At 35.8% G+C, this 68215-nt stretch overlaps 2 protein-coding genes and 1 pseudogene across 4 annotated transcripts; 2 read left to right on the forward strand and 1 right to left on the reverse strand.

Annotated features, from left to right (window-relative positions):
- Positions 1-1462: 1462 nt before the first annotated feature.
- LOC122276315 (CBBY-like protein) lies at positions 1463-21541 on the forward strand. Of its 2 annotated transcripts, XM_043085935.1 has the most exons (11): positions 1466-1905; positions 2683-2732; positions 2883-2946; positions 3705-3753; positions 3873-3941; positions 11167-11228; positions 15366-15446; positions 18038-18192; positions 18300-18384; positions 19112-19255; positions 21178-21541. In XM_043085935.1, the coding sequence occupies exons 1-11, from the start codon at positions 1646-1648 to the stop codon at positions 21278-21280; spliced, it is 1122 nt and encodes a 373-aa protein (XP_042941869.1). In that variant the 5' UTR covers positions 1466-1645; the 3' UTR covers positions 21281-21541. The 2 variants fall into 2 exon arrangements, with proteins under 2 accessions (XP_042941870.1, XP_042941869.1); XM_043085936.1 differs by lacking the exon at positions 15366-15446 and having other exon boundaries at positions 1463-1905.
- A 20-nt stretch (positions 21542-21561) lies between these two features.
- Positions 21562-35574, reverse strand: LOC122276923 (annotated as a pseudogene).
- A 697-nt stretch (positions 35575-36271) lies between these two features.
- On the forward strand, positions 36272-38808 carry LOC122275075. Of its 2 annotated transcripts, none has more exons than XM_043084016.1 (2): positions 36272-37708; positions 38126-38808. In XM_043084016.1, exons 1-2 carry the CDS (start codon positions 37046-37048, stop codon positions 38495-38497), a joined length of 1035 nt encoding a protein of 344 aa, XP_042939950.1. In that variant the 5' UTR covers positions 36272-37045; the 3' UTR covers positions 38498-38808. The 2 variants fall into 2 exon arrangements, with proteins under 2 accessions (XP_042939950.1, XP_042939951.1); XM_043084017.1 differs by having other exon boundaries at positions 36273-37712; positions 38145-38808.
- Positions 38809-68215: the final 29407 nt, after the last annotated feature.

Here is a 68215-nt window from a genome sequence, read left to right on the forward strand (position 1 = left end):
ATCTTGGCGTTGCTCCGGGTTGAATGAGCACTTATTGGGTCGCACAACAGTTTATTCCACACTCAATGGAGCAATCCTAGCCATTCAGTGCAGTACTCCATGGTTGCTCCATGAGTCTGTGTCTTCATCCTCACAATTTTGTTTTCATTAACAAAACATATAGAGGCTCAACAGGTGTATATTAAATAGAGGCTCATATGAACATATGTATATCAAGCAGAGGCTCAACAAAAAATGTCAGTCCATGATCATAAATTTCACACGTAAAAAAAAACGTGGTGATATATCATTCTCCTCAATAAAGAGAGGTTGAAACTCATGGGTGTAAATACAAGCAGAAATATGACTAGTGCCTAGCTCTTAATATATATACACATCAATAAAAAATAGGCATGCTTATATCATGAACAAAACAGAGGTTTTATCTCGCTAGGAACAACAAATCTAGCTCCTATATCAATGTTAGATCTCCTAAAAAATATTTTGTGGTTATTCCTTGAGTGAATCCAACGTACAAATCTCCAATTGATTTGAGTTTGTCTCTACACAATGCTTGAGTGTACTATATAGATACACTAGAGACCAATGTTTTGAATACCATACCGGATGGCGTACCGGTCAAGGCATTAGAACAAAATATTTCAGTACCGGTACCGTTTCGTATACCGTTTCGGGATAGTCGATATATAAATAAATTATATGTATAAATATAAATAAATAAATTATATTCTAAAATAATAATTTATATATGAATAATTTATACATAAATACATATATATATATAAATTATAAATAGTTTGGTATAAATTAGGGGTCAAAAAATAAACTTGTAGTTTGAAAAAATGAAAAAAAAATGAAAAAAAAAATAAAAAAATAAAAGGCCGAAATACCGGCCGGTACAGGCCGAAATATCGGCCGGTACGACCGGTACGGCCGGTATTCAGACCGGTACGAAACAGGTGCAATATCTGTACCGGACCGGTGACCGGTACGGAATATTCCAGCCGTACCGACCGGTACGATACGGTATTTAAAACCATGCTAGAGACACTCAAAATCCCCACAACCTAAATATTTTTTCACAAAGAATATGTTTTTGAAAATACTTTGCAGAGAGCTAAATATCATCATTAATATAGAAATGAGGATTGATTTTATTCAGTCATCATTTGGTAACTAACGGCTGACCTTAAAAGGCCAACTTTTACCGTCCCTTAATTGCAGACGTTATGCCTGGAATAATGCCAGGCGTTACTTCTTGGCATTCCAAAAACGAAAGGATGGATGGGCTTTTAGGGATGACGTTACCGATAAGTGCAAATACATTTTTTAAGTTTTCAATTTATTTTAAATATTTTTCAAACATCTTTAAATATTTTTAAAAATAAAAAATATCAATTCATTAATAACAACCTCCTTAATCATTAAATAAAAAGAAATCTATTTTTCAATAAACATTACACTGTTCCTAAGAGAAACGAAATCTATTTACACATTCTCTCCAAAGAACGCTCTTTTTTATGGTTCTGCTTGCAAAATTGCAAGTTGTTGGGAGGGTGAAATAGTCATTGACGCAACAAAACCTCACCTCGTGTGGCAGTCTGGATGCTCAGCTGTTGATTATAAGACTACAGAAACAACTGCCATGGATTCCGCTTCTTGTTCAATTCTTGACGCTCTGCGCCTTTCAAGCACCGCTACCACTTATGGCAACAACAAATATCAGTACTCCTACACGCCCAGAAACCCATTTTCGGTTCTTCCATTTTCCTCCACTTTCCCGGGCATCCCCGCTTCGACCGGAAAATTTTTGCACTTTAATCGGTTTCTTGCTTTCTGCTCAACTTCCCGCTCTGAAAACCAGAACCAATCTCTGGAACTTGCTATTCTCCTGGAAGTTGATGGGTACTGATATTCTTGTTTTAGTCTTTGCTCATTATTTTGATGTAAATTTTGTTATTGTTCCTTTCCGATGCTATCTTCCTGCCTTTTTTTTTTTGGGTTCCTGCCTATTTGATGCTTCCTCGTTATATTTGCTTCTAAAATAGTCTTTCTTTTCTAGTATGATGTGAACTTACTGGGTATTTTAGTACAGGGAATTGAGCAAATGGGTGAATGTTTTTAGTATGATTATTCGGCCGTGTTCTGAAATTGATACGTGATAGCTTTTATGGTTTCATTTTGGTTTTTTCTAGTGACCATCTGCTGTTGCCAGGTTTTGTGTTACATTCATGCACTTGATTAGATGGGTGATCATTATTTGTAGAACTTTATTTTTATCTATTCTGTTTCCAATTTTATTTATTCTGTTTCCAATTTTATTGACTTGTGGTTACTTCTATCTTGGTTTACGCCTTTTCGATGTCGCAATACGTGGTTCTTTATTTTACTTTTACTTTGGCTAAATAAGGTAGTCTCTATTTTCTTTCCTTATCTGAACTTTTTTTTTTATATCATTTTTAACTAAGTTTTTTTAGCGTGGTTATGCTATCTATATTATTTTCACCTTAATGTGAAATATTACTGCCCTAAATTCCTCCTGCTCCTACAACTTTAGTCTTCAATAACTTGAATAATTCTGAAGTACTTGTATGTTTTCTTTATTCATTTTTCTAATCTGTGCTATACATTGATTTCCTTTTTTTTTTTTTTTTAATATTAATTCATTTAAATTTCTTGAAGGGTTATGATGGATGCTTATCATCTGGGTAATCGCCAAGCCTTCAACGTAGGTGCGGTAGATGCAATAATTATATGCATATTGCACAAAATCATCAAATTTGAATTTCCACTGACCATATTCTATAATTAGTTGAAAATATATGTTTCGTAAGTTTAATCTTCTTTTTTCCCGTCCATCTTTTCCTTTTTGATGCTGTCAGCATTTCAAAAGCTTGGCCTTGACTGTGCAAACTGGAGTGAACCTGTCTATTTAGACCTTGCGAGGTGTGAATCTCATTTAATAATGTATTATCTTTTTTTCTTTTTTGAATCATTTAATAATGTATTCTTGTAATATGTTTTTCATGGATTTATTCATATATGTGTAGACTAGAATCATTTTGGAACATGAGATTGTTACTACCTGAATCGTTTACAACGAACTGACTTGTAATTGTTTCAATTCTAGTTCTCATCACCACATCTCACTTTAACTCTTAGCTTTTGGTGTATGTACATTCATAATAACATATACAACCTAGTTCCATCAATGTCATTGGGCTCACACTATTAAGGATATAATATAAATAATAAAATCTGTCTTTTTCCATCAGCTTAAACTTTTGGGACAAGTGATAATTTCAAATGATATCAAAGCAAAGGTTCTGAGTTCGAATCATGACTCTACACTCCACCCCATTAATTAAATATTTCACGTGTTAGGCCCACTTATTAAGGGGGTGTTTGGCCCACACGCAAGGGGGAGTTTAAGGATATAATATAAATAATTAAATATACATCTTCCCATCAACTTAATTTTTTGGAGCAAGCACTGATGTCACACACACTGCATATCAAGTTTTGGATTATATGACCGTCCTTAGATGCCAGTTATTTTTTGTTCTTCACATTAGCTTTTTTTTATGGTGACCAGAAAATTTATTTTAGAAGTTGTAAAATAATTGGGTGGTATCTTGATGAACTCTCATAGATGATAAATGTTGATACAGTTTGTTGTAATGTATTCTGAGATTACTTTCCAGGAAGTGTTCTGGAGATGAGGAAAGGATGCTAAACGTGTATTTTAACCGGGTGAGTTATTTTTTTCCTTGTAATGTTGAAGAATGAAAAGCTTATGGGTAGCTGTCTGGACATTTGTGCACTGCATCATTTAATAGGTTTGCCTGATTACCTCTCTGACCTTACTGCAGATTGGTTGGCCTACATCATTGCCCACAAATGAGAAGGGATCATTCATAAAGAGTGTTCTGCAAGAAAAGGTTTTCATTTTACTTAGATCTAGTTGCCTTTTACATTCATTAGATGGCTTGTATCTTCAAGTTCCAATCCTTCTATGTTGATCATTGGATAGCTTTTTTCATTTTATGAGTTACATTCAAAACAAAGCTTAGAGATTGTTATTAGATCATTTTTTTTTTTTTATCAGTAAACAATATTATTAATAAGGATAGGCATAGCCTAAGTACACAAGATGGCATTCAAGAGATAAGACTTATCTAGGTCGCACTAGTGGAAACAAGAAAATCATATAAATTTAGGCCATTAAAGTCTATAGCTATGGCCCATAGAAATAAAGTACGGAAAAATAAAGATCGAAGCTTCTCTAGTGTCTGCTCCTTATATTCAAATGTCCGATCGTTACACTCTTGCCATATGCACCACATAATGCAAATAGGGACATCCATTTTCCACACGGCTTTGATTTGTGGAGCACCTCCTGGAAGTGTCTAATTGGCCAATAACTCAACCACTGTGGCAGACATTACCCAATTTAACTCTACTTTGCTGAACCCTTCAATCCACTAGGCTCTAGCTGTCACGCAATGTAGCAAGAGATGATCCATTGTCTCGCTAGATTTCTTGCACATACAATATCAATCCAGAATAACGACCCGGGCACTTCTTTACATTATCAGTTGTTAGAATCTTGCCCAGGGCAGCTGTCCAAGTGAAGAAGAGTGCTTTGGGGGGTGCCTTATTCATCCAAAGTCTTCTCCATGGTAATTGAGTATTCGGTAAATTTGTAAAGGACTTATAGAAGGATCGAACCAAGAATGCACCCTTACTTGCAAGTGTCCACCACAACATATCGGATCGTTGCCCATTCAGCTTCACGGAATACACTAGGCTGAAAAAAGCCTCAAAGCTATCTACTTCCCAATATTGGGCCGCTCTACCAAAGGTGACATTCCACTGGACTTGGTCCCCTGATCGAACCATGTGGTTCGCCATTGAAGCTTTTTGATCACATGCCACCCGGAAAACCGATGGAAAAGAATCCTTTAGAGCCTCCTCCCCACACCATATGTCCCTCCAAAATTTTATCTAAATATTTGCACCCAGCACAAATTTAGTATGGCGAGTAAACACCCCCCACCCTCGTCTAATGTGCTTCCAAACCCCTACTCCATAGGCCTCATTCACCTCTCTAGTACACCAACCAACCCACAAGCTTCTATGTTTGCAATCAACCACCAATTTCCATAGGGCTTCTGGTTCCATATTATATCTCCATAGCCATTTCCCAAGTAGGGCTTGATTGAAAGTTCTCATATTTTTTATCTCCAACCCACCTGAAGTGATTGGCCTGCACACCTTGTCCCAACTGACTATATGAAATTTGAACTCATCCCCCATCCCGCTCTATAAGAAATCACGATTGAGTTTTTCCATCCGTACTACCACACAAGCTAGAATTGGAAATAAAGATGGAAAATATGTTGGTAAGTTAGAGAGAGTGCTCTTGATTAGATTCGTCTAGCCTCCTTTTGACAAGTACAATCTCTTCCACCCTGCCAATCTTTGTTCTATCTTCTCAATAACTGTATTCCAAATTGATAAAGCCCATGAGGCAGCCCCCAACGGCAATCCCAAATATTTCATAGGAAGAGAAGCGACCTTACACCCAAGTGTTGGCCAATTGCCGAGTGTTGCTGACGTTCCCAACTAGCTCTAATTGTGATTTATCGAAGTTCACTCTCAAGCCTGACACTCCTTCAAAGCATAGTAAAAGTGCCTTCAATGCCCTTAGCTAGTTTTGATCTGCCTAGTAGAATATGAGTGTGTCATTTGCAAATAATAAATGAGATATAGTAATAAAGCCCTAATTGGGATCATCTACCAAAAAACTAGCCACAAAACTGTTCATAACCACTGCTGATAGCATCCTACTAAGGGCCTCCATGATGATAACAAAGAGAAGTAGGGACAATGGATCTCCTTGTCTTAAGCCACAAGAACTGCTGAAAAAACCAACTGAGCTGCCATTAATCAAAACTATGAACCTTGCCGTTGAGATGAATTGTCTAATCCACGTACACCTTCTCTCCCCAAAACCACATCTCTCTAGCAAATAAAGAAGGAACTCCCAGTTTGCATGATCGTATGCCTTCTCCATATCTAGCTTACATGTAATCCTTGCGATACCAGGCTTTAATCTGCTATCCAGACATTCATTGGCTATAAGGACTGAGTCCAGGATTTGTTGACTCCTTACAAATGCATTTCGTGGCTTTGTAATTATCTTACCCAAGGCCTCCCCTAATCTGTTTGCGAGCACCTTGGAGATAATTTTGTACACCCCATTAACGAGGCTAATGGGCCTATAATCTTTCACCTCTGATGCTCCGATCTTCTTCGGGATGAATGCAATTAAAGTAGCCTTTAAGCTTTTCTCAAACTTCCCAGCCGAGAATAGTTCCTGAAACACATTCATTATGTCCTCTTTCACTACCTCCCAACGTGTTTGGAAAAATCCCATTGAAAAGCCGTCCAGACCTAGTGCTTTTTCTTTAACCATTCTTCTTACTACATGAAAGACCTCCACTTCCTCAAAAGGTCTCTCCACCACAACACTGTCTGTGGCTCAATGGAGTCAAAACTGAGTCCATCAAGCTTTGGCCTCCACCCCTCTCGTTCTCTAAATAGCTGTTCAAAGAAGTCCACCACATGATCCCGAATCACTAGAGCCTCTATTCAGTCTATACAATTGATATTCAGCATCTCAATGGTAGTATTTCTCCTATGAGAATTAGCTACTATGTGGAAGAACTTTGTACTTCGGTCCCCTTCTTTCAACCATAATGCTCTCGACTTCTGAAGTCAAGAGATCTCTAAAGAAATTACTCTCTCCAACTTGAAGCCAGCTCTGCTTTTCACAATAATTCTTCTAGGGAAAGGACTATCATCAAGTATCGTCTCTAACTCCTGTAGCTTCCCCACCATGGTCTTCTTTTGCTCTACCTTTCAATATAATTCTTCTAGAGAAAGCTTTTAGTTTGCCTGCAAGTATGTAGGAGGGGGTACCATGAAACTGATAAGATGACCACCATTGCCCTACCCAGTCCACAAAGCCTTCACTTTTAAACCACATGTTTTCGAACTTAAAATATCGGCGCCTTCCTTGGATACCACCACCATCCAACAAGATGGGAAAATGATCTAAGCAAAGGCGATGCAACCTCTTCTGACACACCTCTGAGTAATGCATTTCTCAATCCAGCGAAATTAGGAATCTGTCTAGCCGAGACCACATCTGATTATTGGACCAAGTAAAGGGGGCCCCTATGAAAGGAAAATCCACTAGATTCAAGTAAAAAATACATGCTAAAAATTCTATCATGGCTGGGCGCATCCGACTGTCTCCAGATCTTTCACTAGGGAACCTTATGACTAGGGTTGAAAACTGATGCCTTCGGTGTGGTTTCGGTTTGGAGTGAAACTGCACCAACACCTAAAATCTACATCTTTCTCGACCGAAACCGATCACAGGGAGGAAGGGAACTGGCCGGAGTTCGATCGGTCGGCATCGATCGGTTCTGCGGTTTGGGAATCGGTTTCCCATCACCATTCACATTTCACAATCCATAAACCAAGGCTGATGGTGCCGCTAGAAGTGGGGAGAGAGAGAGAGAGAGAGAGAGAGAGAGAGAGAGAGAGAGAGAGAGAGAGAGAGATTTGTGAATCTATGATGGTGTCACTGTGCCATCGTTGGAAGGGTTGCTAGAGAGGTTGGCCATCACTAGAAGGGAGAGGTTGGCAGCGGCAATGGGCCATGGCTGCGCCGCTTGAGAGAGAGAGAGAGAGATGGAAACTTGAAGACGACGAAGAGGCAAACAACGAAGACTTCAATAGGATATATTTACCCTAAATGAAAACGGCACCGTTTTGCAATGCCGATACATATCTTTTTTACACACTGCGTCCCAAAAACAACGTTGTTTCATATAAGTATATTTGAAAAAATATATAGATAAGCTTACGTCAGCCGGTTTAGCGGGTTTTCCCTGGGTCGAACCGTGAACCGAACCGGCAAACCGGATCTCTGCCGGTTTCGGCTGGTTTCTCGATATTTTTTGTACAGCCCTACTTATGATGTTAAAATCTCCACCTATGCACCAAGGGAAGTCCCACCAGCTATGTATTCCAACAAGTTCTTCCCATAATAGTCTTTTGATACTATCAGCATTCGGCCCATATATACCTGCAAAAGCTCACAAAAAGTTATCTTCCACAGTTTTAAAGGAGCACGCTACAATGTACTCCCCTAAAAAATTCTCTATTTTCTCCACCACCCTTCCATCCCATATCACTAAAATTCCACCCAAAGCCCCATTCGATGCAAGATAGACCCAATCTACATAAGGACAACTCCAAACACTTTGCACTAATTTCCTAGAAACCAATTTCAGCTTAGTTTCTTGTAAACATATTATGTCTGCCCTCTATTCCCAAAGCAAGTTTTTTATGCGAAGACATTTATTTGCCTCATTCAACCCACAAACATCCCAGGAGCTTCATAAAAGAGAGACAATCCCCTTACCTTTGGATCTATCACGGCTTGAGCTGCCCTTATAGTTCAACGTCCATTTGAGTCTCTTAAGTTCCCGTTGTTCCTTGGTCCCAGATTTCTTAGATTGAGAGTGACCCACCTCTATGGCAGTGAGAAGAGCCATAAACTACTCCTCAAAACCCACTGCAAATTCAAAGGCATCCCCTTCTCCTCCCCCCCAAACAGATTTCTACCCTCCCATTCGAGCACAATACCCACATTGAACTCTACATCGTTGCCAGAGATTTGAGTTATTATTTGTGTTTCAAGGACCATCCCCACGTCACTACCACCAATAGGATTGAGCATCTAAGATAGCCCCTCTACAACATCCTCGACAACATCCTCGACAATATCCTCAGAGAAATCCATCCTCTCCTCACCATCTCCTTCCGACAACATCTCGAGGTGCTCCTTAGGTTGATGTGGGGTCTCTGCATGAGATAGTGGTGCTTCCATGGTGTTTATTGGCATTTTTTGGCCACAATAAATCAAGGATGCAACAAACAATGGCAGGATCTCCTTTGTTTCCCATTTTCGCATCGTTGTCGACAGTTCCACCACCATCGCTGGGGCTTTTAGGCCACCGTTAATGGTCTTGCAGTTGGTTGTGCTGCACCCAATGGTATCTCCAGCAGGATTGTGAGGTTTTCATTGGTGGTGGGCTGACGGTCACCCCCCTTGCAAATCCTCCACATGGAAAGGGGCCTGACGAGATAAGGCTAAAGCCCTCCCCCTTTTTTCCCCACAGGATGAGGCCTAGTCAAGGGATCTTACCTTACAACGCCCAACTGACTGGGGCCTTGAGCTAACGGGCCTAAGCCCTTGTCTCCTGTTCCCACACTCAAGCCCACACAAGGCCCACTTCTTTCCAAGCCCACCTCCTCCCTTATAAAGTACTCAACTGAGCCTTCACGTTCAGTAGTGTACTAAAGACTTGCCCCTTTGCCATGCCACTTGTAGTCTGCCACCACCACCCTACCACTGTACTGGACGAAAATCTTTGTCAGAGCCATGTCTGTTACCCATCCTAGTAGCAGCACCTCTCTGCCCTTCCATGTCGTCATCCCCTTTTGAAATTCACAGGGTTGCTCCACCATCAATGCCTCCTTGTAGGAGTGAGGTTGCGGCTGGACCTTCACCACCGGTGGTCTCTTCAGTGCTCCATCACTATAAGTGACCCTTCATGAATAAACTCCCACAATGCTTCTCCCATCCTTTTCCACCCTCTGCTCTCCTCCTCAGGAATGAAAATAAAGTTCCTAGTTCCTCCTACCACCACCACAATATTCCACCACCGCGATATAGTGGCTGCGACCATTCAAACAATGCTGCGCTATAAAGTTGTGACTGCCTTCCCTATTTGTGGAGAAGAAATCTCTCTTTTCTTCCTTCATGCAAACCAAGGCCTTTGCCAACCATTGCACCGTTGAAAGTCCCAAAACCAACTTTGTCACCACCCTCCAGCTTCTCTCTGTAATAACCAAGAGAACCCGGCCCCCTCCTTCACCAATGAAAAAGTTTTTGATTCTATCGCAATGTCCTTTGAAAAACCCATCCTAAGCACACCAACACCCCAGAGCTCAGATGTATAACGCCATCACAGACCACCCAAACTCAGCGGAGAGAATGAGTATTTGTTTTCCATCGTTGAAAGAAAATATTTTCCCAAAATATATCATATACAAGTTATAACTTGCATACCTGTTATTAGATCATTAATTCATTAATACCAAGAAACCTTGATATATTGGTTCAAAGGACGTACTAATAGCTTAAATTTGCTTTTAGGTGTTGCCAGGACCTTCCTTTTTATTTTAAGAGAAATGATTTCTGCAAGGATGATTTGCACAGAAATTACACAGACCAAGGCCAAAAAATAAATAAAAGAATAAAAATAAAGTCTTGAACAGTAAATGTTTTCCTCTAATTGCCCCTTTGTAATCTTATACGCAACTGATGCGAAGTACCTTATGCCAATCCCTATTGCTTGAAAAGAACTCAGTTTTGAATTATGATATGGACAAAGAGGCTCTGATACTCATTGACATGGTAGAAGGTGTGGATAACAGTAAAGGACTAAGCAAGGCTATACCCCAATGATTCATTCTACCCAATTTCCATCAGAATGGCAATTCTTATGCACCCAGATGACTTTATTCAAGTGCCCCTATTTTTATACCATAAAAATCTGGATGAAATATGTTGAGTTTTATACATTTGAATTAATTTTGTGACTTCAACAAAGTTGTTTCCAATTCTACCGGTTGCGTTGTAGCTCATAATATTTGCTTAAATCAAGTAATTTTACCGAACTGTGCATATAAGTTTGAACTCTCTCTCTCTCTCTCTCTCTCTCTCTCTCTCTCTCTCTCTCTCTCTCTCTCTCTCAGATATGCTTTTTGTGTTTTCTTTAATTTACAATTACAAATGCTGTATCATTTTTAATCCAAATCTACCTTTACGTTAAAAGTATTGTTTAGAAAAGTGCTCTCTGTCCTTGCATTAAAATCTTGTTTAGATTGTTTATATGTGTCACCAACTCATTTTTAGTTTCACTAGGTTGATAATTCTATTATTTAACTTCGCTTTTTGAGAATGAGAATGCTCTCATATTGAGATAAGCTGCTTAACAACTGGATAATTGTTGGCAGAAAACTGCATTGGATGATTTTGTGATGTCAAAAAATTTACCTTTACGACCTGGAGTTGAAGAGTGAGTTGTCTCATCCTGTTTAAATGAAATATATGTATCTGATGACTTGTTTGTATTATCTAAAGTTCAGCTACTGATTCAAAATTAAAGACCTTTATTAATTATTGCATTAGACCTATGTAATTCATCAATACAGTTGGTTTACCAAACAAGTGACTTTTATTTATTTTGAATGCCTATTTCCTACTTATATATGTCTGTATTTTGTGCTATGCAATATAGAAATCAAATCAATATCTGGAGGAAATATGCTTTACCTTGTGCACCAGTAGCTCAAAACTCTCAATATATGATTATTCCAATCCAATTATAGGCTCCACATCAAGCACACGGCTGAATGGCTGTATGAAGGATAATGCCACAAACATTGGTTAAGGCCATGTTTGGGAAGTGAAATGAGTTGATCTCAAAACTTCTCATAATCGGCCTAGTAGCTTAGTGAATGGGGTTTATAAGATCATCTCTAAAGTATTAGCAAACAGACTGAGAGAGGTGATGGGGAAGATTGTCACTAAACCTCAAAACGCTTTTGTAAAAGGTAGACAGATTTTGGATGCGGTGCTAATTGCTAATGAATGCCTTGACAGTAGTTTGAAAGCCCGGAACTCAAAGGTTATGTGCAAACTAGATATGGAGAAGGCCTATGACCATGTTAATTGGGATTTCCTTCTCCATATGCTCAGGAGATGCGGTTTTGGGGAGCGATGGAGTGCATGGATTCATTGGTGCATATCTACACCAAAGTTCTCTGTGTTGGTAAATGGAAATGCAGTGGGTTTTTTTAGTAGTTCTCGTGGGCTGAGACAAGGGGACCCGTTATCACCTATGCTGTTTGTAATAGCTATGGAGGCTCTAAGCAGGATGCTCGAGGTTATGGTTGTGAATGGTCTCCTAAACGGCATCCCGATTGGCACCCCGGAGGGAGGTATTATTAATATTTCTCATTTACTATTTGCAGATGACACTCTTATCATGTGCGAAGCAAATCAAAATCAGATGCAAGTTTTGAAGGTGCTACTCTACTGTTTTGAAGCAATTTCCGGGTTGAGGGTGAATTTAGAGAAATCAGAAATGGTGCCGATTGGGGAAGTGTCGAATATACGTCAGCTGGCTAGGATGTTGGGATGCAAGATTTCAGCTTTTCCTATGACATATTTGGGACTTCCTTTGGGGAGTGCTTCGAGGGCGCTTTCGATATGGGATACAGTGATCGAGAAAATAGAGAGAAGACTAGCAGGGTGGAAGAGAATGTACTTGTCAAAAGGTGGAAGGATTACCTTGATAAAGAGTACTCTTTCTAACCTTCCTACGTATTTTCTATCTCTTTTCCCAATACCTGCTAGTGTGGCGACACGTATTGAGAAACTCCAACGTGATTTTTTGTGGGGGGGTATGGGGGAGGAGTTCAAATTTCACTTGGTTAATTGGGGGCAAGTGCAGCGCCCTATCTCAGGAGGAGGTTTGGGGATCAGAAATTTAAGGGTTTTCAATCGAGCTCTATTAGGCAAATGGCTGTGGAGATTTGCTAAGGAACCGGACTCTTTATGGAAATTGGTGATTGAGAAGAAATATGGTGGTTTATGGGGTGACTGGTGTACTAGAGATGTAAGGGGGGCCTATGGGGTTGGTTTGTGGAAACATATTAGAAAAGGGTGGGGGGTTTTTAACCGGTACGTTCAGCTCCATCTGGGTGTGTGGGTTCGAGAATTAAATTCTGGGGAGATGTTTGGTGTGGTAATAGGGCGTTACAAGAACTCTATCCCTCCCTCTTCCAGATTGCAAGGGAAAAGGATGCTGCAGTGTCAAAGATTATGGAGATTGCAGGGGGACAGATAATTTGGAACATTAATTTTACCAGGGAGGCACATGATTGGGAAATAAGCAGTTTTGCAGACTTCTATGGACTCCTATACTCCATAAGACCAAACAGGCAACAAGAGGATGTTATGTGGTGGACTCTAACAGGCAAAGGTACTTTTTCGGTTCGCTCCTTCTATAAAGCCCTAACCCAGGTGCCTAACATTCAGTACCCTTGGAGGAAGATCTGGAGACACAAGGCCCCTCCCAAAGTTTCTTTCTTTGTATGGATCGCTTCTTTGGAAAGATTCTTACCACTGATAATTTGAGAAAAAGAAGGATCATCATTGCAGATTGGTGTTGCATGTGCAGAGGTGGGGGAGAGTCGGTAGAGCATCTACTTTTGCATTGTGATACAGCTAGGACTCTTTCGAATGGGGTTTTTGCTAGATTGGATATGTCCTGGGTTATGCCGAAGACAGTGGAGGCAGCTTTGGCTAGTTGGTCCAACATAAGAGGCAGACAACCAATTAAAGAAATTTGGAAGATGATCCCTCTATGCATTATGTGGTGCCTGTGGCAGGAGCGCAATGCGCGGACTTTCGAAGATCAAGAGAGATCGTTAGGGGAGCTTAAACTTTTATTTTTTAGAACTCTCTATAGTTGGGCTATTGCTGTTGATTTTAACGGCATGGCCTTTCATGATTTTCTTGTCTCTAATGTGCCTACCTAGTTAGGGCATTAGAATTGTGTACTGATATTTCCATTTTTGATCAATATACCTTATTTATTCATCAAAAAAAAACATCACTCAAACACAAAATACTTATCATTTTCAAATTTTCAACTTTTTCACCTAATCATTACAAATTTTAATATTATTTTTGTTTTGAAATCTAATAAATTTGTATTTTTTTTCAACTTTTTCTCTTTTTTTTCCCAAAATCCAATCAAACATCTTAACCCAAACCATTTCACTACTATTCACAGATTTCTCATCGCATATCATGACCCAAACATGCCCTAATTAACCATAGCCCTCAAATTTTGTTTATGTACTTATTTATTACTTCCAGTTTTGAATACAAAGTCCATTTTCAGTTACCTCTAATCAATATATAGTATTTGATTCAGAAGCTTGTTTTGTTCTTGAATATGATAAATGATGAAAGAACCTTTACATATAAATTTATGATTTAATCTTTGATTATAGAAAGAAAATACATCCTTATTCCTTTAATATGCTATGTTTGTCAAGTTAATATAAATTTTCTTGGTTAAATCTTGTATTTAATCAAATTGGCAAATTATCTCCCTTTTTGAACTTTTTGGCGGTTAGAATGCTGTAATATGTATCCCTTATAGAAGTTTGTTTCTAGAAGCCTTAGAAAAGTGTCCCCACCAACAGTCATTGTCCTACAATTTTGTAAACTTTTCTTCTACAATTCATTATATTCCATTATGAGTAAATTGGCCTTGATCTAGCAACTAATGGTATAGAGGAGCTCCTTGACTATTTCTAGGGAAGAGGATGACATTTACCACATGTTATAAGCAAGACAATTAAAACTCTAGTCCAAGGGATTAAAAATATATTTCCCCCCTGTCCTCATCAGTTTTATTTGTAAACCCTGTACAAGATCCTCTCTTTTCAAGTTTCAGTAATTTCCATGGGTAAAAATATTAACTTTAACTTTTGCAATCTTGCGTGTACCCAATATTAGAGTTTATGCTAGACTTCTGATAAGAAGGGGGAAAAAATCCATTCCAGTACCAAGCAGTTTGGATTTGGGTGGAATATTTTTGGTAATAATATATCACACAGGCCCATCAAAGTTTCCTTGGGTAATAACTCTAAACTTCCATGAATCGTTTTTGTTCTTGTTCTTATTTTTCCTCTTCCTTTTTCCATATGTCTTCTGTTCTATATACTTTTTGACACAGAAGACTATATTGAATTATTCAAGATAATGAAGCTAAAGATCACAGCTCTTGCAATTGTCAGTACTAGAGAATTGACAGGAAATGAAGCTGCTGCTTTCAATATTCCCTGGATGAATCTAAAAACTGTCAGAAATTATTGCTTTATTTTTGTTAGTTCTTCCACTCACAGTTTTACAGGCTTAATGCCTACAATGTACTTAGGAACTTGAGCTAAGCTAAGAGAAATCTTTTAATGAGTTAGGACTTGAAATAGACAAATGAAATATATCTTGCGTTGTTGATAGCTTTGGTACTTCTTTTCCTTTCTACCAGTGATTTTTGTTTTCTTGTTCATGTAAGCTTATTTAATTTTATTCATAAAAGATTAAATCCTTTACATATTATCTCTATTGGCAGTTTTATAGATGATGCATATAATGAAGGAATACCTGTGGTCATACTAACAGCATACAGTAGAAGTGGGGATAAGGTTGCCGGGTATGCTCTAATATTTACCTGATTTATGCTGTATTACAAATGGAAATATGATTAATAATAAACAGAAATTAATAAAATTAAACAGATTAATTCTGGCTCTTGAATGATGTCACAGCAAAACATGTTTACCTAATTTGATCAGATCTGATGATGGGGTTGAGCTTTTCAATTAGCACAAAGCTAAAAAACTCAAATGAATATTGTTGGATTGTGACTTGATATGGATCAGATTTGGGGTTTACTATGAGCAGTTCTTCAGTTAAAAAGCTCAAATGAAGATGGTCGAGCTTCTCCTTATATCTACTAGTTTTTTTCTAGTCTCAGATTGATTGAGGTAGACTACATGCTTTTCAGCCTTGCTCATTCTGAGCTGTCTCTCTTTTCTATTCTCATCCAAGAGAGCAAGATTATGTTTGAAAGGAGACCGCTGGGATATGTTTGTTGCTGGAAGAATAGTTTAAAGTACCAATCACAGATATTTTACAATTTTTGTTTCTATCCAAGTATTTATTTGAAATTCTTGTCTATATATATCCATGGAATCCTCTAGAGAGACACTGACTCATGTACAATCATTTGTTTGCTTCCTTTTCAAAGAACAGGATTTGGATTAGGATTGCTCTCTATCTCCTTAAATCTATTAGTTTTTAAAGGATTCAATGCAGATCTTAGGGATCTTGAATGGTTGTTAATGGGTCTTAGGTTAGAGCATTTTAGAGGCTTGATCGGCCAGTTTAGAGTTTGGATCATGGTTACAAGTCCTACATCCAGTTCTGTCCAGTTTTTTGGATGATTGCAATGAATGTGTTAGATATGAGGCTTTGCTGGAGGAATTAGGAAATATAATAAGTTGATATCTGCTCAACATACAATATTTATGTAAACAAATGATTCATTCAAATTCATGCCCCGGAGCTTTTTAAGTTGGTCATCTTTTGTGTTTCAGGATCAAATTTGTTATCACAGAGTAAGTTCTGTATGAACAAAAGTAGAGAATAACCAATATCACTCCCATGTGTGGCACTGTTCTTGTTAAATCACCAATATCACTACCATGGTAATTTTATTGACTAATGTGGATTTAGATTATGCTGATGGTCTAAGGGAACTCTGGTTGTCACAATAAACAATTATCAGTCTTGCTGTGAACTCTACAATAGCCTTCTAATTGATAGGACAACCAGTGGCACTGTGCTTGTTAAACACTAAACACACATACGAAGTATCCTTGAAATAGAATCCACTTTACACGTTGCAACTGATCTTTTCCAGGACTAATTGTGTATCTTGTATTGACAGGATGTGAAAGGTTAGACCTACTACAAGCTACAACATTTGTAATACCCTGAATTGAAAATAAGAGGGCAGTGAATGAGATCCCACATTGCTTGCTTGGAAAGGAGAAGTCTGTGCCTTTTACAATGATTTCACGAGACTCTAATTGTAACATTGACTAGTTTTTTTTAACCCTGAGGGGTAACTCAGTTGATCAGGCCTTGGGTTTGCTCCCCCATGGTCACCAGTTCAAGTCCCTTAGGGCCACTAGAGGTTTACCTGGCAGTTAACTTCAGGGTCCCGTGGGATTAGTCGAGGTGTGCGCAAGCTGGCCAAGACATCCACGGATATCAAAATAATAATAATAATAATAATAATAATGACTAGTCTTTTTGGAGTTTAGGATGTCATTTGGGATTTCCTTCGGTCATTATAGATGGTATTATGGAATGACATGACAAGGATGTTAGGGATTTAAGGTGGGGGAGATTGTGATATCACGGATAGAGTATAGGAAGGTAGTGAGTGGGATCTCTCATTGCTTGGGAGGAAGATATTCTTGCCGTTATAATGATTCCAAGCAAATTCAATTGTAACTTTGACTAGTCCTTTTCGAATATAAGCTCAGATATGGTTTGGGCTTTCCTTAGGTTATCACAGCATTACATAATACTACCAACTGCATTAGCATGGGGAATGTGAAACACGTTCATTTCTCCTCCTAACTCTTTAGAGATGAATCAGCTAACAACCTGAAGTGTATTGTTAGTGAATATTAAGGTATTGACAGTCCTACATAGGGAACTGCTGTAGGAGCCTCTCAATATCTTTCCTGAGATAGATACAACTTGCATGCTTGTTAGTCCCTCTAAACTGCAAACCTAAAATCCCCTTAGCTATATCAAAATGTTTCATCTCAAACTCACCACTAAGTTTGGCCTTTAGTTTTTCAATTGCTGATTCTTTACTGGGCTGCCGTTTAGAGAAAGGACTTGGATTTAGGCTTAGGATCAGCTCATCAGGGACTCAAGTTAACTCAGGCTTGAGTGATATTGGTTGAAGCTGGGTAGTCTTATAGTGGCATTTCCCTTTATTTGGTGTAGTGGATATTTGTTTCTTGTTATTTACCCCCAAAAAGGGAAAAAGGAGAAGAAAAATAAAAACAGAAAGGATATTTGTACCATATGTCGAAGTGCAAGAACTTCTCTTTTAAAGAAACTCTTGTTTTAAGTTTATATATTGCTTATCATTGTTACTTGCTTTGTGCTTCAATGGATGGAATCTGAACAAGCTAATATTTCTTCTCTTTTTGTTAGATCAATTATTGAAAAGCTTGGTCATGAAAGAGTTTCTAAAGTAAAGATACTTGGGAATAAGGAAGTTAAACAGAGTCTTTATGGCCAACTTGTTACTAACAAGGGATTATACTGGGGTGTGGATGAGGAACTTGCCCAGGAAGCAATAAAGGCAGGTAAAGTCTTAATCCCTAGTTGATTTGCAAGCTTTCTTCAATGGTATACCATTTTCAAGTGCAGAAGGTTGGGTACTAAAGGGCACTTTTCTTGTTTTCTTGGCCAGCTTTGGCTGAGAAACAAAAAATTGCAAAGGATGTTGCTTCCATACTGAAGCTGAGTGTAGAGATTGATACAAGTTCATCTGAAAGGTAGCTCATTTTCTATTTTATTTGTGTGGGTGTGTATAGTTAATTTTTTCCACTATCTTTTGCTCTGAGCTAGCTCTTTTTGTACTGTATTCTACATTGTTCTCCACAATCTCACTGTCAGCTAGTTCTTTGTGTGATTGCGTGCATGTGTTTGTGTTTATTTATATAGTTTTTGTTCTCCACAATCTGTTGCTGTCAGCTAGTTCTTTTTGTCATAAACAGTCAGCAAATGGATGGTAGAATTGTAATATGATATACTGGCTAGACCTGATATTGGTCAGCTTGTTTAAGAGCGGTTGTTCATGGTGATTGAAGAAGCTTGATAGTAACAATGGCCAATGCACTTGTGCATTCAGTAGAAAACCTTCAAGCCAAGGACACACAGTTTGTGTCATATATATCTCCAGTACATTATTTCTCTTCTTTTTCTTTATAAATAGTTATACCAATCATTTATCCGTTCAAAATTGAAAGCCAGATTGCCAAAAGGTTTTTGCATGGTTTTCCCAATCAATCGATCTTTACTTCCAGATATAGTTAAGAGTTGCTATTTGTGGTTTCTCTGAAGCAAATTCAATGGACCAACTGTTAGGATCAGCAAATTGTGTATATGCATAATAGTGTTTTGTAAGTCATACGCACTTGCATTTGATAGCTTATTTAATAATCATATATAGTGTTTTCTCTGGGACCCTAAGTTTGATCTGATATTGGGAGAATTATCCAGCTTAGAGAAAACTGTAGCTGCATTGCGTGCTGGGGCAGAATATGCAGAAGTACCTTTCAAAAATTGTGTCCTCATTGCGGGAAGCCAATTGGGAGTTTCTGGAGCTGATCAAATAGGCATGCCATGCATTGTTCTAAGGAGCAGGTAAAGGCCCGTTTCTACATTTACCAGTCTGAATTTGTGCTTTCTGGTCTTCTTTTTTTCAATAATGTTTTGCTGCTAACTAGGTGTTAACTCTTGTATACCCCGTGTACTTGGGCAATGCCTATTCTTTTTAATATAGTATTTTACTTATAAAATACATTTTTTGCTGAGGATGATGTTTCCACTGTCATTAGCAAATGGACACACAATCTCATAAGAATTTAAAGTCCATGAAGAATGTGCTCCTCCTACATAGCCCCCATATGACTTCTCAATCTTATCTGGCAGTAGCCAAGATCCTTTAGACCAAGGCCTGGTCTCCAAATGGGAGAACCAAGTTCAAACCCAAACGCCAACCAACCACCCCCCCCCCCAACCCCCCGGGGCGGGTATCAAAAAAAAAATATTGTCTAGCAGTGATGTGCTGCAAATGCTATTCATCTGTTCTCGAGTCTTGCTTAATTCAATATTTTCTTTATAAGTAATGTAATCTTATTAAAAAGGCAGAGAGGGCGCAGCCCTCATATACTAGAAATATGCAAGACAACCCCTATTCAGAATAAAAAGGAAAACAACAATTCAAAAACTCTGAAGGCTAGAAATATTACAGTATCATATGAGGTACTATCCATGTATAAAGGGTGTTGAGGACAATCTTTGTCATCTTCACCACCAAAGCTTCCTTATTTTTAATGGTTTGTGTAGTTCTCTCTCCAAATGCTCCACATTTGGCATAAAGGAGCCAACCTACAAACTACAAAAACTTTACCATGTGCCTGCTTTCCCCTCTAGCTCATGAACAACACTATCACCCTTCTATGCCTAACCCAATCAACATCAAACCCCTTGAATAGCTAACAGCATAAATATCTTTCTACATCAATATTTGTTTTAAAAGAGAATATGATAATTCATCTACCATGGAGCTTGATTTGTAATCACAACACAACATGATCTGAAAGAGAGAAAAACATACCTAGACTAAAAACCAACTTGAGTTGCAGCATGATCTGTTTTTGCTTCAACCTCATTTTCAATAACTATTTTTGACTGTTTTCCCATCAAATATACAATTTGATTCATTAATGTGCAAAATAAAATGAAGTGGAGACAAGATTGAGAATTAACATGGGAACTAATATCAGTTGCTTATGAAAAATAATAATTAAGTACCCTAGGCAATGGAGAAACAATACTAGAGGAAAGAGATTTCTTAAAACCTGGGTTGACCTATTCGATGAACATGTTGGTATTTGACTTTTGGTCCTTTGGAAATCCCTACATGTATTATGATGAAAATTACGCCTACAAAACCCTTTTATTTACATCCATGTATGGTTTTTATGTGTTAATAAATGCTGCAAAATTCTGCAGGGTGATTAACCTTACGACCTGTAGTTATGGAAAATGATTAGTATAACCTGTTGTGCATGACTAGCACTTTTTATTTGAGGTCATGTACTAGTTCATTGTTGTGGCCAACATTTTTCATGATGTGAGAGTTTGCGATGGCCAACCGTGTTATATATATATATATATATATATATATGCATCGGGTATCCGGCAACAAAGTCTCGAATAGCCCCAAGGGTGCACAGGCCCCTAGTAAGGAATTTTCCGCAAATGGACCTTCGGGTAATTCAAGGGGAAATTTCTCAAGTTCAATGGCCCCAAAAGTGTGAATATGGAGTTTCAAATCTAGGACAGCTCCCCCGGGACAACTATGCCACCCCTTGGACTCACCATGGGTTATACTAATCATTTTCCATAACTACAGGCTGCCAAACCCTATGTCAAACTCTATGTTGCCGACCCCACATTGGAATTACTTACTACTGCTTTTAATGTTACTCAAATGGTCCGTAATATGCTACAAATTGCTATATGTTGCTATCTTATTCCTTCAATTGTGTTTCTTCTAGTTTGACCTCTAGAGCGGAGTTCCCTTCTGCAAAAGCTATCATGGATGGGTTTGGGGGTGCAGATCTGACAATCTCAAAGCTATGCCAGAAGAGATGGTCATGAGAGTCGTGTTTGTTTCTGTGACGTGAGTCATTCATCTAGGCTGTTTTTTTTCTTTTTCTTTTTCTTTTTTGTCTCCAAGAGTGATGAATCTGACATCATTTCTAAATCAGAGGTGTTGAGGCTGAAAGTATGTCATTCAGTTCTATCTTAATCCGGATTCCTTTTGGTTTACTCTCCTCACTACCTTGTTAAGCGCATTTGTTAAAAAATGTTGTGGATAGGTCAACGTTGTTAGTACTTTGTTCTGCAGAGCTTTCTCAACTTAGGACTCCCCAACAATTTCAGCACCTTCCATGGTGGTAAGTGGTAACTCCCCATGCACAGCTCACAATAGATATTATTGCACCAAAACTGTGGCTCTATCATTACACTAATTATGTCCCAAGATTTAGGTGCTCTTCGAGCAGAATTGTTAATGCTTAACCCCATAAAGGCATAAACACTGTCAACTAAGAGAATCGATGCCATCATCACTGTGAAACACGTAAGAGTCAAAAAGGGGCAGAGCAATATAGTAGTAGTTGTCACTAGATAATCAACTGGATTTGCCCCCAAAGAACTCTCAAATGTCTCAGTTTGATCAGAAACCTGCATTGTTCTCAGCTCTGCTGCAAATGCCCTTCCCAAACGCCCTGGAACAACTATTGATGTGACCACGGGACTCAACTCCCTTGAGAAAACGAGAGGCAATACCCCACCAACGGATCTATTTAATCCCCATCTGGTGAATTGTCTAACAAACTGGAGAGTAAAAGACGTCCCAAAAAATGCTGAAGTTTGAATGCAGACCTTCACTGATCTTGGCCAACTCTCTCCAGAGGTTGAAGAGTGTTCCTATGGTAGAGTTCTGATAATAACCTGTCCTGACAGGGTAAAGAGCTGACGACCTGTCCACAGATTGCTTGGTGGTGACCATTTGCTTAGTACGGTCTATGCTTGTATCTTCTAACACTGAAATAGATGGAAAACTATCACCTGCGTTAGCTAAAGAGCACAGAATCTCGTTGGTGGCACTGGCACAGGCATGCAGATATGCGTTTGAGGTCTTTGTAGTAAGCCGATTGCATTTAGATGAGAAGTTACTTGCATGGTTAGTGTAAAATCACTATTTGTCCCAATAGTTTAGACGGATGGAAAGATGTAGATTAAATTATTTATTTTTTTATCTTAACACTTTTTCTTCAAGTTAGGATTTGAACTAAGGATATCATGTTTAATACATTGTCAAATCACTACTTGTTCCAAAAATATAAAATAATAGGAAGAGATATGTTTAATTATTTATATTTTGTTTTAACCGTTAGTCCACCATCATGTTTGGGAGTCAAAAGTTCCTCAAAATTTTTCTATACTCAATCCAACTATCTTTTCGAGTCTAAATGGTAATCCGTCTTCATTACTTTGAAATCAATCACAACACCACAGTAAGTTAAACAACCCAATGTGACACATATGAAAAGGGGGCTCCCAAAAGTATTAGACAACCAGCTAGGGGAGGGCAGTGGAGCCCTGCCCCCTGCCAACCCATCCCACTCTGCCTGGGCCTCACTTGGGTGGGGTGGTGCCCTAATTCGCCATACGAGGGTGGTGGGGTAAGCCACTTGCATCTAGGGATCCCTGTGGGTGTAGGTAGGGATGTCAAATCGTGTTAACAGATCGTGTTCGTGTCGTGTCAAATCGTGTTAACGGTCATATAGGTCAACCCTAACCCGACCCATTAAGCTTATCGTGTCAAAATCTCAAACCCTAACACGACTCATTAACATAACGGGTCGTATCGTGTCAACCCGTTTTGACCCATTAATAAATATTACGAAATATGTTTTTTTTATAAGTAAACAAATAAATTAAAAAAATATTACGAAATATGTTAATACAACTCATTTTAAACTATTTATGTAAATGGGTTGAATAGGCCCGAAATTAACCTTTTCTAACCTGAGTAAATTTAGTATAATTTTATATAAATGTTAAAATTACAATATCTATAAAAATTATAAAACTAATTATAAGTCCAAAACTACAATTCAAATAATAAAAATATCGAAATTGAAATTCTAACAATTTTATTTTTAGATATAAGGGTATAATTGTAACTTTAACTTTCTTAACGTGTCATAACGGTTTATAACGGGTCAAAACGGGTTAACCCGTTATCAACCAGTTAAGCAATCGTGTCTTAACGGGTTAACCCGTTTTGACCCGAACCCATTAAGGCTAAACCCTAACCCGTTATTATCGTGTCGTGTTCGTGTTGGGTTAACGGGTCGTATGACATATTGACACCCCTAGGTGTAGGGGGTGGGATGGGCTGGACCCCCTCCCTATATAAATATATATATGTACATAAACCAAAACGACGTCGTTTTGTTCTATCCCTAAAACTCTGCCTCTTCCAGACTCTTCCATCTTTCTCTCAACTCTCTCACCTTTCTCTCTTGCACCCGTGTGTCTTTCTCCTACGATTCTATAACAAGGACCCTAAATTAATTTTGCATTTTACAATAGTTGTTTCGGATTTGACTATGGACAATGAGATTCATGAATAGATTTAGAGGATGGGGACCCTCTATCTGCCTCTCTTTGCCTCTTTCACTCATCGCCGCCGCAACAGTTCTTTTTCTCTCCATCTCACTTTCTAGTAGTAAGTATCTCTGACTCAAAACCCTAAGTTGAAATTCTAAAATATGTTTGTTGTCCAAATAACTAACACAAGAAGGGGATGAATTGAGTTGTATTTAAAAATTAACAATTATAAATCAAATACATAATATAAAATATAAACAAAATACAAAGTAGCAATAAATATAAAGAGTAAGGATAAGAGAGAAGTAAATTCAATACATTAACGAGGTTCGACCCCACTGCCTACATCCTCGCCTCAAGCTACCCCTTGAGAATTTTCAAATTTACTATTCAACCTCTTTCAGGTGGAGATAGAAACATATTATACTTTTGAACAACATCGCTACAAAGGATCCGTGTAGAACAGCCTCTACACTTGCAATCACCTTATACGTGGTGATTCAACTATTCTTTATGTAGAACATTTTTTATACGCACAAGGGTTATACACATCATTTTACTGATACAAGAGCTGATAGTGGGTAGGTTATCAGAGAACACTCCTCAATGAGTGAAATAAGAACAGTACAGCGCAAACTATATATCTCTCAAAATGAATAAGGGTTAAGGTTCAATGCTTAAAAAAGAGAGATTGAAATCTTTGAATGAATGTTGCAAAACTTACAATGATATGCATATGCAATTGGTGTTGTGAATTTGAATATCTCAATTAAGCTATTTATAAGCGTATGAAACATCATATTCAAATTTGAAAAGATTCATATGTCAAAGACAACATTATTCTTTTTTCAAAAAATTCAAATAAAAGTTTCTTCTCTTTCAATTGTCAAAAACAACATCATTCAATTTTTAAAAATTTCAAACCTAATCTTTTTACTTTTTGCATATGACAAAATGAGTATTATTTACTTTTCAAATTTTTCAAATAAAATCATCTACATTTGCATAAGTCAAAAATAGCGTCAAATCACTTTTGAAAATATTCAAATAAAACATGCATATGTGAAACATGACAATCAATCATCTTTAATATTTTTAAAATTCAAACTTTTAATCATGTCATGCACATGTGAAGGATAATAATCAATCATCTTTCAAAATTTTCAAATTTAGTTTTCAAAATATTCATGCACATGTAGAAAATGTATTTTAATGCTTAATGATAAAATATTAATTTTGAGTTTTAATCCTAATTTTGAATTTTTCAAGAGATGTACAAAATTACTCTATGAGTTTTAATATGAACTTATTCCTTTTCTTGCTCATACTTAATTCATTGATGTGCTTGGCTCCATTTGTGTAGAAAACTTAGTTGAGACTCCTTTATACTTGAATTTATTTGTTATCATCAAAATCCATATGTAGATATATAATTACACAAATTTTGAAATATTCTTTCGAAACAATGTTTTCTTTTCTTAAACTATCAATTTCGTTTATTAAAGAATAATTTTTCTTTTTCAAAATAGTATACTTGATACCGAATTTTTCAAATTCCTCATATACCTTTTTCAAAACATTTTGCAACTTTTCATATGAAGGATTTTCAATATTATTAATATTTGTTATCTCAAGGTCATTTTTAGCCATAAGACAAAGATTTGCTAATTATTCATTACTTATTTCATTGTTTGAACTACTTGAATCATCATCTCATGTAACTTTCATTGTTTTATTGCTATTGTTTCGATATTTTTTTAGCAGATGATAATCTGCCTTGATATGTATAGACTTATTGCATTTATAACAAATTAAATAATCATTTTTACCTGAATTTTTCTTGGAAAACTTTTTGAAGGATTTCCTTATATGAGCTTTATTTTTCTTTAAGAACCAATTCTTCTTATTATAATTGCAACTTCTTCATATTTGTCGTCACTTTCCTCATTTTCATCACTTTCATTTTTATGAGGAACAACTTTAAGTGCCAAGCTCTTTTTTGGCTTTCCTTCTTCTTCTCCTTTTTTCAATGTGTACTCATGGGTGGTAAGTGACTCGATGTGTCTAATTTCAAGAATCGTTGCCACTTTCCTCATTTTCATCACTTTCATTTTCATGAGGATCAACTTTAAGTGCCAAGCTCTTCTTTGGCTTTCCTTCTTCTTCTCCTCTTTTCAATGTGTACTCATGGGTGGTAAGTGACCTGATGTGTCTAGTTTTAAGAATCGCTGTCACTTTTAATTCCCAACATTTTGGTAAAGAGTTGAGAATTTTTCTTACTATCTCCACTTTAGAATAAACTTTTCCGAAAGCTGTCAAGGTGTTTACGATATTAGTAAAATGAGTGTACATACTAGAAATAGATTCATCATCATTCATTTTAAACATTTCATATTCATGAGTAAGAATATAAATTTTTTATTCCTTAACTTACGTACTAAGTTTTTTCATAAGTAACTTCTAAGTTATCTCAAACTTCATTTGCCGTAGTACAAGTCATTATTCTATTGAATTCATTTTCATTGAGAGCATTATATAAGAAATTCATAGCAGTTAAATTCAATATATAAATTCTATCATTTTCACAATCAAACTCTTCTTCTTTCTTTTTGACCTTTATTCTATCAACCACTTTTGTTGAAATATAAGGTCCATTTACAATGCATTTTCAGATTTCTCGACCTTGAGCCTGAATGAATATTCTCATTCTAACTTTCCAAAATGAGTAATTGTCTCCACAAAAGAGTAGAAGCCAACTGTTAGATTGACCTTCACCAAATGAAGCTGCAATATTAGCCATAGATTTTAACTTAAAAGATAGTTAATCTTACAACAAAGTCTTTGCTCTGATATCAATTATTGCCTAGATGACTAACACAAGAGGATGGGTGAATTGGGTTATATTTAAAAATTAACAATTATAAATCAAATACGCAATATAAAATATAAATAAAATACGAAGTAGCAATAAATATAAAGAGTAAGGGCAAAAGAGAAGTAAATTCAGTATGTTAACGAGATTCGATCTCACTGCCTATGTCTTCGCCTCAAGCTACTCTTTGAGAATTCTCAAATTCACTATTTAACCTTCTTTAGGCGGAGATAGAAATCTATTACACCTCTTAACAATACTGCTACAAAGGATCTATGTAAAACACCATCTATACTTGCAATTACCTTCCACATGGTAATTCAACTATTCTCTATATAGAACACTTTCTACACCTACAAGGGTTATGCACACCCTTTTACCAATACAAGAGCTGATAGTGGGTAGATTATCAGATAACACTCCTCAATGAGTGAAATAAGAACAATACAGCGCCAACTATATCTCTCTTAAAATGAACAAGGGTTAAGGCTCAATGCTTAGAGAATAGAGATTGAAAGTTTTGAATGAATGTTGTAAAACTTGTAATGATATGCGTATGCTCTTGGTGTTGTAAATTTGAAGATCTCAATTAAGCTATTTATAGGCATATGAAACTTTATATTCAAATTTGAAAAGATTCACATGTCAAAGACAACATCTTTCACTTTTCAAAAAATTCAAATAAAAGTTTATTCTTTTTCAATTGTTAAAGACAACATCATTCACATTTCAAAAATTTCAAACCTAATATTTTTACTTTTCGCATATAGCAAAATGAGTATTATTTACTTTTTAAAATTTTCAAACAACATCATCTACATTTTGCATAAGTCAAAAAAAGTATTAATCTCTTTCTAAAATATTCAAATAAAACATGCACATGTAAAAAATAACAATCAATTATCTTTAATATTTTTAAAATTTAAAAGTTTAATCATGTCATGCACATGTGATAGATGACAATCAATCATCTTTTAAAATTTTCAAATTTAATTTTCAAAATATTCATGCACATGTGAAAAATATATTTTAATGCTTTATGATAAAATATTAATTTTGAACCTTAATCTTAATTTCTAATTTTTCAAGAGATGTACAAAATTACTCTATAAGCTTTAATGTGAAATTGTTTATTTTCTTGCTCATGCTTAGTTTATTGATGTGCTTGGCTCTATTTGTGTAGAAAACTTGAGATTGAGACTCCTTTATACTTGAATTCATTTATTATCATAAAAATTCATGTATAGATATATAATTATATAAAACTTGAACCATTGAGTTCAACAATATTTGTTTTATTTTTTGCAATGTAGGATGAGATTGTTTTAATGGAGAATATGGTTGTGTTTTGGATGCTGTGGAATTTTTGGTTGTTTGAATTTCAGTGTTTGAACATATTATTTTATGAAGAATTTAGGGTTTCAATCCAAATCCTTAAAGGATTAAAACCCTAAATTAGTTTAGGAGTTCAAGATGATTTTAGGGTGTTGAATCTAAGACTCTAAAATATTTAAAGGGTTCAATCTGAACCCCTAAGCTAATTTAGGCATGGTTTGGATGCTCAGATGAGATACAAAATATCTCACATGAGCTGTACGAAGTGTTTTATCTACCTATCTAAACGGCAATATATAAAGTTTTATCTCATCTCAGATTTTTCAACTATTCTAATTATTATATGAGATAAAACAGTAAAAATACATACAACAGTAAAAAGCATTGTCTTCTTCAGTGCTGCTCGCAGTCCTCTTTTAAAAAATTGAACACGTAATTTTAAAAAATTTAATGTAATAGTATTGTTTGTATTAAAATAAATTTTGTTCGTGGAATTAAAATAAATCTAAGTACGATTGCTCTTTCAATGTAATTATTAGTGACTCAGATGTGCAGTAATTCGAATTAAAAGTATTGGAGGATAAAAAGGCATTCAATTTGTTAATTAATTCATTGTAATTTATAGGTATGTTATTATTTTTTTCCTAATTGTCTTTCTTTTCTTGATGAGACATCATATTATTCATAACCTCTTCTTTTTTTTTTTTTTTTTTTTTGGCTTTTTTAAGATTTTATGATGTTTGGACTTGGCAAATGCTTGTCTATTGATGCATGTTGTTACCTTTATTTATTTATTTATTTTTAATGTATTTCAATTGTTGTAACATAATTATTCATTCAAGCTATTTGATAATTTGTAATATTTTAAGATTAATATGTAAGTTGTACTTGTAATATGTAGAATTATTACTTAGCAACTTTATTAGGTTTATTTATATTTAAAGATAAGATTTAATTTTATTTTTTATACATTTAATTTCAATTGAAATGAAAATATGTATTGAGTCAAAATTGGCTCAAAACACAGAATATGGGCCAAAAAATAACTCCGAAATAGGTTTTGGATCCAATGGGCCTATTGAGACCCATAATCAGTTGTAAAAAATTAAAAAAATTATAATAATTAGATAAAATAAGATGATATAAAAATAATTATAAAAATAAATAAAAGTTGCTGGCTCACTATTATGAATTGTTGCAACTCTGGGAAGTAAGCTAATCATAGCGCTGCATAAAAAAAAAAAATATTACTATTGATGATGGCCCTTACCTTGGGCTTTGGGCAGGGGGGAATGGAGTGGACCGTATAGTCTATTTCTGAAATTATTTATTTTTTTATTTTTTGTAACTTGGTGGAAACTAATTTGGGATCTTAAAGATAGATGGAGGGTCATGTTAATATCCTTGATGATTGAACATTTTTTTATCATATTATCCATTATTTTTAAAGTTTTATTATATATAAATAAAATCGCGTATAAATCTATATATCAATATTGATTTCTTTATACTTAAAATTTAAATTAGTATTATTTTTAATAAAATCTATTTTTTAATTAATCATAATAGATTAGTACACATATTAGTACATAATTATATTTATAACTAGATTTTTTTATTTTGTTTTATTTTCCTGCGTCTTCTAAGGAAGCGAAAAGAGCATTCAAAAATTAATTTTAAGACAAGCTGGCATATGGCTACGTATAAGAGAGACAGACCACTCCAATGGATTGAAGAGGACAGCATGCAAATCAAGATCGACTAAGGTTGAGATTTTTCTTTTTTCTTGTTCTTTTTCAAAAGGGCCACAATCGTGTACTGGAATGCTGACCTGTTTGTCTTGTATTGACTAGCTTTACACTAAGATCTTTTACAATAAAATACAATAAATTTATATTAAAATAAATTTATAAATTAACGTAATTTATTATAATATATTATTAATTATATAATATTTTTTACAATAAAATATATAAGAAAAGATAAATATTTAACAAATAAATTTACAAATTGACATGATTTGATGCGATATATTTTTAATTATATAAATTTAATTATTAAGTTAATTTTTAAATTTATTTTAATTAAATTTATTTATTGATCCATATACAACCATTTACAGTCATATTTTAAATTATGAACATTCTCATAAAATAATTTATAAAAATATTCTGAATTTAAAACATTAAATTAAAAGAAAATTGTGAATACTGTGGTTCTGTCTTCTACGAGAAAGATAAAAAGTACTCTGTCGGTACGAACTACGAAATTTTCCCAACCATTTACCGCAACCAAATTCCCCAAATCCTGCATTTCGTATTTATTATTTTCAGATTGTAAGGAAAAAAAAATGTGAGTATTTATTTAATAATAAATTATTTATACAAATTTTAAATCGATAAATTATGTGTAAATTTTTGTAAAAAGATAAATCTTATTTTATAAAAATATGAAAAAAATTATTATTTATTATAAAATATTTTTTTTTTACAAAAAAAATTATCTATTTATAACTTATACGTATGTTACTCTTATTTAATTAAAGGAACTGTTATGGATATTGAGGGTATCATATCTGAAATGGACATCTCACACGTCGTCTCCCATCTCTGTCACAGTCCAACTTGAATGTCTGACAGAAAGTATGGTGGGGCCCAACTATACACTGATCACCCAATAGAGAGAGAGGGAGGGGTCCACAGAGGAAAAGACGAAGTTGCCCTTAAAAATGTACCCTAAAAATGTGGCAGGCTAGAGTCCAAAAACTAAGAACGAAAGGGACTACTCAGGGAGGGTGGTGGCCCCATGTTGTTTCCCCCCTGAGCCCTCTCTCAGCTTAAACCTTTTGGTCAAAGTAGTACCCTCTTATATTTCAAGCTGAGCATAATTTTTAGGGGACAAAAAAAAAAGAAAAAAAGATTGCTTACGTGTCATCTAGGGTTTGGCCTCGTAAGGTGAAATTGACATCTGTACTTTACTTGTTCGGAAGGACAAAACTGTCCTCTTGTCCAGAAGATCCATGTAAAATATGATTAATTAAGAGAGAGATTATGGAAGTTGGAATGTGATGAGTTAATTAAATTAATGTTGGTGTGATGGGAGGCTAACCAAATGATTAGGGTCTCTCACATTCTCCTCTTGTTTCAGCCTTTTAATGCAGATTTTGTTCTTTCCTTTGATTCTTCTTTAACGATACTATAAATATATATATATCATGCTTTGCACACCACCACCCTGCATGCACTCTCCTCATCATCAAACTTATGTACTATACATTAACATATATTGTAAATTCCAAATAATCATTGTTTCCTATCTATCTCTTAATGTAATTGAATCCAAACAATGGGATCAGTGGGGGAGCCACGTTCTACCAAGGGAAACTTTTTGAAATCATATAATAACCCTTAGATTTTATGCATAATTCTATAAATATAAAAAATGGTCTCTTAAAAAAATTATAATCTCCATATGCTTTTTAAATTTTTTAAAAAATTTCAATGTATTTAGAAATCTCTCTCTTAATTTTTTTTATAGTCACAAAATTTTATTTAATTTCTATATATTTTCTATTTTCTAAGATGTGGTTTTTCTAAAATTAAATTTAAGAGAAATAATAGACTTATTAATATGAATTTTAAAGTTCTTTATTATACAATATTGGGTTTCTTAATATGAAATCCAAAGTGAAAATACAAGAAAAATTATCTAAAGTTGATGATTTATATGAAAAATAGTTTGTAGTTATGTTTTTATAATTTTTCAATCTCTATTTAATTTATGTAAGATAATTTATGTTTGCAGTCCTATGACCATGTGCAACTCCCACCCACACCCTTTAAAAAAAGTAGATAAATCTAGTATTCACATAAAAAATTTATATTTTAATGGTGGACTTCACTTTTTTTTTTTTCAATTGGAGTGCGTAGAGCTTTCATACTATATATTTAAGATTACTTGTTACATAAATGTGTCATACAATAAAAAATTTGGCCCCCTTCAACACAATTGCTGGTTCCATCTTTGAATGAAATATTGTTGTTTCCTTAGCTTAGCTTCCTTACCAGATGAGATTGTGTTTCTTATAATTGTAGCTTTTTAGTGTTACATAGACAAATGGTATACATATCTCAATGCCAACGTGTATGATATACACATGCCTCGTGACAAAATATACGATATGTATATCTTTCATCTAACTGAGCAAAATCATGTTTAGAGTTGGACACAATTCTTGTTCACGAAGTGTATAGATTAAAAATCGGAATTAGATTTTTGAGAGTTTGTTGGAATCCTAGGGTGAAGAGTGAGAGAGATAGGTATCTAAAGAAAGTCTTTTTTTTTTTTTTTGAAATAGACTTCATTTCATTCAATGAAACCAAAGTTATAACTGTGACTAATCAATCCCAAGAAAAATACAGGTTACCACCCAAAACTACTTATCTGTTAAGAACTCCCCCGCCCATAAATTTATTTATGACGGGTATTATCTAAACTTTTATAAATTCTCTCTTAACAACAGTCAATAAAGAAAGCGCTATGTTTTAAAAACCAGAACTGAACGACCTCTTTTCTGAAGAAGAGAGGTACTAACATGCTCTATCCTCCCAAGGAGAAAGAGTACAATCACCCACCTTTCTCTAATGGAGGAGTGAGACGGACACTTACCTTCCTCCAAATGAGGAGTGAGACTCTACTATTATGGACACCAAGTCTAATAGTCTATTTATTTTTATTTATAAAATAAAACAAAAACAAAGAACCTAAAAAATACAAAACACCTAGACCAATCTAAATCAAAACATATGGGCCGAGTCTAAACTCATGGGCCCATTAAACATCAAAACACACGGACCAAGTCTAATTACAACTGGGAGCTCTTAGGGTTTCTTCAAAATCTTTATGCCGTCACCGCCTCCTTTTCCTTAGCAAATCCACTACCGCACGAGCACCGGTTTCCGCAAGAGGATTACTGGAGTTGCGTTTCTGCACAAGCACTAGCTTCTGTACAACCACAAGTCCACATTTCTGTCCGTCCCATCCTACACTACCAACCGCCCCTCACCCCGGGAAGCAATGTATTCCCCCCCACCCTTTACCTGCACCGCAAACCGTCACTTCAGAAGTCATCGTTATCTTTTGGTAACGTCCACCGTGAAGCTACCGTCTACTAGGCAGACCAGCCATTTCTGCAAGAGGATTTATTCCTCTGTTTTATGTTCTGAAAACAGAGCATTTTCATGATTCAGACCCAAACGCCGCCTGTCCAGGTTGCACCCAACCAACCGACAACAACCTCCCCACCGACCGAGAACATGCTCCTCTTTCCGATACAGGGGTCATACACGTTTGCAGGAGCCTCCATGAACTACCGGGATCTTGGGCTAGGCGCATGAGCCACGGCATTACGTCTTTATAGCATCTAACACTGAGCAACCTTATTCCACAACTAGACAAAGCAAACAAACTAAATAAAAACAATAAAACTAGAAGAGGAGGGAGGGAGGGAGGGAGGAGGGAGCCAAGGCTCCCACCTCCCTCTTGGGATGCTCTGAGTTTTCTTTTTAGAGAGTGGTGGGAGCTTCTCTCTCTATATTTTCTAGTCCTTATATAAAGAGAGTCTCACAATATTCTCAATTGGCATTAAATATTTAATAAATATTGTGTGACTTACTTTATACATTTATTTGTATTCTACTTTAATCCCTAGGCTTGGACATAAAAGTCCAAACCCTTGGATACTTTCTACTTTTTGACAAAAAGCTTTGAAAACTCTTAGCATGAATTAAAAAACATGGAAAAAAGAGAGAACGTTAGACTCTTCTTACAAACCCGTAGTTAACTCATTCATGTCTCTATTTTTAATTTTTGGTAATCAAGGATGTATTAGATTAAAATAGAGATACAAGAGCATGAGAGGGTGGAATGCCTCATACAAAAATCCCATTACAGCAATTGTAGTGCTCAAGGGAGAAGAGGTCAAAGAGAAAAAATAAAAAAAGCCATGAACCATATGTTCGAACCAATGTTCCTTAGATTAGCCAAGCTAAGGAAGCAGCCGCCAAAGGTAGTTTGCGTTTATCCAACAAGTGGTTTGATTGCTTGTGGTTTTGAACCACAACAAGAAGAGAAACACTTCAGTTCACTGGTTTGGTGTATTTCATAGGAGAATTCCACTTCCACTACTTTTATGTTCTTGTTTGGAAAAATCAGAAACATAGTTGGATAACTAGAGAGGAAAAATACGATCGTCGAAGGAACCACATGTGCATTGGCCATTGTACCAACGCATAGGGTGTTGAATGTGCAGATTTGCGGTGATACGTAAGTTTAGGGGTATAATCGATCTAGTTTAATCGGTCTTGGAGGAGAATTTTGGACCGATGGATTTTTTTGGTACATCAAAAATGGGGACCGATAAGGAATTTGGATTAGATTGGACCACTTTGGTTCAGTCTGCTCAGTTTTATTGGGATATTTCAATTCTGATTAATTTCTTTTTTAATTTTTTGACAAAAAATTATATAAAATGATAAAACAAAAAAATCATGTGAATGATATAATCTAAGTTGTATAACTTAATATATATTTATCTAATTAAGTATATTAAATTAATAATTCTAATAGTATGTTTACTCTCAATAATTAATAGTTAATAATTTTTCTTTCAATTATTAGCCTTTAACTTTTATATAATCTAAGCATAAATAATTAGATTATAAGATAATTAAATAATTAATTATAATTAGTTAGAAAAATTACATAATTACTAGTTTTTAATTTATATAAATATCTAAAAAATTAGAAATATCATATAAAATTTATTTAAAAATTAATATATTAAATTCAGTCTGGTTTGAAGTGAAAAAACCCTACTCTAAGATTGGACTGAAAATTTAATTTCTTTACTTTCTTGGATCAAGACTGGCCAGTCTCTTAATTGGTCTAGTCTGGACTAACTAAATCCGTTCGATTGGATCGGTTTCTTAGTCTAAAAAAATAAAAAATTTACACCCATATGTGAGTAAATTACACGCAGTAGTCATATGATCATGTCTTGAAGACTTGAACCCTTAATACTGGCGCCTAGAAGGCGAGAAATTAGACATTTTCTGATTAATCAGAAAAATTATAATGACGGTGAAGTAACAAAGGTGGAAAACGTTTGGAAAGGAATAACAATAAGAGGGAATAAATACTCACACGGCATCAGAATTTTCCTTAAAGGAAGGATTCAAGAAAAATCACCTTAATCATAAAACTAAAAGGGTAGTCTTTTATTTTGTCCAATATTTCACTGCAGTATATATGGTCCTATTCTATTTATTAAAGTCAATTTAAATCTGTCTATATGAGTGGTGTATAAGTCTCCTGCGCAGTTTATGTTATGCGTGAATTTTAATCACTGTTGTACCTGTGGAAACTTCATGCCGCCACACACGGCACCGTTTGGATAAATGGCATTGAATCTTCCTGTTCCAACCTTCAACTCATCTCCATATGTGGCGCATATTTTGCACTCGCCGCCATAGTTAATGGTGGCCCCTAGCCGGCGATTCATCTTAGTTTTTGAGTGCTTTTCTATATTTCCGCTTTCTCTAAATAAAGATCGAGTGAAAGTGGATGTGAAAGTTCATTCTAATCAGTACAAACTAACATGTTGCAACACAATCCTTTACTGTAATTTCTAGCTGTAGCTTTATAGTTTGTTTAGTAGATTATTTAAAAATCGTCACCAAGCGGTCACCCCTTGTGAAAAATGAGTGGGAGTCATTCTTTTAACTCCAAAACCCGCATTTTCTTTTCCTCTTTTATGTTGTAATATGTTGATTTTGGTAAGACTATAAGGACTCACACCCCAAATTTGTATTTTATAACTGGTAGTTCATCTATAAATATATTATTTTGTTAAGAAAAAAAAGAGCTCAATTTAAAAACATATATTTATTATATTTATATACGTATATTTGATAATATTATATATATATATATATATATATATGAAAATTAAGGTGGAATATTCGACGTGACTAGTGAAAGTGTGAAACAGGTTCCATCGGATGCACAAAAGAAAAGAATAGATTCCAGTCTATGTAAGCTGAACACTCATCTTCCAACTCTCTTTTGCTTGTAAAGCTCCTACGGGGACTGGCTCCTAAAGCTTCTACAGTAAAAAAAAAAAAAAAAAAGCCCTTGCAACTCAATTACAAACGGGTGTGATGATTAGAGGCTATACCACGTGTAGGGGCTGTGGAAATCATACTCACACTCATTCTGATGCATGCAACACCATATCTTTTCTCTTACAATACTCCCTCTCTCTCTCTCTCCCCCAACCTCTGTCTGAAATTTTTTGGGGACTGTTGATCTGTCAGTTTGAATGGATTTACCTTGGCCTTTTCTTATGTTGGTACGCTTGATGACTCTCTCTATCTCTCTCTCCTCTATCTCTCTCTCAGACTCAGTTTTCCCTCACTTTGTGGGAAGCAGTGGTTTGAATAAGTAGATTCAGATTTGGCCTTTAAACTTTGAAGATTTTTGAAGTTTTTTAGGGGAGTGACCTAAAGCTCCCAAAAGGTTGAAAATTTTAAGGAAAATGAGTAGTAGTGGAGAAAGGATGGTGGGAAGCTGATCTCTGTATAATTGTATCATTCTCTTATTATTTTCAGTTGCAGTGGCACCATATTTTCTTCGCTTCCAATCCTCTTCTGCAACACACCCAAACCATGAAAACCATAAAACAACCATCCATTTTCGTTAGGCTTACTTAAGAAACCATTGATTCAGGTTTAGGCATCCTCGTCAATGGTCTTTTACCTAAAATAGCAATCTTAGTTATATTTGACTAATTCGAACTCCCACATCAAATCAAGACTCCAAAAGATAGAGCAAAAGAACCAGATAAGGACCCATTATTGATTAGACCAAGCTTTACCCCATTAGGCCCATCTTCGCCCCTCCGTTTTAGATTCTACTCACTCTCTCGCTCTCTCTCTCTCCCGTTTGTCAAGGAGTTGCATGCATCCTGGCTGATGGCTGAGGAAGGGGGTAACAGCATAATGAGGGACTATAGGAAAGGGAACTGGACACCAAGTGAGACAATGATTCTGATCGAGGCAAAGAAGATGGATGACGAGAGAAGAATGAAAAGAAGTGGGGAAAGTGAAGGACGGAACAAATCTGTAGAGCCAAGATGGAAATGGGTCGAAGATTATTGTTGGAGAAAAGGGTGTTTGAGGAGCCAAAACCAGTGCAATGACAAATGGGATAACCTTATGAGGGATTACAAGAAAGTGAGGGACTATGAGAGGAGGATAGCCGAGAGAGCCGAGGCCGGGGATGAAGAGTCTTATTGGAAGATTGAGAGGAATGAGAGGAAAGAGAGGAGCTTGCCCACCAACATGTCGCCTCAGATATATGATGTTTTGGTGGAGGTGGTAGAGAGGAAGGGAACAGCAGCAGGTCAGAGGATGGTGGGCGGTGTGCATGTCTCTACTTCCAATCCCAATATAGGCTTTGTGGTTGAAAGATCCGTGGCCGTGGGTAACATCGCTCAGCCTTCCTTGCCGCCTCTATTGCAGCATCACATCTCCACTACTACTCCAGTTCCACCATTAGCACTACCAGGAGCAGCAGCAGCAGCAGCACCACTGCTAACGGTACCTGCTCTCACATATTCTCAGCCAATGCCCACAGTAGGTACTCTCTCTCTCTCTCTCTCTCTCTCTAGTCTTCCGTTTTACATTCTGCATTTTTGTGGGTGAAATGAGAGAATTTTTTCCTTCTCCCACAATCCATTATTACTATATTAGGGCGTGAGAAACAGCCTAAGCTTTTAATGGGTGACCACTTGCAATGGGTTTTGAATTAATGTCTGTTATATATATCCAATACACTCTAACGAGCACTTCCAGCAAAATTTCTGTGTCCGCCGGTTGAAAAATATCATACCCGATAGGCTTATCTAGCAGTAATGTTTGTTCTCTGGACCAGGTAAATCATGTTTTTGACTGATCATTTCATCACTCTAAATCGATGGCTTTTGGGGAGTCATAGTTTTCGCAGTTAGTATTGATTATTGGTTTGATTTGGTTCCATATATGATTTTGGAGATCATGCGTGATAGCTCAGATCCTGATACAAGTGAGCATTCAGACTCACCAGCAAAGAGAAGGAGAAAAGAAGGTGATCAAAGTGTAGAGGGAACAAGTGGCACTGCAAATACAAGCACCTCACATGAAGTTGGCACTGCAATCTCCAAAAGCGCTTCCATCATAGCAGAAGCCCTTCAGGCCAGCGAGGAGAGAGAGGAGAGGCGGCACAGAGAACTTCTGAGCATGCATGAGAGAAGGCTGAAGATTGAAGAATCAAAGACACAGATCAATAGGGAAGGTATTGTTGGCCTTGTTGATGCCATCAATAAACTTGCTGATTCTATCAATGCCTTGGCTTCCCACAAGACTCATCAATCCCCTCCAAACTGATCATTACTAGTAAATAAACAGATATGCATGATTTTTTAGCTGAGATAGAGATCAGAAAGTCAATTCCATTTGCTTGGTTTGTACATAATCCGGCCATTTGTGCCCTATTGCATGCCGGATTTCACTTTCATTAATCATTCTAAATATATATATATCATCCTCTATCCCCCTCTTAGGTCTCATATTTGGTTTGGAGTGTTATTCATTAGTGAGATCATTTGTTTTGGGGCAATATATATTGTTCTTATAAGATGATGATATGTTGAATTTGTTGGATTAAAATGGTGATCGAGAACAACATATTTAAAGTTTGATATGAGTAATTTCATTTTCCCATTAAGAAAAGGATTTCTCTTACTAACAAAGATGACCCATACAACATAGAATTGGCAATTTTACAGCTGATATTCTTTCAAGTGCAAGGCTTGATCTCCTAGCCATGGCAAATGCATCCCAATACCTCATGGACACAAGAGACGTTTCATCGTGATAAAAGCTTCGGAGATGCAAGAGCTGGGTTCTCTTGGCTTCTCTTCATGTGCGCGTACACTGGCCTGCCTGAGCCTCATGCAATGCAATTAGTGTTGTGGTTTTAGGTTGGAGCGTGGTGGGTAGTGTCAAGAGGAAGCGTGTGATGGTGGAAGAGCAAGCTCATGTATCATTTATGAGGTAGAAATGTTGCCCACTGAGGAGTACTGGCTACTGAGGCAGTAGTACTTCTGAAAAAACAACAGGTAGGGGAGGGGGGGCTGGCATCCCAAAAAGACTGGTCAAAGGCGACCAGTCAATGATCCCTCTGCAACTCACAGATGCAGCTTGTACCCACAATTACTACACTGCCATTCTCTCTATTATTATCATTATTATTATTATTATTGGTAGAATTATGAGGTATGCACTACGCATTTATTAAGAATTAGTTTGGATAGTGAAATATTTTTAAAATATTTTATTATTATTTTTTATTACTATTTACAGAGTATTTAAAATCACCTCATTATTTAAATACAATCTAAAATTGGTTTTTTTATTTTTGATTTTTTTCAATTCCTATGTTTTTATTGCAGGGAAATGATTGGAATAGGGACACAAACTTAAGGGGATGAAACGAGCAAAAACTAAATTATCACTGTTTATTTGTTCGCATGCATATAATTCTGTGTGAAAAGTCTAAAGTTACATTTAATGTATTAGGGCTTCATCTTACAATACTGTGGGATATTACAAAATTTCTATTAATTCTCACACTTTTGGTTGAAATATCTTAGATACTATTTGAAAATTGTAACAACTATTTGATTTTCAAGCTACATTTACATAACTACTTAAAAGTTCATATTTGGATTATATATAAATCTTTCTTCAGTAATGCTATATATAATTTTAGATAATGCAAGTCTTATGTTCTCATTTTGAAAAAAAAGTATAGTCCACCTTTAGAAAAATAATTTTTCCGTGCAGATCTCAAATATTTTTGAAGAAAGTGTGCAGGACTTGCATATCCTATTACTATAAATATCATTTTTCATTTTTTAAAGAAGATCCCAATCAATTTTTTTTTAGTCAAAGACGATGTTACTCGATCCCAAATATATATATCTTTCAAACATCTGAAAACTTTACAATTATTCACAAACATTTCTGACCATATATATCTTGCATGTTTGCATCTCATAATATGGTGCATGTGTATAATCAAGATTTGACAAAAATCTATGATGTCTTGATCATCAATTTGACAATCTAGGATAATTATAATGTCCCTTAAAAATTCCTAACATGCTTATTATATATGATGATCTACCAATGTGGGGGATGTTAAAATTTCTCCTTAAATCCACTTAAATTCTATTTTTCTGATTGGAATTGTCTTAATTATTTGCAACAATTTAAATAGAGTTTAAATCACATCCAAGCATCTACTCCAATTTGTTTTGTATTATTCTAAACAATGTGGGATCTCGTTATCATCTTTCTATACTTAACATGAGATACTACACTATTTGTATGTACGTATAATTTTGATATCAACACTAAATATTATAAGATCTATGTATAGTATATATTTATTTTAATTGTAGAAAAATATTTGAAATAAATAATTGAAAAACATATTTAATAATTTTTTATCGATACACCAAACAAAATTATGTAAAAATATGTCATAACATAAAAAATTATCAATATTTCAATTTATTTATAAATACTAAATATTATGTATTGTATAATAAGTAATATTTATTTCTCCTTTTTAGTATAATTATCGACAGTCATTTCTGATCATAACTGTAGCTAGGAATACATTTTTACACCAACGAAAGATATGATAATTGAAGATAGAGAAGATTAACTAACAAATCACTAGTTAATCTTCTCATCTCGAATATGTAGTGAAAAGAACCTCTCCACAATACCAGTGATAGCTGAAGCTCTAGTGGCAAAATTGGCCCTCAAAATGGTAGAAACTGCCAACTCTTCTCAGATCACTTTAGTTGGAGATTCTCAATTGGTAATTTTCTCTATCTCTAAAGAGGAGGAGTCTTGGCAAATATCTACCATCTCCAATGACGTTGCAAAATCCTTAATCTCTCATCCAGAATGGAGCTTTTACAAGATTGATTGATCTCAAAATCGACTTGCACATTTCATAATGCAATGGGCCGCTACAAATGCGTTGTTTGGTAGCATTTCTTTAGATTTTATTCCTCCTAATATTTTACTTTTGGACAATGGGAAAGACCCTCCTTATGTTCTGTACTTGTTCTAAATATATGCATGCTTGATTAAAAAAAAAAAAATAGGGTCACCAACAAAATATATAGTTAATATAAAAATCAAAGTGTTAACAACATCTTGAAATGGTTGAACATCTTCTATTTTGGTAATTTCCATTCTTTTCTGTTATGCTTGTATTGGAATGTTGTTTTTATTGGTTTATAATAGATATGATAGACATCAGTTAAAGGATGTGATCCATTCATCATATGATATGCATGTAGAATGTTGATATCAAATAACAATAAAGAGTACTTAATTAGAATAACAATTAAAATAAATCAAACTTTAATATAGATTTAAGGACTAGTTTAGGTACTAGAGTATTTTGAGAATATTTCAGTATTATTCTTTATTATTTTTTATCTATTTTTTATTATTTTATATTATTATTGACTATTATTCAATATTTTTTTTATTACTATTTATAAAATATCTAAAATTACTTTATTATCTAAATGTAACCTTCATTATATTTTATCAAATAATTAAAAAGTCATAAATGATATATTTACAAATAATATATATATATATATATATATATATATATATTGTGTGGAATCTGATTAACGAGAGTCCTAAAGTATTTAGATTATGTCGTTATTGGCTAACTTAGTAGCCTCAGCTGTATTATTGTTTTTCTCTGACAAAAGTGTGTACCAAAGTTTGCCTTTTGTCCTTTTGGGGCAGAGAAAGCGCTTGAAAATAGTGGCTGTTATTTCATCTTTTTATGCCCTTTTGTTTGTTTGTTTGGTGTACAACCCAAAGACATTCTCCATTTTGCCACTTTTCACATCCCTCATCTGCTATCCCTCTCTCCCACTATCTCCCGGACACACTGTCAAACCTCCACAACTTGCATGGTTTCGGAATTCGGACTATTTACTTGTGTTTTCAAAAAGAATTTTGTTATATATAAATAAAATTATATATTAATTTATATATTAATATTAATTTTTTTATATTTAAAATTTAAATTAATATTATTTTTAATAAAATTAATTTTTTGATTAATTATATTAAATTGGTGCACATATTAATACATAATTATATTTATAACTAGATTTTTCCTTCTAAAAATTACTCTTAAATATTTGTATGTATTATATATAAATACAAATATTCTATTATTTTTTTACTTCCACGTGTGTTTGAAAATTGCAAGAAAAAAAAGCATTTAGATTGATTGATTTTTTAAGAAAGTTGTTGTCCCCAATTAATAATATAGTATTAATTTTACATAAAAGGTGACCATATATTATCTAAATTATCGTAATAAATAAGAAATATTTTTATTAAATGACTTAAAAAAAACATCATTTTATAAAAATATTCTCAATTTAAAATATTATTATATAAAAAAATTATTTGTGTATCATTACTTTCTCTATTACTTTTTAAATTTCTTGAGTTGTTTTTAATTCCACGAGCTATTGTCATAATTTCATCCATGCCACCCAAATCGTGACTCTTGATTCGTTTTAATTTTATATATATATATATATATATGAGGAAGATTGAAATTTTAAATTATTTCTATTATTTTTTTATTTATATTTTTAATTTTTTTAATAAGTTACGTGGCCCGTTAATAAGACAAAATCAGCGATATATATAATGGAGAGTTATAACAATATTACCCTAGGAGCTACCCTGAATCTGGTTTAGAGCATTAAATGAGATAAGTAACTCTCATCAAATTAAAGGAAATTATGTTATTTTATCCTAAATGATGGGTGATGTCTTTAGTTAATATCTCATCAAATGCTTTAATTTACCGCTCAAAAATAATGCTTTAATCTAGCATAGGGGTAATTATCTATAAAAGATTCTCAGGTATATTGGTGACACGGCATGAAAAGATTGAGGGAGTTTTTCATGATTACTTTAGTAATCTTTTCAACACATCACATCCCACAATAGAGGCAATTGAAATTTGTCTTAATGACATTGACTTGAAAGTTACCGGTCAAATGAATGTAACTTATTAGGGAGGAAGTGGAGAAAGCTTTAAAACAAATGACATCCTTAAAATTTCTCGGCCCCAATAGGTATGGAACTTATTTTTATCAAACTTATTAGAGTATTGTGGGGGAGGAAGTATGTAAAGTCATCTTGAGTTTTTTAAATGGGGAGAGATTTTGGAAAATTGTATCAAATGTACTTAAATAGCTTTAATTCTCAAAGTTGCTAACCCATCTGTTGCTAGTGAATACAGGCCTATCAATTTATGCAATGTGTTATATAAGTTGGTATCAAAAGTACTTGCTTATAGGCTGAAGAAAATGCTACCTCTTATTATATCTAGCTACTAAAGTGCATTCACAGCTAGAAGACTCTTAATAGATAATATTATGATTGCATAAGAAACTCTCCATACAATAAAAACGAGACAAAAAGGAAGGACTGGAAGCATAGCCCTCAAGCTGGACAGGTCCAAAGCCTATGATAGGATAGAGTCGTAGTAATTGGAGGCTATGACGAGGAAGATAGGGTTTGGAGAAAAATGGACCTCCTTGGTAATGAAGTGTGTATCTATAGTAACATATTCAGTTTTGGTTAATTGAGCCAGGGAAGGTTATTAAACCTATAAGAGGGATTAGAAAAGGGGATCTCATTTCCCCTTATCTATTTATCCTATGTGCAGAGGGCCTTAACTCCTTGATTAATTCAACTGAGAGAATGAGGAGTTTAAGAGGAGTAGCTGTCTCTAGAGGAGGTACTAGAGTAAGTCTCTTACTCTTTGCTGAGTGTAATCTTTGGAAGAGAAAAGATAACTAAATGATAGCATATAAAAGGGTTATTGAAGATATATGAAGAAGCCTTGGACCAATGTTTGAATATGTAAAAAAAACCACCATATTTTTCAGCTCAAATACTAAAGTATCAACTAGATCACAAATTAAGAGTTCAGTAGGGGTGTCTATATGTGGGAATTATGAAATATACCTTGGCTTGCTACCCATAGTAGGTAGATCAAAATACAACACGTTCAAAAATTTAAGGGAGAGGGTTTCGTCCAAAATCTGCAACTGGAAATATACTTGGCTGACGCAGGCAATGAAGGAAGTTCTAATCAAGGTTGTTGTACAAGCAATTTCCAATTCTGACATGAGTGTCTTTAGACTACTTAAAAAGTTTTGTAAAAAAATTACCTCCCTGATGGCAAGATTTTGGTGGGAACATAAGCAAGATTATAAGAAGACTTAATGGAGGAGTTGATTTAAAATGAGTGTAGCAGAGAGGAATGGAGGGTTGAGATTTTGGGACCTAGATTTCTTCAATAAAGTAATGTTGGAGAATGTTAGATAACCCCTCCTCATTGGTGCTTGTTATAATGAGAGAAAAATATTTTAAAAAGGAATGTATATTAGAGGCCAAACTGTGTGCAGGTCCTTCCTTTATATGGAGGAGTTTGTGATCCTCTCTTGACTTAGTTAAAGAAGGCATAGTATGAAGGGTGGGAGATGAAAGTAGGGCACATATATGGATGAATAAATGGTTGCCTAGTCGCACCCCCTTCCCCCTGCAGGTGGGTGCAATCTCCTGTTAAAAATCTAACTTGTGATCGAAAGTGATTCAGCTCATCAATAGTGAAGATGGGTCATGGAATAGGAGCAGTGGATAAGATTGTATAGGGTGCTTCTAATGATGACACGTTGTCTATTAAGAATGCTTATCAACCTTAGCATAAAAAAATGATAAGAGAGTTAGGTGAACCTCAAAAGGGGACAAGACAGAGGATGATTGGAAACTAGTGTGGGGATTAAAGGTCCAGGGGGTGGTTAAACATTTTATATGGAATGCCCGTCATGATCTACTCTCTACAAAGCAAATCTAGTTAAGAGAAAGGTTACAGATTCAAGTTTGTGCCCAATATGTGAGATGGAAGCTGAAACAATTATGCATGCTCTCTGGAGCTGTCTAGCAGCCTTGGATGTTTGGGAGAAGGTGGAAGTCCTATGCAGAAGTCGAGCATATCAAACCAAGATTTTGTGCAGCCTTGGAAAAGACTCAACTCAAAGCTAGAAGTGGAAGAGGTGGAAATGGTAGCCTGTATTTGAGGAGGATCTGTCTAAGAAGAAACTCATGGTTGTTTAATAAAAACTTTGAAGACCCCGAAAGAGTTATAAAAGCTGCTAAGGTTGGTTTATGTGAATTCATCTTAGTTCAGAACTGTCAACAGAAGATGTAGATGGCTAGGAACACAGATAAAAGATTGGTGAAGTGGGAAAAGCCAATAAAATTGTCAGTAAAAGCCAACTAGGATGCTGCAGTGAATAGTCAACTAAAAAATGTAGGTATTGGAGTGGTCATTAGAGATCATGAAGGCGAGATGTTGGCATGTTTGAGTGCCGGTGTGTATCATATAAAGAAGCTAATAGTTGCTGAAGCTTTGGCTTTAAGAAGAGCAGGAAGCCTATGTGCTGAACTAGGTCTCTCGAATGTCGTGTTGGAGGGTGACTCCTAGGTGGTAGTGAAGGCTATTAACAGTGAAGAAGAGACATGAGCAGAGTATGGGAACATCATTGAAGATGTGAGGTTGCTGATGGTAGGAAGATTAAACTGGAGAGTTAAGTTTGTGTATAGAAAAGCTAATAAAATAGCTCATAAGTTAGCAAAATTAGCATTTACTTTGTTGGATGGGAAGGTGTGGATAGAGGATGGCCCTATAGAAATACTTATTGATATACAAAAGGAGAGATACCGTAACGACTAATATGATTTTGATTCATCAATAAAAGAAGTATATTTGATTAAAAAATATATATAGGATTTTACTACTAATTACATGTATACTGTGTGAACAAATACTCATTGTTACAGGTGGTTGGGTGCGGGTGAAGGTGCAAGCAGGTATATTTAGTAAACATGTGTTTTAGAGTCTCTTTCAAGTGTTTTTATACTTGCTACATATATTTGGTAACAACATAACAAATTATTTTTTGAGATAGAAAATGACAAAAAGGTCATTTGGTTTTTTTTTTTTAAATATTATAACCGTACCTTTAATAGAAACCAAATCTTATATTCAAATAATAAATGAAAAAAATATGATTGCCTAATAATAATAATAATAATATCATATATTCACATATTTTCTCTTTTTTGCCACCTTTTTAAGTTTCAATATTTTACATAATGTTATATAAATGATAGCAAACAAAGATTTCTATTAGGACTTTCACCCACAAAAAAATGCCCAACAGTACCTAAAATCTAAGAAAGAAATCTCTTCAATGATTCATAAGTGAAATATCAATGCAATTATGCTAAATATTCATAGCGTTTTCATTGGATGTCTCTGATTGTTGCATGCTCTAATATTCTTATGCTTATTTGTCCTCCATGTATTCGGTAGGTAGATAATTCTCGATATCATTATATGGTTAGAACAAAAGATCCTTCAATGCATGATTTCCAATAAAATTACGAATAGTTGTAGATACTATTGAAATTTTAACTAGCTTATCGTAAGGAAAATTTGACACATGATTCAATATCTTCCATCTATTTTTCTAAGTTCCAAATGCTCTCTCAAAAGTACATCCAAGTGATAAATGTGCATGATTAGGATACCCATTGGTCGGTTACCACAATGAAAGTCTTGAATGATATTGTTCCTTTCTATATGGCCCCATGTATCTATTCATATGAGGATATCTAGCAATGAAAAATCCATTTATTAATATTATATAGTTCATGAATGTCATTCTTATATTAAATTCAAATATCTAGGTTGATGTAGAAAGCACAATTCCTCCTTTCTAATAGCTTCCATAAAAATACGTGTATCAAATGCTATACCTTCACGTCCAGCCCAAACAAATGTCAATCGCATATGAAACTCGCAAACATCCATGATATTTTGCTTAGGTATATCTTTTCTACCAATATATGGTATTTGTTTTGTTGGAAAAATGCTAACTAGCACATGGGTTCCATCAATAGCTTTGATACAATCTTTGAAATATGACCAATATCGATTATCTTTATGGATTTTGTTTTGAAAATCCTTAAGTTCCCTATCAATAAAATTGTTGATGTCAACCGCCATTCAAGAAACAACCATCGATACAACTTCAAAATGCCTACTAATAGTTTATCTTGAATGTTGAAATCTTTATTGCATGCACCATTCTATTCTCAAACCCATGTCCAAGTAATCAAGAACATTTCTTTTGCTTCTTCAATAGTTACGTTCCTAGTGCCATTTAAATGATATCTTTCATTCATATCTTCAGTTTAAATCATAAGTTTCTTATATAAGCTAAGAAAGACATGTTTTTCCATTCTAAATTATTGATGGCATCTGTCAGGATGAACATTTAGAATCTTTGTAAGAAACTTATGACCTATATGGGGAGAGGTCCAACAAGGTTCTTTTATAATTTATTTTTTATAGTATTTAGTAGCCACCATTGATTCTAACACTATCAAAATATCAATATCATTTTTTTTTTCTTCTTCGTCATAATGACCATAACTTATGTTATCTTGAGTGTTTCTAAAAAATTAAAATAATAATAATGATAATAATAAAGATGCTATGCTTAAAAATAAAACATCACTAGAAATAAAAATAGGCAATTTTAACAAACTCAACCATAACACTAAAAGAAAGGGTGAATCTTAACTTTTAGAATAATTTATCACAAGATATTAAGAAAAGAAAGTAATAATGTCAACAACCACTAATTGAAATTATTGGAGATACCCATACATCAATGTTAACAAGTTGCAAACGCTTTGTAGTGTTTCGGGTAGAATCAACAAAAGGCAGTTTAGTAGCTTTTCCTAATTGACAAGATTTGCATAAATCTAATTTATTCAAGAATTCAGAAAGAGACAAGTAATTGCGCAAACGATCTACGTTGGACTTGGCAGGATGCCTAAGGCGATTATGCCAATTTTCTTAGGATGTTTTTATTCCCAATTTTGCAGTGAAGCTACGCATTTTATTTGATGAGTTCTTGTGTCCAACAAATGGATAAAGTTTGTTTTCAACTAGTCCTTGAAGCAGGATGTGATCCGTCTTGTTGTCCTTCACACAAAAATTAGTTCCAATTAGCACAAAATAACAATCATTGTCTAAGCATAATTGATTGATGGATAAAAAATTTGCATAGGCATTTGGACAATGAAGAACATTTTTGAGTTTGAAAGAGGCATGATCAAAGTTTAAAGTTGAATTTTTAGTATTTTTGATAACCAAACCTGAGCCATTGCCAACTTAGAAAGTATCATCACCCTCATAGGACGCTTGGTTTGTTAATTTTGCTACATTGGTAGTGATATGAGCATTGGCTCCCCTATTTGCACACTAGACATTCTGGTAATAAGAATTATTGGCTTCACCAGCCATTGCAGCAAGGTTAGCAAGTGGTAATCGTCCTTGAAAAGAGAAGTCAAAGCGATGATGGCAGTAAGGGCAATATGTACTCTTTTACCACAAATTTGGTAGGTTTTCCTATCATTGGTTCGAGTAGTAGGAGGAAATTGATTGCCTTTATTTGGATTGTAAGATGATTGTGGTAGTTGTGGCTTTGGCGTCATCGTTTGTTGCTTTGGCTTCCTTGAGATGAATGGTGCTTTTCCATTTTGGTTTGCTGCAAATTCATAGTATTGATCAAGGCATTAATGAGAGTCTCAAAGCTTAAGAGTTTAGCCTGGAAGTCATTGAAGGATAGATCTTTGTCTCGGCATGCTAAATTGAATGAGGTGATGAAGGGAGTAAAAGCTGGCTAAACTCCTCCCAAGAGAAAGCTAATTAGATCTTGATCATTTGTAGCTTGCTCTGTAGCTGCTAGTTGATCAATCAGATTCTTGGCTTCCTCTATAAATGCACCACAAGACCAATTGCCTTGAGTAATGGTTTGAAGTTGTCTTTTTAACAGCAATCCTAGACCTTGAAGTAGATGAAAACCGAGTGTGAAGAGCATTTCACACTTGTATCGAGGTCTTCATTCCATAAACAGTAGAGACTAGTTTCTCTGTAATGAAAGCTAATAGCCAACTTAAAACATAAGTGTCTTTCTTTAACCACACTGTGTAAGCTGGGTTAGTGGTCCCATTTGAAAGAGTGTTTGATGAAGGAGAGACATCTCCATCTACAAGATTAGCAAGATCATGAAGCTTTAGAAAGATCATGAATTGGATGCTCCATGGCAAATAGTTGGGGCTAACCCATTTTTGGGAAATAGGTTGGGCATTGGCTTGAATAATAGGTTGGAGAAGTTGGGTATTGTCATTTGAGTTGGAGGACATTGTTTAGAAAGCAGGAGCATGTATTAGGATTAGGTGTGTGCCCTTTTAGTAGCTGATTCCATGTAAGATAACTAAACAGAGGAAAATAAGAGAGATTGAAGTGTTTGAATTGGTTGGCTTAATTGTCGTTTGCTTTTCATTCAATTCTATTTATAGAGTATTACACGTAACAAACTATAGAAAATCATGGAGTACAAATAGATTTACAATTAACATTAATATATTGTTTTTGTCAAAACAGAGTGAGAAAAATCTGGAGGTGGATTGTTTGCTACACAGCTGTCAAATTGATTTGATTTCTTCAACTTTTCCCTTGATTCTCTCAACTGATATTCAATTGAGTCATTGCATGCTCTAACACTTCACCACATGTTTGACATGTGGGACTTGTATTGGACTAAGAGGAGCAGTAGGAAGGATAAGACTTAAAGGACTAATGGTGGGAGTTACTACTATTATTAGAGTTGGGGTGAGAACCATCTGACCACCACGATGGGGAGATTGGCCTCCTCATTTTGAAATAAAATGTTCTATTTGAGAATCAAGAGACTTCATAAACAAATAATGATTTCAAATCTTTGGAACTAGATCCTTAAAGGTAGGTAGCTGAGTTTAAGACATAATTATGACCGAGAATGAAGAAAAATAAGACGTTAGCAACATAAGAACTAGTAGACTTTATCAATATTGTCAATGGGTCATCCCATGGCATGAAGGATAGAGCATATTCTCCAACGCTACATATGCCTTTCTTAATTAGCTACTATTCATCTTTCAATTGAATTTTTGTAGTTTCAAAAAAATTTAACAAATGTATTGCTTTAATTCTTCTACACCTAGAAGACTCTTAGAAATTAGGTACAGATGTGTGTTTTGTAAAGGATTTGATCAAAATTTTCATTGAGGATCTTTATTTACACTTTGTGGATGAAGAATTGAACTTCCAACAAAAGAAGCATGGAAAACATTGCAAAAGAGGAGATTTCATTGCATCTGAGCCCTTGTAGCAAGCAACAATGCGTGTGGACAACATATTAGTAAAAGTGGAGGCGGGATGGTTGGGTGGACATATTTGAATGCCAATAATCTTTTGATAGTGCTTTATGCAAAGGAAAAAATAGATGGTTTATCCTAAATTTGCTTCACAACCCTTTTAAAGAAAATGATAAAAATCAATTATGACAATACTTAAAAAATAAACCTGTTGCCCATATGACTAACACAAGAGGGGGATGAATTGAGTTGTATTAGAAAACTTAACAATTATAAATCAAATATACAATATAAAATACAAACAAAATACGAAATAACAATAAATATAAAGAATAAGGGTAAGAGAAAAGTAAATTCAGTATGTTAACGAGCTTCATCCCCACTGCGTACGTCCTCGCCTCAATATACCCCTTGAGGATTTTCAAATTCACTATTCAACCTCCTTCAGGTGGAGATAGAAACCTATTACACCTTTGAACAACACCGTGATAAAGGATTCGTGTAGAACACCCTCTACACTTACAATCACCTTACACGTGGTGATTCAACTATTCCCTGTGTAGTAGAACACTTTCTACACGCACAAGGGTTATACACACTCTTTTACTGATACAAGAGCTGATAGTGGGTAGGTTATCAGAAAACACTCCTCAATGAGTGGAATAAGAAAAATACAGCGCAAACTATATCTCTCAAAATGAACAAGAATTAAGGCTTAATGCTTAGAGAAGAGAGAATGAAAGTTTTGAATGAATATTGTATGCTCTTGGTATTGTAAATGTGAAGCTCTCAAATGATCTATTTATAGGCATATAAGACTTCATATTCAAATTTAAAAAGATTCACATGTCAAAGACAATATCATTCATTTTTTCAAAAAATTCAAATAAAAGGTTATTCTTTTTCAATTGTCAAAGACAACATCAATCATTTTTCAAATATTTCAAACCTAATATTTTACTTTTGGCATATGACAAAATGAGCACACTTTACTTTCCAAAAAATTCAAACCTAATCTTTTACTTTTTACATATGACGAATGGAGCACATTTTACTTTCAAATATTTCAAACAAAATCATCTACTTTTTACATAAGTCAAAAAAAGCATCAATCATTTTTGAAAATATTCAAATAAAACATGCACATGTGAAAGATGATAATGAATTATCTTTAATATTTTCAAAATTCAACCCTTTAATTAAGGTATGCACATGTGAAAGATGACAATCAATCATCTTTCAAAACTTTCAAATTTAATTTTCAAAATATTTATGCACATATGGAAAATGTATTTTAATGCTTTATGATAAAATATTAATTTTGAGCCTGAATCCTAATTTTGAATTTTTAAGAGATTTACAACATTACTCTATGATTTTAATGTGAACTTGTTCCCTTCTTGCTCGTGCTTGTTTCCTTGATGTGCTTGACTCTATTGTGTAGAAAATTTGAGCTTGAGATTTCTTTATTCTTTGAATTCATTTGTTATCATCAAAATAAATGTGTAGATATATAATTACATAAATTTTGAAATCTTGGGTTCAATAATCTCTCCCTTTTTGATGATGACAAATACTTGATAGAACCTGAAGCCTGTATTAATACTTAAGTTCCCACTGAGAATGTGTGTTAGTTTTTCAAGCAAAAGTATAAATATAATTCCAAGCATATATAACAAGTTTAGCAATTCAAACAATGTTAATGTTCTAGTCTAACACTTCTCCCCCCTTTTAGAATCATTAAAAATGATCCGCAACAAGCAAGTGGACTAAAGAAAACGGTGCGTTAGTAGAAACTGTAGATAGTTGAAAAAATAGATCCGTCCGTGACTCGACAAGTGTGGCTGGAGATTTGAAAAAATCGCCTGATGTTGTTGATAAACGAGATTGAAGGCTCCAAATTTCTAAAAAAATGTCATTTTCTGACTTTGATGATAGCTCGTCTTGTTCTTTATGCTATCTTTATAAAATCAGTCTTAAAGTTCATCCAATCCGCATCAAGTTTTTTTCTCATCTCTATAACTCATCTACATTCCTTCAACATTCTCACTTTAAGCCTTCTATTCTTTTCTCAATGGCCCATTCTTCTAACATTTCTCTAGATCCATCCATGAGGCATTCTGCACCTCAACCTCCTGTCCTTTCTGCAGCTGCCATTGGTGCCATGTTGCAGCAAGAAAATAATAATTTGGCTACTAAGTCAGATTCTGATGCTATCTATGACTTGGTGAGTCTTGGGACTTGCTACTCTTTTTTTATTGTTGCTTTTTTCCAACGGCTACAAGTTAGAAATCATGAAGTTGAAAAGGTTAAAGAACAAATTGTTGTACTTCAGCAATTGTTTAAGAGCCTCACATAAGGGAAGGAATCATTCGGTAAAAGAATAGACAATTGAAATCTTTATTAGATTCTTCATTCCGCTTGCCGGTTCCCATGGATAAGAATGACATGATATTGTATGAAGAGAATGAGCGTATCAAACATGAGATTAAGAATCTCAAGTTTATGTAAAATTATTTAAAAAATCTATCTCTATTTTTATTGACTATGGTTTATCTTTTAAGAGATATTCATAGCATGCATCATACTTATTTCTCTTCTGATCATACATAATCTATATTCTGGTAAAGGTTTTGTGAAAATATTTGCTAACTGATCGTGTGTGTTTATGAACTCTAGTACTATATCACCTTTCTGCATATGATCTCGAAGAAAATGATATCTTATTTTAATATGCTTAGTTCTAGAATGTTGTATTGGGTTCTTTGAAAGATTTATAGCACTTGTATTATCACATTTGATTGAAATGTGATTATACATGAGTTTAAAATCTTCAAGTTGTTGCTTCATGTAGAGAACTTGAGCACAACAACTACCTGCAGCAACATATTCTGCCCCAGCAGTAGATAGTGAAACAAAATTTTATTTTTTACTAAACCAAGAAACTAGTGCATGACCTAAGAAATGACATGCTCTACTAGTGCTTTTACGATCTATTTTACAACCAGTATAATCAGCATCTGTGTAGCTGATTAGATCGAAAAATGTGTACTTAGGGTACCATAACCCTAAGTTAATTGTACCATTAAAATATCTAAGAATGCGCTTAACTGTAATTAAATGTGATTCTTTTGGAAATGATTGAAAGCGTACACACAAGCATATACTAAACATAATATCTGGTCTACTGGTTTACCGGTTTCATTTTCATTTCAAATATAATAAGCTACCAATCATACCTTGATATACCTTTGAGTCAACTGGTTTACCGGTTTCATTTTTATCAAGTTTAGTTGATGGGCTCATTGGTGTTCCAATTTCCTTAGCACCTTCCATTCCAAACTTATTCAGTAATTCTCTAATATGATTTGATTGATTGATGAATGTCCAACTTTTTGCTTGCTTAGTTTGTAATCCAAGAAAGAATGTAAATTCTCCCATCATACTCATTTCAAATTCTTCCTACATAGTCTTAGCAAAACTTGGTACATATTTTCATTAGTAGCACCGAATATTATATTATCAACATAAATCTGAATAAAAAGAATATCATCATTTTCATATTTAATAAAAAGAGTTGTATCGATTTTTTCTCTTGAAAAATCTTTTTCAATCAAGAAACCACTGAATCTCTCGTACCAAAATTTAAGAGCTTGTTTGAGTTCATATAGTGCTTTTGTGAGTTTGAAAATATGATTAGGGGAAATATGATTTTCAAAACCTGGAGGTTGCTCAACATATACCTCTTCATTTATAAAACTATTTAAGAAAGCACTTTTAACATCCATTTGAAAAAATTTGAAATCTTTAAAACAAGCATATGTAAGTAGCATTCGAATATCTTCTAATTTTGCGACTGGTGCATATGTCTCATCATAATCGATTCCTTCTTCTTGATTAAAACCTTGGGCTACAAGTCGAGCCTTATTTCTATTAATGACTCCAGACTCATCTTTCTTGTTTCTAAAAGTCCATTTTGTTCTAATAATAGTATGATTTTTAGGTCTAAGAACAAGTATCCAAATATCATTTCTTTCAAATTGATTCAACTCTTTTTGCATAACTAAAATCCAAGATTTATCAAGAAGTGCGTCATCAATATTTTTGGGTTCAATCTGAGATAGAAAAGTAGTATGATTGCAAATATTTCTAAAAGAGGATCGAGTACTTACACCTCGTAAAGGTTCTTCCAAAATTTGTTCCACTGGATAATCTTTTACAAATTTTCACTATTTGGTTGCATCTTGTATTAAATTTTGATGATCTTTCCTGATGGTTCCATGTTAAACTTCCTCTATTGTGTTCTTTTTGTTGAGATTGAGACTTTCCGTGTTATTTATACCTCCTATTTTTTCATCAATAGATTTCATAGAGAGTGGAGAATTAGATTCATCAAATACTACATGCATAGATTCTTGTACAGTCAAAATCTTTTTATTGAATACTCTATAAGCTTTACTATTAGTAGAATACCTGAGAAAAATACATTCATCAGATTTTGCATCAAACTTACCTAAATTATCCCTATCATTCAAAATAAAACATTTGCATCTAAATACATGAAAGTAACCAATGTTGGACTTTTTCTCATTCTAAAACTCGTTGGGGGTTTTATCTAATTTAGACCTTAGCATAACTCTATTTATAACAAAACATGCAGTACTTACCGCTTCGGCTAAAAAATAATTAGGCAAGTTGTTCTCATTGACCATTGTTCTTGCCATCTCTTAAAGGGATCTATTTTTTCTCTTTACTACCCCATTTTGTTGAGGAGTTCGAGGAGCAGAAAAATTATGTACAAAACTATTTTCTTCACAAAATGTTTCAATATTTTTATTAACAAACTCTTTTCTCCTATCACTTCAGATACTTGAAATAGTATAGCTATTTTCATTTTGAATTCTCTTGCATAACTTGGTAAAGGCATTATATGCCTCATTTTTATGAGCAAGAAAGATGACCCAAGTATATCTAGAGAAATCATCAACAATAACAAATGCATAATATTTTCCTCCTAAACTTGCAACTCTATTTGTTCCAAAAAAATCCATGTTTATCAGTTGTAATGGTCTAGTAGTGGAAATATGTTTCTTGGTTTTAAAAAAAGTTTTTGTTTGTTTACCAAATTAGCATGTATCACAAATTTTGTCTTTAAAAAAATTTATTTTTGGTAAACCTCTCATAAGATCATTTTCTAAAAGTTTGGAAATAAGTTCCGTGTTGGCTGACCTAATCTTCTATGCCATAGTCAACTAGTTTCATTTTGAACTAAAAAGCAAATAGCATCTTGTGAGGTAATTTCTTCAAAATCGATTGTATAAATATTATTGCTTCTAAAAACAATAAAATAAATATTACAATCATGATAATTCGAAATAATGCACTTATCCATTTTGAAAGTAATTATAAATGCGTTATCACATAATTAACTTATGCTCAAAAGATTATATTTTAAACCTTCAACAAGTAGAACATCTTCAATTATGAGAGAAGATTCATTACCAATTTTACCTATTCCCACGATCTTTCCTTCCGAATTGTCTCCAAATGTCACGTGTCCTTCTTCTTTAGATTTAAGATCAAAGAACTTAGTCTTGTCTCCCGTCATATGTCTTGAATATCCACTATCTAAAAACAATTTCTTTTTACTTCTAGATACTTCATGCATACCTATAAAAACAATTAAAATGATTTTTCTTGATATCCAAGTTCTTTGGGTCCTTTATTTATTAGTATTAGAATAAACAAGATTTTTAGGTACCTATATGGCCCTAATTGTGACGCCCCCAAATCCTTACGCACGGACACGGGGAAATCGAGACGTCCGGATGATGACAGCACGGATCACCACTCTATCGACGTGTGCCAAGTGTGTGTATAAGCAACGAATGTGCATGAGAAACACGCAGCGGATAGCAAAGTCAATAACTAAGTACCAGAATTTTTCTTAGTTTAATACAAAACTGTTTAAAACATAAATAATAAAATATTACAAAACACAAATATATTTTCAAAGCCGAAAACAAAGCATAGACTTTAACTCAACACTTCGGCAGAGCCGCATCTTCGGGCTCAGTCTCCTCCTCTTTCTCGAACCCTGCACCAAAATCTACGGAACTAAAAATGATGCCGTAGGTAAGTAAAATCCAAACACCATCAGATAAAAACATATAAAACTCAAACAATATGCATGAAAAAAAAACCAATGCACATGTCCCATAAAACCATTTTTCCACGCACGCCAAAAAACCTATTTGGCCCAAAAACATAACGCTTAAAACCAAGTCTCGTCATTATCCCAAATAATGGCCCAAACCACCATTTTTTTAGAAAAATGGATCAAAAGTTTCAACACATCCTCGCCATTTTCACAGAAAATGACCAGTATCCAAAAACCATAAAAACGATCCAATTATGCATGTACCATGATCTCCCCTAGGGATCATCTGCACACCCTAGTTTTGTGCCACACCGCAGGTAACGACTACGCGTGTGACACCTAAACGAGCAATGCCCAGACTCGCGCCCAGCACGTACCTGGCTAGGCCATCCTCTAGTCCCCGCCACTTTAGGGACCACGGAGTCGATACGACAGCGTTACCGTATCGTGCGATCCGGTCGTCGCCCTGCGACAACCCAGGGGATGTCACTCAGTATTATCCACTCCCGAGTGACCAGAGGAGCTCCACCGAGATAATAACTCATCCCGGCTTGGGCTCGTAAAACATACGCACCCAAAAATCATATACGCTAACAAAACATAATTTTCTTAATTAAAATAAAATGCCCATGTATGCAATATGTAACGCACGCCTCATGGCTCAAATAATCAAGCAATCACAAATAATCAAAACCAAGCACTTCGTCCTCAAACCATCCGACCCCCAAACTCCTCGGACTCATTCCAAAATCAGCCAACCAATAACAAATATTTATTGTATGAGCAAAATATATTTAAATCTAAAAGTAGAGTTTAGAAAATACTTACAGCGCTATACGGTATTTTTTGAAAGCTCGCGGCGTTGCAAACGCCGGAAGAAAACAACGTAACAGTGTAATTTACACTGTGGCCGTGAGTAATAAATTACCCATTTTTGAACGGGGACAAATCAAGGCTTGGGATTGATAGGAAATGGTCTAGGGATATTTATGAAGTTAAAGGAAACGAGTTTTGGCCGTGGGTGGTGGTGGAAATGGCGGTTGAAGGCCAAAAATGGGTTGAATGGAGTTGAGCTCGTGGGAGCTACTCCGGCAGCGGATCGAGGCCGAAATGGGTGGTTTAGGTCGGCAAGAGGTAGGGGAAGAAGCTGTGAAGAGATGGTGGCCGGAGGTGGTGCGACGGCGCCAAAATCGATGAAAAATCGTATGGCTTGGAGGAGCTCGTGGTGGCTAACGGTGGCTCGGATGGAGGTGAAACTTGGTGGGGATATTCACCGATGAGAGGGGAAGAAAATTGGGTGGGTAGTGTAGGCCACGCCACCGGTGAGCGGCGGTTCTGGGTTGCGAAAGCAACCGGTGACCGGGGAGAAAAACAGGCAGGTGCTGTGACTTCTAGGGGCTCGTGGCGGCTAACGGCTGGTCCGATGGCTCTGAAAATTGGTGAGGATGATCTTTGGTGGGAGGGGAAGAGAATGGTGATAGTAGTGCACTACACGGTAGCTGGACGGTGGAGAACTGGGCAATCAAACAGGCGGCGACGGGAAGGGGAAAAGAGAGTTGTGCGTGCGGGGAGAGAGAAACCGGGAAGGAAAGAAGAAGAAAAAGGAAAGAAAGGAAAGAAAAGAAGAAAAAGAAAAGGAAAAAGGGAAAAAGAAAAAGAGAAAAGAAAAAAAATGAGGTCCAATCCTCACTCCAGAAATTAAAAATTGATCCGCCGAAAACGATATTAAAAACCGTAAAACGACTAAATAAATTAAACACCGCATCAAATAAATTAAAACCAATTTAAAATACATTAATTTAGAATAAATAAACCAATATATTAATTAAATTAAAAACAACCCTTCAGTGAAAATACATAAAAGCGGGTCATCGCATCCTCGCCTCCTTAAAAATAAATTTCATCCTCGAAATTTGCAAGATCAAACACCAACTTAAAATAAGCCACATAATTCCACATAAAACCACTTGTGACCAAGATTAAGAAACGTACCGTCATTACTCAAACAAGTATGGTTATTGCTCTCTCATATCTGCTACTCGCTCCCAAGATAAATCTTGAGCTAACGGATCTCCCCATGCCACCTTAACCAAAGGTATCGTCTTGGACCTCAACTGTTGCTCCTTCCAATCCATGATCTGCGATGGAACAACCTCATAAGTAAGATCCGGTTGCAACTGAATACTCTCTGGGTTGATAAAGCGTGGCTCTTGTTGTCCAAAACTCTTCTTCAAGGACAATACGTGGAAGACATCATGAATATCCCCAAAATATTCTGGTAAAACAACTCTATAGGCGACGGACCCTACCTTCTCCAGAATCTGAAAAGGGCCGATATACCTCGGATCCAGTTTCCTCTTCTTATCAAAACGCTTAACTCACTCCTCTCATAGGAGAGATTTTGAGATAAACCCAATCACCTTCTTCAAAAGATAACTCTCTCCTCCTGGTATGAGCGTAGCTCTTCTGACGGCTCTGAGCTGCCGCCATTTTATCCTTGATGATCCGAACTTGGTTTTGCATCTCTTGAATTATTTCGGGTCCAATTATCTTACTCTCCTCGACTTCATCCCAACACAAGGGCGATCTGCACTTCCTCTCGTAGAGAGTTTCATAAGGAGCCATCTGAATAGTCGCATGGAAGCTATTATTATACGCAAACTCTATGAGCGGCAAGTGGTTTTTCCAACTCCCTTGAGATTCCATGACACATGCTTGCAACATGTCTTCAAGGGTCTGAATGGTGCGCTCTGATTGGCCGTCTGTCTGTGGGTGATATGCAGTACTGAACTTCAACTTAGTACCCAATGCTGCCTGTAAACTCTTCCAGAACTGAGACGTGAACCTTGAGTCTCGATCAGACACTATACTCTTCGGTATGCCATGCAACCGCACTATCTCTTTCACGTACAAGCGTATCAACTTACCCAAGGAATCGGTGTTATTAACAGGCAAGAAATGAGCACTATTCGTTAACCGGTCAACAATCACCCAAACAGAATTTTTTCCACTAGGCGTCCTCGGCAAGACCACTACAAAGTCCATCGTGATGTCATCCCACTTCCACTCAGGAATAGGGAGGGGTTGGAGCATACCTGCGGGTCTTCGGTGCTCGGCCTTAACTTGACGGCATGTGTGGCATTTCTCAACATACAAGGCAATATCCCTCTTCATTCCATCCCACCAATAATTTGTCTTCAAGTGCCGGTACATCTTTGTATTGCCGAGATGAACTGAATAAGGGGCCGCATGAGCTTCTGCCATGATCCGCTCTTTGAATTCTGAATCTTTGGGGACCACCCTATGATCTCGGAGCCGAAGAACCCCATCTTTATCCATACTATAGTGCAATGACCCTCGAGATTTTCTGACTCTTTTTCTGATATCCAACAGCTTCGGATCCTTCCTTTGAAGAGTCTTCAATTCCTCAAAATCAGTTACCCAAATATCAAGAACTGAAGAAAAAATCTCTTCTTGCTATGAACTTTCAATAAGGAGCCTTCTCATCCCACAAAGCAAAAAATCCAATTCTGACGGCTCGGCTTCATCTTTTATGTGCAATTTTCGGCTCAAAGCATCAGCAACTATATTTGCCTTCCCTGGATGATACTTGATCTCGCATTGGTAGTCACTGATTAACTCTAGCCATCGTCTCTGCCTCATGTTCAGATTCTTTTGGAAAAACAAGTGCTTCATGCTTTTGTGATCAGTGTATACTTCATAAGCTTCCCCATACAAAAAGTGTCGCCAGATCTTGAGAGCAAAAACAATCGTAGCCAATTCCAAATTGTGCGTCAGATAATTCTTCTCATGATCCTTTAGCTGACAAGATGCATAAGCAACAACCCATCCTTCTTGCATAAGGACACAACCGAAACCGAATTTAGACGCATCGCTGAAGACTACGAATGGCTTATGCGGTTCTGAAAGCGCTAACACTGGTGTCGTTGTCAACTTCTTCTTCAATTCTTGGAAGCTTCTCTCACACTTATCTGACCAAATAAATTCTGCATTCTTCCGAGTCAAAGCTGTGAGAGGTCCGGATAGGCGAGCAAATCCCTTCACAAATCTTCGGTAATATCCGGCAAGTCCCAAAAAACTCCGGATCTCGCGCACTATAGTCGGATGCTGCCATGACAAAATGACTTCCACCTTACTAGGATCAACAGCCACTCCGTCTCGGGAAATCACATGCCCAAGAAATCTGACTTCCTCCAACCAGAATTTACACTTGCTGAGCTTGGCATACAACTGGTGTTCTCTCAATTTCCCAAGAACTAGACGAAGATGATACACATGCTCTTCAACATCTCGGGAATAAATCAGAATATCATCAATGAATACTACCACGAAGGAATCCAGATAAGGTCAAAATACTCGATTCATTAAATCCATGAAAGCAGCAGGGGCATTGGCTAATCCAAACGGCATCACCTTAAATTCATAATGCCCATATCTTGACCTGAAAGCAGTTTTAGGCACATCCTTGTCTCTGATCCTCAACTGGTAGTATCCCGACTTCAAATCAATCTTCGAGAACACAGCTGCTTCTTGAAACTGATCAAATAAATCATCGATCTGTGGGAGAGGATATTTATTCTTGATGGTCACCTTATTTAATTCCCGATAATCAATGCACATACGGAGGGTTCCATATTTCTTTTTAACAAACAGAACTGGCGCACCCCATCGTGAAATACTAGGCTGAATGAACCCCTTATCTACTAGCTCTTGCAACTGAGTTTTCAACTTTTTTAATTCAGTCGGTGCCATGCGGTAAGGAGCTTTATGTACAGGAGTCACTCCAGGTTCCAAGTCTATAACAAACTCCATTTCTCGAATGGGGGGTAGTCCAGGCAAGTCATCCATAAACACATCGGGGAATTCTTCCATAACTGGAATGTCTACCAAAGACTTCTTCTCAGACGGCGTAGACATCATTTGAACTAAGAAGGCTTCCGCTCCCCATGCAATCTCTCTTTTTGCTTGAATTGTTGATACAATTACCGGCTTTTCTTTTAGCTTACTTCCCGTAAATTCCAGACAATCACCATCTGGAAACTGAAAGCTAATTATCCGACTCTTGCAATTAATACTCGCAGAATATCGGTATAGCCAATCCATCCCGAGGATGATATCAAAATCCAACAACTTAAACACCACCAAATAAGCATCCAAGAACCTTTCATCAAAATTTAATGGGCATCCCAAAGCAATCTTGGAACACCACACCATTTTACCATTGGGTAGAGCCACTACCAATGACTTCGGCAAAGGTTCCGTGACCAAATTACACATCCGCGCAAACGTGGAAGATACAAATGACTGTGAAGCACCCGAATCAAACAAAGTGCAAACATAAAACTCATATAAACGGACTCTCCCTGAACCAAACATATAAACCCATAAAATCTAAATACACAAAGAAATCAAAGCACACCAAAAATCAAATCCAACATAAAATTAAATTAAATCCATACCTATAATTACTCCAGCATCATGGGTCACTGGCGCCTCATCATCCACATCTCCGGGTGTGACAGCATAAACCTGGGCTTGCACTGCTTGTTTTGGATTTGTTCTTCCACCGCGTCTACCTCCACGGCTTCTTTGAACTGGTCTTAGACACTCACGGGCAAGGTGACCCTGCTGGTCACAATTATTGCATCGAGCCTCACCAGAAGGGCACTCACCCACATGGGCTCTATTACAAACTCCGCAAACTGGCACACGTCCTCCCATGCGAACACCTGAGGATGCTTGCGGTCGAGTTTCAGTCCGCTGAACAAATTTTTGAGGCGAACCCGATCTGATTCTTTCACCAGAAAAACTCCGGCTCTTATGTCCCGGAGGGGAGCCCATACTTAGATTATTCTCTCGCTCCACAAGGGTGGCCACATCCACTAAGTCCTGAAAAGTGGATATCCAGTGACTGACCACCATACGGCGTATATCAAGGCGTAGTCCCTCCTAGAAACGCTCAACTCGCATTTATTCTATGGCAATGAGGTAGGGAGCAAATCGCCCAAGTTTTATAAATCTTCGGGCAAACTGTTCTACTGTCGTGCTCGCTTGGACCAAATTTGAGAACTCTCTTGCCTTTTACTTCCTTATAGAAGCGGGAAAGAAGCGATCATTAAACTCTTTCTTGAAGCGCTGCCAGGTCACAGTGGCGAAAGATCCCAATTCTGATTCCAGCATTACCCTCTTGGTATCCCACCAATCAGAAGTGGTGCCTTGCAACAGATAGCTGGTGTAGAGTACTTGTTGCGCCTCGGTGCAACCACACACCTCAAAAGTTCTTTCCAAGTCTTTGATCTACTTTCTAACTTGAAGTGGATCCTCTTCTCCAGTGAAGTGTGGAGTTCTATGCGCCATAAAGCGCTCATAAGTGCATCCAGCTTGCACCATGCCACTAGGCCCTCTTGGGTATAGCCAAGGCCCTCCCTGATGTGGCCAAGGAGCTCCTGGTTGTGGCCAAAGCCCTCCTTGTTGTGGATAAGGCCCTCCTTGTTGTGGATAGGGACCCCCTTGTTGTAGCCAAGGACCCCCTTGTTGTGGCCAAGGTCCTCCTTGTTGTGGCCAAGGCTCTGCCTGCTGTGGCCTAAAATTCTGTTGCATGAACTTCGTCATCTGTCGTATTGCTTGGGCTATGGAGTCATCTCTCGATGTATCGTCCTGTGGCTCCTGAGTAGATTTCCTTGGTCTCACCATTTTTCCTACCACAATACAACCTTTGACCCCCTTTAAGAAAAAAAAAAAAAAACCAACATAAAACCAAAAACTAAACCCAACACCACATAGTAAGAAACAAAAGAAACCAGCATGCAATAACATAACTAAATAAATAAAAACTAGCAAACAAGCTCAAACAAATAAAACAAATCAAATAACAACTTTACTTAACATAATTTTTTTTTTAAACACAACTTTAAAAACATTCTGGTACTACCTATGGGACATGTGGTTTTACCCAGAGCCAAACCGCTCTGATACCATCTGTGACGCCCTCAAATCCCCACGCACGGACACGGAAAAATCGAGACATCTGGATGATGACAGCACGGGTCACCACCCTATCGACGTGTGCCAAGTGTGTGTATAAGCAACGAATATGCACGAAAAACACGCAGCGGATAGCAAAGTTAATAACTAAGTACCATAATTTTTCTTAGTTTAATACAAAGTTGTTTAAAATATACGTAATAAAATATTACAAAACACAAATATCTTTTCAAAGCCGAAAACAAAGCATAGACTTTAACTCAGCACTCCGGCAGAGCTGCATCCTCGGGTTCAGCGTCCTCCTCTTCCTCGAACCCTGCATCAAAATCTACTAAACCAAAAATGGTGCCGCAGGTAAGTAAAATCCAAACACCACTAGATAAAAACATATAAAACTCAAACAATATGCATGAAAGAAAAACCAATGCACATGTCCTGTAAAACCATTTTTCCACGTACGCCAAAAATCCATTTGGCCCAAAAACATAACGCTTAAAACCAAGCGTCGCTATTATCCCAGATAATGGCCCAAACCACTATTTGTCCAAAAAATGGATCAAAAGCCTTAACACATCCTCTCCATTTTCCCAGAAAATGGCCCATATCCGAAAACCATAAAAACGATCCAATTATGCATGCACCATGATCTCCCCTAGGGATCATCCGCACACCCTGATTTTGTGCCACACCACAGGTAACAACTACGCGTGTGACACCTAAACGAGCAATGCCCAGACTCGCGCCTAGCGCGTACCTGGCCAGGCCATCCTTTAGTCCCTGCCACTCTAGGGACCACTGGAGTCGACACGACAATGTTATCGTATCGTGCGATCCGGTCATCCCCCTGCGACAACCCATGGGATGTCACTCAGTATTATCCACTCCCGAGTGACCAGAGAAGCTTCATCGAGATAATAACCTATCCCGGCTTGGGCTCGTGAAACACACGCACCCAAAAACCATATACGCCAACAAAATATAATTTTCTCAATTAAAATAAAATTCCCATGTATGCAATATGTAACGCACGCCTCATGGTTCAAATAATCAAGCAATCACAAACAACCAAAACCAAGCACTCCGTCCTTAAACCATCCGACCCCCGAACTCCTCGAACTCAGTTCGGAATCAGCCAACCAACAACAAATATTTATTATATGAGTAAAATATATTTAAATCTAAAAGTAGAGTTTAGAAAATACTTACAGTGCTATACGGTATTTTTTGAAAGCTCGCGGCGTTGCAAACAGCAGAAGAAAAGCAACGTAACAGTGTAATTTACACTGTGGCCGTGGGTAATAAATTACCCGTTTTCGAATGGGGACAAACCAAGGCTTGGGATTGATAGGGAATGGTCTAGGGATGTTTATGAAGCTAAAGGAAACGAGTTTTGGCCGTAGGTGGTGGTGGAAATGGCGGTCGAAGGCTGAAAATGGGCTGAACGGAGTTGAGCTCGTGGGAGTTGCTTCGGCAATGGATCAAGGCCGAAAATGGGTGGTTTAGGTGGACAAGAGGTAGGGGAAGAAGCTGTGAAGAGATGGTGGCCGGAGGTGGTGTGATGGCGCTGAAATCGGTGAAAAACCGTATGGCTTAGAGGAGCTCATGGTGGCTAACGGTGGCTCGGATGGAGGTGAAACTTGGTGGGGATGTTCACCAGTGAGAGGGGAAGAAAACTGGGTGAGTAGTGTAGGCCACGCCGCCGGCGAGCAGCGGTTCTGGGCTGCGAAAGCAACCGGTGACAGGGTAGAAAAACAGGCAGGTGCCGTGACTTCCAGGGGCTCGTTGCAGCTAACGGCTGGTCCGATGGCTCTGAAAATTGGTGGGGATGATCTCTGGTGGGAGGGGAAGAGAATGGTGGTGGTGGTGCACTACACGGTAGCCGGACGACGGAGAATTGGGAAGTCAAACAGGCGGTGACGGGAAGGGGAAAAGAAAGCTGTGCGCGCGGGGAGAGAGAAACCGGGAAGGAAAGAAGAAGAAAAAGGAAAGAAAGGAAAGAAAAGAAGAAAAAGAAAAGGAAAAAGGGAAAACGAAAAGAGAAAAGAAAAGAAATGAGGTCCAATTCTCACTCCGGAGACAAAAAACTGATCCGCTGAAAACGATATCAAAAACCGTAAAACGACTAAATAAATCAAACACCGCATCAAATAAATTAAAACCAATTTAAAATACATTAATTTAGAATAAATAAATCAATATATTAATTAAATTAAAAACAACCATTCAGTGAAAATACACGTAAAAGCGGGTCATCACACTTATAGTCATTGTATGATTTATTTTAATAGGACAAGTATAATAATTATGACCATTTCTATTACAGAAATTGCGAATAGCATGTGACATATATGAAGAACTTGAATGATATAATAATATCTTTTTTTGACAAAATTATTTTTATGAAAAGAATTTTGAATATTGGTCTGTGATGTAGAAGGATTATCAAAATTTTTTTTATAAGGTTTGTATTTTTGTTTTGGCATATATTCCAAGCCTGCCTTGTCAAAAACACATATTTGACTACCAAAAAATTTTTGAAAATTTCTTTTTCCATTCGTAAAGTTTTTAACAATATTTTCTAAATCAGTTTTCTTCTTATTCAACTCAAGATTTTCATCTTTCAAAATGATACTTTCTTTTTTTAAAATATCAATTTCGTTTGTTAAAGAAGAATTTTTCTTTTTCAAAGCAGTATACTTGATACCCAATTTTTCAAATTCCTTATATATCTCCTCTAAAATATTTTACAATTCTTAATATGAAGGATCTTCAATATTATCAAGATTTGTTACCTCAATGTCATCTTTAGCCATAAGACAAAGATTTGCTGATTCTCCATTGCTTGCTTCACTATCTGAGCTACTTGAATCATAATTCCATGTAGCTTTCATTACTTTCTTGCCTTTGTTTCAATATTTCTTTAGCAGAGGACAATCTGACTTAATATGACTAGGCTTATTGCATTTATAACAAATTAAAATGTCATTTTTACCTGAATCTTTTTTGGAAAACTTTTTAAACGATTTTCTCGGAGAAGTTTTATTTTTCTTTAAGAACCTCTGAATTCTTCTTGTTATCATAACAACTTTTTCATCTTTCTTTTCATTTTTCTCATCTTCATCACTTTCACTTTCATGAGGAATAGTTTTAAGTGCCAAGCTCTTCTTTGGCTGTCCTTCTTCTTATTCTCTTTTCAATGTGTACTCATAGGTGATAAATGTGTACTCATAGGTGATAAGTAACCTAATGAGTTCATTCACTTCGAGTTTTTTGAGGTCTCTAACTTCAAGAATCGCTGCCACTTTTGATTCCCAGCGTTTTGGTAGAGAGTTGAGAATTTTTCTTACTATCTCTATCTTAGAATAAACTCTGTCAAGAGCTGTCAAGCTGTTTATGATGTTAGTAAAATGAGTGTGCATACTAGAAATAGATTCATCATCATTCATCTTAAACATTTCATATTCATGAGTAAGAATATAAATTTTTGATTCCTTAACTTGCGAAGTTCTTTCATAAGTAACTTCTAAGTTATCCCAAATTTCTTTTGCCGTAGCACAAGTTATTATTCTGTTAAACTCATTTCCATTGAGAACATTAAATAATAAATTCATAAAAGTTAAATTTAAAATATAAAGTCCATCGTCTTCACGATTAAACTCTTCTTCTTTCTTTTTGACCTTTATTCCATCAATCACTTTTGTTGGAATATAAGGTCCATTTACAATGCATTTTCAGATTTCTTGACCTTGAGCGTGAAGGAATATTCTCATTCTAACTTTCCCAAATGAGTAATTATCTCCACAAAAGAGTGGAGGCCGACTGTTAGATTGACTTTCACCAAATGAAACTGCAATGTTAGCCATAAAATCTTAACTCAAAAAATAGTTAATCTTATAATAGAGCTCTTAGCTCTGATACCAATTGTTGCCTAGATGACTAACACAAGAGGGGGGTGAATTGAATTGTATTAAAAAAATTAACAATTATAAATCAAATATACAATATAAAATATAAATAAAATACGAAATAGCAATAAATATAAAGAGTAAGGGTAAGAGAGAAGCAAACTCAGTATGTTAACAAGCTTCAGCCCCACTGCCTACGTCCTCGCCTCAAGCTACCCCTTGAGGATTTTCAAATTTACTATTCAACCTCTTTTAGGTGGAGATAGAAACCTATTACACTTTCGAACAACACCGCTACAAAGGATCCGTATAGAGCACCCTCTACACTTACAATCACCTTACACGTGGTGATTCAACTATTCCCTGTGTAGAACACTTTCTACATGCACAAGGGTTATACACACTCTTTTATTGATATAAGAGCTGATAATGGGTAGGTTATCAAAAAACATTCCTCAATGAGTGGAATAAAAAAAATACAGTGCAAATTATATCTTTCAAAATGAACAAGAATTAAGGCTCAATGCTTAGAGAAGAGAGAATTAAAGTTTTGAATGAATGTTGTATGCTCTTGGTGTTGTAAATGTGAAGCTCTCAAATAATCTATTTATA

The sequence above is a fragment of the Carya illinoinensis genome, chromosome 9 (assembly GCF_018687715.1).
Source record: "Carya illinoinensis cultivar Pawnee chromosome 9, C.illinoinensisPawnee_v1, whole genome shotgun sequence".
Taxonomy (NCBI): Eukaryota; Viridiplantae; Streptophyta; class Magnoliopsida; order Fagales; family Juglandaceae; genus Carya; species Carya illinoinensis.

Excerpts from the sequence above, each read along its gene's own strand:
- LOC122276315 (XM_043085935.1), top strand. The coding sequence starts at position 1,646 with ATGGATTCCGCTTCTTGTTCAATTCTTGACGCTCTGCGCCTTTCAAGC. Across the intron at positions 15,447-18,037 it reads AGTGGGGATAAGGTTGCCGG|ATCAATTATTGAAAAGCTTG; the intron begins GTATGCTCTAAT and ends TCTTTTTGTTAG. Across the intron at positions 19,256-21,177 it reads TGCATTGTTCTAAGGAGCAG|TTTGACCTCTAGAGCGGAGT; the intron begins GTAAAGGCCCGT and ends TGTTTCTTCTAG.
- LOC122275075 (XM_043084016.1), top strand. The coding sequence starts at position 37,046 with ATGGCTGAGGAAGGGGGTAACAGCATAATGAGGGACTATAGGAAAGGG. Across the intron at positions 37,709-38,125 it reads ATTCTCAGCCAATGCCCACA|ATCATGCGTGATAGCTCAGA; the intron begins GTAGGTACTCTC and ends ATGATTTTGGAG.